The sequence below is a fragment of the Leptosomus discolor genome, chromosome 26 (genome assembly GCF_034619465.1).
Source record: "Leptosomus discolor isolate bLepDis1 chromosome 26, bLepDis1.hap2, whole genome shotgun sequence".
In the NCBI taxonomy this organism is placed as follows: Eukaryota; Metazoa; Chordata; class Aves; order Leptosomiformes; family Leptosomidae; genus Leptosomus; species Leptosomus discolor.
The window spans coordinates 1,913,858-1,982,777 of NC_141416.1; the positions used below are offsets into that span (position 1 = coordinate 1,913,858).

The following is a 68,920-nucleotide window of genomic DNA, read 5'->3' on the forward strand; positions in this document are numbered from 1 at the left end:
CTCGCAGCACTGCGGGCGCACCGCCTTCCACCTTCCTCGGCACAACTCATCCATGAGGCTGAGGAAGGGCCCACGTGCCCTGAAACACGGAGATCAGGAGCCAGAGACCTGGGAACGGGCCTTGGAGGGGACAGAAGAGTTTGCTGGTCCCAGCAGAAATGCATCTCCATCGATCTGGCTGGGGCAGAGCACGGCCCGATGGGGGAAGGAGGAGCTGGGGCACCTCTGCAGTGTTGCCCGTCGGTCTTCGTGGCTCAAAGCCCGTCTGATCCTCACCTCGCTGTCACCACCTGCAAGGCAGAGAGGGTGCTCAGTGGGTGGCACGAGGGAGAGCAGGCTCCGATCGAGCTCACAAACATGGCCCTTCGGCAGGGACCTCTTCCTCACGATAAGGCAATGGCGCCTGGCCCCGTCCCAGGGAGGAGTTTCCAGGGGGGTTCAGCATAGCCGCCTCCGGCTGTCCAGCTGTCACTTCGGCATCGGGATGTCTGTTGGCCAGGCTCCCTCCAGCCAGCGGGGAGGAGGAGGAGGAGGCGCCTGCCGTGCTTTGCGGGGTCTGAAGGTAGGTGGGACCAGGCTCATTCCTCAACAGCAGGGACGTTCCCCTAGGAGGCCCTCTGAGGAGGCAGCTCTGGAGGATCAGGATGGGGTGTCACACTCCAGCGATCATGACGCACCCCAGGGTGCTGTAGCAATGTTTGCCCATGAAAAGCGTGAAGGAAGTGAAGCAAGTCGTACTCCTCCGTGGTAAATACACAGAAGGCTAAAATTTAGAAGGATCCTCTTTATATACTAATTTTTGCAGCCTCCAAACTAATTACGGTTTTGGCTGCGTGTTGCACCCTACTGAAGATGCTCAAGGCAAATGGGACCAAGGGGAAGATGTGGGGGTGCAGCAAACAGGCTTACACTGTGTGACGGGGTTTGGACATCCTACACAGCACAGGATCGGCAGGAGGACAATATACAGCACCAACAACATCTTGCTTTTGTGAAAGGCTCAGGGAGGACAGTCTATTGAGCGTTGTAAGGGACTAAGGTCATTTAGCCAACATCATACAAAATGGACGAAGAGCAGTTGGGGTGAAACCCCTGACTGTGCTCTGCCTCAGCTCTGTTTAGACTACGCTGTCCGTGTGAGCTGATCAAGCTGAAACCAACGTTCTCACCAGCAGCAAGCCAGCACTTCCACACCAGGGATTTCACTGGAGTGCCTAATGCACAGGTTCTTTCAGTCCTTCACAAATCTTAAAGTAATAAAACCAAATGGTTGGTTTGGGTGATGACAAGACTTTGACAAGGTACGTTTGTTTGGGGCAGAAAAAGAACAAGTGGTTGTGAGGTTTCCCTAAAAAACACATGCCTGCAAGAACGCATATGAAAAAAGAACAAGAAAAGCCAATTTCTACCACAAACTCCCAGGAAGACTAACAAGCTGTCTTGCACAATCAGTGTCCTGCCTTAGGGATTTTCAAAACCCCGATCTTATCGTTAACCCCTGCTGGCATTTTTTTTCCTCTGAAAACAATCTGGAAGGCTCCAATGAAATAAGACACGTGAAGATGCAGCTGATGTGAGGACAAGTTTTATTCATGTTTCAAGCAGAACAGCAGAGCCAACCAGCATCAGGGAACGGGCACCTCTTCTCAAACTAAGGCACTTCACACCCCTCCGGCGATAACGCACACCAGCCCGAGCACGCGAGAAGGGACTCAAGAGGCTCTCAGGCCAGGGAAGACAATCCAGGACGGAGCTGGCTGAAGAACAGCAACTCCGGTGAATGGGGCACTTCACTTTCTGCTGATAGGCGCTGTGCGGGCTGCACATCCCTGCCCCTGAGCAATTGCCCTGGGCTCCGTTCTGTAACTCATGCCCGGTGGTTGCTTTGCACTGGGAAGAGCACTGGACAAGTGCCACTGCCCACTGGTCTGCCTGAACCCAACCCTCACAGCAAGGCAGAGCGTCGAAGCTCACGGTAGCAAAAATTCCAACTCCACTGATGAACAGGGACCCCCAAATCCAACCACCCTGCGCTTTTGTAACAGCTGTGCTACAGAAGAGAGAAGAAGGGGGTGTTCAGGTGGCGCCTAGGCCCAGGACACAGTGGTGGAATCCCCGCAAGGGAAGTGGATGTCATGGGCCAGGCAAGGCCCATTGGGTTCCTTTCCAAAATCCACCAGGAAGCTCTTGTTCACAGACAGGCCTCCCTTCTCCGTGTTCACATCAATCTGCAGCATGACAGAGCCTTCCCTGCGAGGGGACAAGAGTGTGGCCGTTACAGACAAGCAAACCCTGGTCCTGTTCAACAGGTGCTGCCCTTCGCCCTCCTGCTCCATGGCCGGGAAGAGCCTTTCTCCTCAGCACCGGATCTCCTCGGGCGAGAAGGCAGCAGACGCTCACTTCCTGCTTTTGTCCCGACTCCTCAATGGATGCGAGTAAACGGCTCCACACGATGACACGGGCTGGAGCTCACCTTCATGTTGGAAACTGTCGTCTGCTTTGCTAAATCGAAACCCCTCTGGTGGGTACATGGGGAGATACTGACACAGAGACGTGGCCTGGCTCGGGGAGACCCCTGGGGGGATTCGCTCCAACTTTCAGGCTGAAACACTTGTGCTCCCCCAGGCAAATCCCTTGGAGCCCTCCAGATGAGTCACCTTTCCCGTTTCTAACGCAGACGCCCTCCAGAGGCCCCCTGCCTCCCCAACGTGGCTTACCTGACCATGTTCGGGTAGAACTGCTTGTCCCAGGTGCTGTAGAAGGAGTTGGTGACGTACAGCCTCTTGCCATCCAGGCTGAGCTGCATCTTAGCGGGGCCGCCGTACACTCTGGTGCACTGAAGGCACAACAGACAGCAGTGGCTTTACCGGCTGCTTCCTTTGCGCAGTCGAGCACAAGCAGGAGCAGGGGAGCAGGGCAGCACGGAGCAGGGCGGCTGCCTCCCCTCCCAACACAGGCAACAGGGGAGACCCACCCCAGGAACCCCAGACAGAGAGTTCTCAGGGCAGAGCCAAAGCCAAAGAGCACCGGGGGGCAAAGAGGCCGCGGAAGTCACCTTGATCACCAGGGGATCCGGCTGGCACTTCAGCTCTTCGTCTCTACACACGGTCACGGGGCCGCCTCTGAGGATGCTGCCTCCCACAAACACCTGTAAGCCAGGCAGTGGCAGACATGTTGCCTCTCCATCCAGCCACCCCCAGACCCCGTGAAGGAACCCAGCAGGGCACCTTCTGCGCCGGCCTTACCTGTCCCACCAGCCTGGGCTTGCAGGTTTTGGAGAGCTCGTACTGGCGGATGTCCCCGTGCAGCCAGTTGCAGACGTACAGGTACTTGTCGTCCATGGAGATGACGAGGTCGGTTATGAAGGCTGGGGACAGAGACAAGGTGCTCCAGAGGGGCAGCACCAGCAGAAACGGGCCCGCATCGAGCCCCAGCTCCCACCTTCCCCTGCCATTCTGCGTGCCATGCCTCTAGCACAGCGGGGCTGCCCAAGCGCGCAGGCTCCAGCTGGGCCACCAGCGTCTCCTTGGGGGTGGGCACAGCCCCTCGGCCCCTCTGACAAGCCCTTCGTCATGTTACACAGTGAGGCTTTGGGGTCAGGAACTCGGCTTTCCCCACAACCCAAGGCCCCGCAAGGAAAAAGCCAACACCACCTCAGGCACACGAACCTGGCATCTGGGGCATAATCCATCCTGTCACCTCCTTGGCTGGTATCTGAAACGCCTCCTCCACCATCCAGTTGTCTCGCTGCACAAGAAACAGAGGTGCTGCATCGTGAGGCATCCTGTCTGCTCCGGCAAGAGCCTCCCTGCACTCACATGCCCGCACGGCTCGGCAAAGCTGCTGGAGGAAGGCTGCCCCTGCACTCAGCTACCCCCAACCGACACCAGGGGACAGCAGCATCTGATGCCACCAGCAACACTGGACCTCGTCCCTCAAATTCATCCCCTAGATGTTCCCCCAAGATGGTCACGATGGGCTCCCTGTAGGCTCAGGGGAAGAACAGACTCCCCTCATTCCAGCGTGCACATCCAAAGCAGGGACTGCAGGCTGCCCTCTCCGCTCTCCTCCTCCCTGCTACCCCAAAACACTTCTGCGTGTTTCTCCATCGCCCCACAGCTCACCACGGCCAGGTCTCCCTGGCTGCCAACAGAATACTCACCTCACACTTGTAGAAGTGGAAGACGACACCACTCAGGGCACAGGCGACGTATCCCTCGGCAGCGTTGGGGTTGTGGAGGAATTTAACGCTCTGAGGCAGAGAGTCCTCCCCCAGGTCAAAGCACTGGGTGAGCGTGTGGCAGGACAAGTTCCAGAAGTTCAGGCGGCGCCCAAAGATCCCTGTGGAAAAGGAAAACCAAGTCAGAAGGGGGGCGAACACCCATGGATACTAATCCCTCCCCAGAATGCTTGTGGGCAGGGACAGCCACGGCAGCAACACCCAGAACCTGCAGAGAAACTGCAGCGACTCTGGGAGCAGCAGGAGGAGACAGGGACCAGCCTGTCCTCAGGACAGAGGCTGCACCTCCTCAAGCCGTGCCCGTAACATGGGCTGTTTGGGGAGAAATCTGCCTGGCCTCGCTCCCTGACTGCAGCGACACCCTCCTGCCACCTCAGTGACTTCGGGCTCCTCTTGCATCCCTCTTCCCTCACCTTTCTTAAAGTATTCGGGACTTATTCCACGTCCTGCAATTCTTGGGATCCCACTGCCAGCGCTGACCAGAACATTGTGGCGTGGCTGGTACCAGAAGTCGTATCCAGTCGGAGGGGCCTCATACTCATTTTCCCAGTTCCCCTTCAGCTCAAAGGTCTCTCCGTCCAGCACAATAAATCCTCCTGTGACACAAACAGGGACGCATGACCAACTGCCCACTCCGCTTCCAAAGCTGTCAGTTTGTCCATGGAGCCACTAGAGGGCAAATACCTTTTCCATTGCCCGCTGCGTCTCCCATGTTGGCGATCAGGATATCACCGTTAGGCAGGGTGTGAGGTACATTGAGGTGCCCCTTGTTGCACTTCCAGAAGACATCCACAGGCTCGATCGTCTGGAAGAAGTTCACACACACTTCAGCCTCCCACGGCTCAGCACATTTCACACTCCCTGACAGAGCCTCTGACCACCAGAGACTTCTGGAAATCTCTGAGGCTCGCAGGAGCTTTCCTTCCAAGAACTCCCACGGGCTGGAGCCTGCTCCTCCTTGCCGAGGAGCACAGAACCCTCTGAGCTGCCCCTTGTACGGACAACCAGAATGCAGCAACACCCAACTCCCAACAGCTGGTCTGGCTCTGGCATCGCCTCTAGCTACGAGACCCTCTTGGAAGGCAGAGGGCACACAGAAAGGACCACAGCGATGATCGGAGCTGCCCGTGCTCTGAGAGGGAAATGTGAGCCAGCTCTCTCAAATCAGGGTGGAAGAGAAGACGAAGAGAGAACCCTTCTTCCCTCTATATTATTCCAGAAGTACCAGTTCCCAACTCCTTCCCAGAAACCTGCCCTTGAATCACCTCAGTCATACCTTACACAGCCTGGGAGCCCGGCACTGGGAGCCCACATCCACCACGTAAATGCGGGAAGAAATCAAACAGGGCAGGATCAGCTTGGTCCTTCTTGCTGTGGTTTTGGAAGAGCAGAGGCAGCCAGCGCTCCACCCCGAGGAATGCAGCTCGTCTTTGAGGTTGGGCATGGGCAGGCGGTGGATCACCTAGGCAGTCAAGGCGGAGTTAGGGTTCGCGCAGGAAGGCGGGGAGAAGTGGGGACCCTAATGCTGGCAGATACTTCTGTCTTGGTAGCCCCCATTTGTCTGCAACTGGGACTACCTCTGGAGACTGAGGGTGGAGAGCTCTCCTCCCGTCACTGGCCACTGCCCTTGTTAGGGTACTGTGTGCAGCTGAGACGGGGAGATTCTTTCAAGAATTCCTCACCCGATGCCATGAAAATTCAGAAAATCAGGTATATGAAGAAATTATGATCATCACCTTGTCCAAATTGGTACAGGCTCCACCTAAGAATGGTTTTCAAATTGTAACTTTCCGATGCCTATATTTGCTTTAAAGTGCATTTTCTTCTAAGCTCCTATTGTGATGGATTCATCAGGTCATATTTACACCCTGGATGTAGATAATCTGTTTCTTCAGCCCTCTGAGACAGGGCACCGCCGATGCCCCATGTAGGATGGCAGCAGACAGGTCAGCCCAGCGCATTACAGCACATCTCTGACAGTGCAGCACACAGAGACAGGCTGAACTCTGCAGCCGCCCTGGGCACCCTCAGGCACCTGGGTCACCCCAGGCCATTTCCACGCTGAGCAGCTGTGAGAGGGTGATTCAGGGCATGTGCTCAAAAGCTCCCCAGCAGCACCAAGGTACTCTGGAAGTGAGCTGGGAAGTGAGTCACCTTGTCCCTGGGACCCAGAGACCGAGATGATTCAACTATTGCCAGGCACTCAGGGGACAGTGGAAAGAGGGCAGGAGGGTGAGATCCCCAGCACACGACAGCCCTGTCTCATGCATAACACCAGTGGAGAAGCAAGAAGACCTGTCATGACAAAACTCACAGGGGGTTTTCCAGACGGGTCTTGGCAGGACACGACCAGGCCACAGGGGACAAGAGTCAAGCCGGGGTGGATGAGACAGAAAGAGGCAGGAGGACAAGAAGGTGCAAGGCATAAACAGACAGCTGGGGTGACAGAGTGGCTATCAGGCACTGCTGATTTTCCCCTGCAAAAAAGAGTAAATGTCCTGAATCCAGAGGCACAGTGAAGCAAAGAGCCAGCAGCTGGTCACCAGCCCAATAAAAAAACAGAGTCAAGACACAGGTACCTGGCCATAATACGCAGATCTGGGGTTGAGGTCGACGATCGCCAGGAAGTCAGGCTGGTTGATGCACGTTTCCCTGTAGGTACAGGTCACGTAGGCAACCTCCTCTCTAGGAGCTGGGTATGCAGAAAGCTTGTGTCAGAACAGGCTGTGCAGCGGCCAGAAAGGAAAAGCAAAGCTTCGACAGGCTCTCAGATAGGACTGAACTTAGTTTTTGGAAGCTGCAACCTTCCTCCGTGCTCGCTGACAACTGTCCAGCCTGGTGCCATCACCAACCCAGAGGGGAGAGAACCACAAAGGGGGTCTCCAGACCATTGCAGCTGTCTCCCTTTGGGGGCAGGGGCTCAGCAGCGCACACGGTTAATTCACGGTGGTCCCCACCGACACAGGGCTCTCTCCCAAGCACCACCCTTTCCAAAACACGCTCAAGAGCACTTGCCTTTCAGCACATCCTGGCAGGTGGGGTACTCGTAGCACTGAACTCTGCATCTGTCTGGTTGCAGGAGAAGAGAAGAACAGCATGAGAAATGTCCACATCCCTAAAAGGTGCCTGTTCAGCAGCCTCAGTCCCACCCGAAGGACCTTCTCCCACCCCAGCTGCCAACGGGGACCTCTGCAACCACCATCTGCTCCTCTTATATCAGCGACAAATCTCAGACCCAGGAGAGGAATCCTCCCCGAAGTGCCACTGGGGCCATCATGCACCAAACCTCTTCCCGGCTCCCTTTGGCATCCTCTGAGCCCCTCACTGATCCCCTCCCCGCCAGCAGCGAAGGAGTGAGATCCAGGAGGGAGCTACAAGGCTGGGAGCTGCTGGGGCTGCCGGGCAGCTGCAGAGTCTCTCTTACCCATGCTGAAGGCTGCCTGGTTCACTCTCCTGGAGCGCAGAGGTGCTGGAACTGGAGGTGCCGCTTGCTGTCTGCCTTGCTGGAGGGGGCTGTGATGTGCCAAGGCTGCTCCGAGGGGGCCTTATATACAAGGCAAAGGGGTGGGGGAAGAAAAGAAGCTTCCAAGGGAGGAGCCATCGCTCCCAAGCATTTGAGGTGCCAGACCAGCACTGCGGCTTGTTTCTGCCTTGCTAACCACCAATCTAGAGCTCAGGCTGAAAGAGTCGGGCTTGTTCAGCCTGGAAAAGAGGAGGTCTCTGGTAAGATCTTATAGTGCACTTCCAGTCCCTGAAGGGGCCTACAAGAAGGCTGGGAGGGACTTTTGTCAAGGGCCTGCAGTGACAGGACGGGGGGTAATGGTTGGAAGCTGGGAGAGGGCAGGTTTAGACTAGATACCAGGAAGAAGTTCTTCACTCGGAGGGTGGTGAGACACTGGAACAGGTTCCCTGAGGAAGCTGTGGATGCTCCATCCCTGGCAGTGTTGAAGACCAGGTTGGATGGAGCCTTGAGCAACCTTGTCTAGTGGGAGGTGTCCCTGCCATGGCAGGGGGTTGGAACCAGATGATCCTTGAGTTCCCTTCCAACCCAAACCATTCTGTGAATCTATGAAAAATCTGCTGGTCCATGCAGGTCTTTTCCTTCAACACAACCTCCTATATCTGATCCTGGGGCTCTGGCGATTTCCAGTGGACATCTTCAAGCTCTGGAGGCCTCCACGTCCCAGCCAGGAAACCACCTATTTAAAGCCATCCTCCATGCCCACGTTCCTGCCATACCAATGTGCAGTGGCTGCAAATTTCACCTGAGGGATGAGAAGCCCAGCGAGATAAAGGGCCCCACCAGCAGCTTCCTGGAAATTACAAGGTTTGGACATACGGAGGCCACCAAAGGCACCGGTGTGGTTGCCATTGGACTAAACAGCCACAAACACCCATGGGAACAGCAGAGGCCTCCATTAAACGGGTCGTGGTGTTGCAGAGAAGTGTTTTGGAAGAAAGGTCCCCTCCTGAGATCAGCACGAGCCTGGCTGCCACCAGCTGCCAAACTAACGCAGGATGAAAACACCAAGTGCTGTGGAAGGTGAATGAGTATCCCCTCTTGTGGAAGAGCTCCTCAATCAGCGGGCGAATGACACAGGGTAAGTAATTGCTCCACGCAGGAACCCAGGCACATCTGGCAGCGCCATTAAAGAAGCCCTCGGGAGATCCCCATCGGAAGAGAGCCTGTCTCACCAGGGCTGTAATTAAATGGCTCTCTGGTTCCGGAACAGCACTTTAAACACACCACAGGTGGACACGGGAGCAGCCTGGCACCCAGCACCAGGGCCCAGATTTAAGCATTTCCTCAAATAATGGTTAGAGGAGAACACCACCAGCGCGGTTTGCTCTTGGCCCAAGAAAAGCTCCCTGTGGCCGACAGAGATGGGAGCCGTGACACAGAAAAGCAATCAGGAGCTTCACAGGACGGCCCACACTGGGGTGGCAACTCCCACCTCCTCCCGGCCACCTCTTCCAATCCTGATCGGGAAGGACACGCAGTAATTTTCATCCCAGGCGAGACTGGATGATGCAACCCGGCGCAGATGGTGCAGCACACAAACGCACTGGGAGAAGACCCTGCTGACCCAGAACACCAAGTCTGCTCTGAACGCCCAAGCAAGAACTCCCCTGGCTACGGGAGCAGTCTCCAGCCTTTCCCCAAGCTCCCCAGGGGGACATTCGCTCCCCACCTCACCCTGCCATAAAACCCTGGAGCACCCCTGGGGCATCTCAGTGCTGCTTGTCAGCGCACATTCTTAAATCCCCCTTCCCTACACTTTTGTCCCGGCCTCCCCACTCTCTTTCCAGCCCTCTGCCACATTCAAACAGGTCAGCAGGGCACTAAGCACCACCAGCGTTTGGACAGACTGTAGTCAGCGCCGGGTCCCAGCAAAAAATGCCAGTGGAGGTACGTTGTCCCAGACTTCCACAGGCTCCACATCTCCCAAGGGCTGCAGTCTGTTCCAGTCCATTCCCCACTAAGGGAGCAGAAGGAAAACCACACCATCCAGCCCCTATGTCAGGACAGGCACAATTTATCACCTCCAACAGCAGGGCCAGGCTTTGGAAGTTGATTTACAAGCTTCTGATGTGGTACAGGAAGCTTAACAAAGTTTACTCTTAACCTCTTCATGATGTGGCTTAGAGAGTGCTGGCTTGGATCCCCCACAGCTCTGCACATCAGTGTTTACTGCCTGACGATCCCAACTGATTACAAGCAGCTGCCCGTCGGGTTTGATGACGTTCTGAAGCAGAGCTTTGCTGACAAATGTAAAGCCACGGACTGAGCCCCAATTCCTACTTGTCGTTCCTCCCTGAACTGCTGCAGGGCCCGGCTTTTCATCAACAGGCACCAGGGAATCACGGCCAACGTGCGTATGAAGGGGTCCCACCTCTCCCCTCAGCGGTGAACGTGAAAGAGAGGACGAAGGGGATGATTTTTTGAAGGCAGGCTGTGAAAAGCTGAGATCCACCACCCCGGATCTCTTGATCACCTCAGAGAGCAGAGACAGCCCGATCATCCCAGGGCCACGGGATGCACACCCGGTACATGCGGTGCCCTCCAGCACGTCACTTCAAAGACCATTTGCACGTGCACGCTACAAGGTTTCCTGGGGGGAACGTCAGTGCGGCACAGTGACGCTGCTTCTCCCTCGAGGCCTTTTCCACCACAGCGATTTCAGGCACCCGCTGTTGGAGCAGGAGTCCCAGGGCAGGGGGCAGGATGGTCTGGCCAGGAGCACGGTGGCAGCACTGGGGTCACCCCTCCCCACTACAGCCCACAGCTACTGCTGGACCGAGCAATCTGAAAGCCACATCCTTAGGTCATGATTTCAGACACCGTGCCACGAGGAGTGACTTCAGGCTGCCCCCGAAGGGCCCCGCCGCGCGCAGCACAGGGCGAGGGACGGTGAGTCATGTCTCGGCAGCGCAGTTTTCTGCCAGATCAGCTCCTTCCGCTGGCTCCTCCTGCAGCCGCACCATCGCTCCATCTGACACCAGAGGAGTGGCAGCACCACGCGGCTGGGGAGGGCAGACAAGCAGGACCTGCTTTTGCTTCCCTTCCATGCCTCTGCCTGAAGACAGGCATTAGCAGCTCTCCTCAAAAGCCCCCATGAGCCCGGCAAGGCAGGCTCCAGCCTCGTAACAGGACAGAACCAGAAGGGCTGACCTTCCTCCACTGGAGAAGAAGGGACGGCAAACCAGGAGGACCTGCGCTGGGCAGTTCACCTCTGCAATTTCGCTTCCACTTCCGCTTGGGTCATTCACACATCTCTGCATGAGTTCCTGGTCAGTCTCTACTCATCCTAGTAGGAACGTGAAGGCAGAATATGCATCAGTGATTTGTTCACGTATTACAGATGAGACTAGTTTTTCTATGCTATAACAACCTCATCAATACCCTTATCCACTCTCTGCGATACCCAGGATTCCTCTGCAAAACACTTTAAGAAACAGCCAGCAAGTTACATCCGCATCCTCATCTCCCTGGCAACTCCCCTTAAAGAAAACAAAGGTCACATTCACACTCGGTGCAATTTCCACATATTCAGCCCAGCTTCCAGACCCTGAAATGAGCCAATGCTACAAAAGCCCAGCAAAAAGCGTTCAGGAGGGTTAGGGGATGTCAATGTTCATCTGCTGCAGCCTGCAGACCAGAGGGGAGGAGACCAAACGTGTGGGTCTTCTGTTGCTAAGTGTGTTCCTGTGTGACCTGCTGTGGGTGGTCCTGCTCCGGCAGGGGGGTTGGACTAGATGATCTTTCGAGTTCCCTTCCAACTGCTAACATTCTGTGACTCTGTGATTTCTTGCCTCTGCTGCTCTCTGGAAGGGAGGCAAAACTGGGAAGGTTTGTCTGAAAAGAAGATCCAGGGCAGGATGGAGCACTCACAAGGGCTGTGCATGTCAGCACAGCTTTTCAGGACATCAGTTTCCAGTCCTGTGGCTACAAGGCTCATCTTAACTCTGTGTGTTAGCGAGCCGTGCACTGTAAGGACACCCTCGGCCACTCGTGAGACACCATCCGCCCTCTGAGCTTGTGCCCCAGAACAAAGGACTTTCGGGGAGCTGCTGGAAGCTGCGAAGGACTTGAACCAGGGAGAAGCACAGCTTCCACATAACCACTAGAGGGAACAGACGAAGGACCCGATGCCAGCTGCCCTGACCACCGCTCTCCAGGTAAGGCACACTCGAAGCACTGCGGGTGCACTGCCTTCCACCTTCATCGGCACAACTCAACCACGAGGCTGAGGAAGGGCCCACGTACCCTGAAACACGGAGATCAGGAGCCAGAGACCTGGGAACGGGCCTTGGAGGGGACAGAAGAGTTTGCTGGTCCCAGCAGAAATGCATCTCCATCGATCTGGCTGGGGCAGAGCACGGCCCGATGGGGGAAGGAGGAGCTGGGGCACCTCTGCAGTGTTGCCCGTCGGTCTTCGTGGCTCAAAGCCCGTCTGATCCTCACCTCGCTGTCATAACCTGCAAGGCAGAGAGGGTGGTCAGTGGGTGGCACGAGGGAGAGCAGGCTCCGATCGAGCTCACAAACATGGCCCTTCGGCAGGGAGCTCTTCCTCACGATAAGGCAATGGCGCCTGGCCCCGTCCCAGGGAGGAGTTTCCAGGGGGGTTCAGCACAGCCGCCTCCGGCTGTCCAGCTGTCACTTCGGCATCGGGATGTCTGTTGGCCAGGCTCCCTCCAGCCAGCGGGGAGGAGGAGGAGGAGGCGCCTGCCGTGCTTTGCGGGGTATGAAGGTAGGTGGGACCAGGCTCATTCCTCAACAGCAGGGACGTCCCCCAAGAAGGCCCTTTGAGGAGGCAGCTCTGGAGGATCAGGATGGGGTGTCACACTCCAGCGATCATGACGCACCCCAGGGTGCTGTAGCAATGTTTGCCCATGAAAAGCGTGAAGGAAGTGAAGCAAGTCGTACTCCTCCGTGGTAAATACACAGAAGGCTAAAATTTAGAAGGATCCTCTTTATACACTAATTTTTGCAACCTCCAAACTAATTACGGTTTTGGCTGCGTGTTGCACTCTGCTGAAGATGCTCAAGGCAAATGGGACCAAGGGGAAGATGTGGGGGTGCAGCAAACAGGCTTACAATGTGAGACGGGGATTGGACATCCTACACAGCACAGGATCGGCAGGAGGACAATATACAGCACCAACAACATCTTGCTTTTGTGAAAGGCTCAGGGAGGACAGTCTATTGAGCGTTGTAAGGGACTAAGGTCATTTAGCCAACATCATACGAAATGAACGCAGAGCACTTGGGGTGAAACCCCTGACTGTGCTCTGCCTCAGCTCTGTTTAGACTACGCTGTCCGTGTGAGCTGATCAAGCTGAAACCAATGTTCTCACCAGCAGCAAGCCAGCACTTCCACACCAGGGATTTCACTGGAGTGCCTAATGCACAGGTTCTTTCAGTCCTTCACAAATCTTAAAGTAATAAAACCAAATGGTTGGTTTGGGTGATGACAAGACTTTGACAAGGTACGTTTGTTTGGGGCAGAAAAAGAACAAATGGTTGTGAGGTTTCCCTAAAAAACACATGCCTGCAAGAACGCATATGAAAAAAGAACAAGAAAAGCCAATTTCTACCACAAACTCCCAGGAAGACTAACAAGCTGTCTTGCACAATCAGTGTCCTGCCTTAGGGATTTTCAAAACCCCGATCTTATCGTTAACCCCTGCTGGCATTTTTTTTTCCTCTGAAAACAATCTGGAAGGCTCCAGTGAAATAAGACACGTGAAGATGCAGCTGATGTGAGGACAAGTTTTATTCATGTTTCAAGCAGAACAGCAGAGCCAACCAGCGTCAGGGAACGGGCACCTCTTCTCAAACTAAGGCACTTCACACCCCTCCGGCGATAACGCACACCGGCCCAAGCACGCGAGAAGGGACCCAAGAGGCTCTCGGGCCGGGGAAGCCAATCCAGGACGGAGCTGGCTGAAGAACAGCAACTCCGGTGAATGGGGCACTTTGCTTTCTGCCAACGGGCACTGTGCTGGCTGCACGTCCCTGCCCCTGAGCAATTGCCCTGGGCTTCGCTCTGTGACTCGTGCCCGGCGGTTGCTTTGCACTGGGAAGAGCACTGGACGCGTGCCGCGTGCCGCTGCCTACTGGTCTGCTCAAACCCAACCCTTACAGCAAGGCAGAGTCTCCAAAGCTCACGGTAGCAGAAATTCCAACTCCACTGATGAACGGGGACCCCCAAATCCAACCACCCTGCGCTTTTGTAACAGCTGTGCTACAGAAGAGAGAAGAAGGGGGTGTTCAGGTGGCGCCTAGGCCCAGGACTCAGTGGTGGAATCCCCACAAGGGAAGTGGATGTCATGGGCCAGGCAAGGCCCATTGGGTTCCTTTCCAAAATCCACCAGGAAGCTCTTGTTCACAGACAGGCCTCCCTTCTCCGTGTTCACATCAATCTGCAGCATGACAGAGCCTTCCCTGCGAGGGGACAAGAGTGTGGCCGTTACAGACAAGCAAACCCTGGTCCTGTTCAACAGGTGCTGCCCTTCGCCCTCCTGCTCCATGGCCAGGAAGAGCCCTTCTCCTCAGCACCGGGTCTCCTCGGGCGAGAAGGCAGCGGACGCTCACTTCCTGCTTTTGTCCCGACTCCTCAATGGATGCGAGTAAACGGCTCCACACGATGACACGGGCTGGAGCTCGCTTCGTGTTGGAGAACGTTGTCAGCTTTGCTAAATCGAAACCCCTCTGGTGGGTACACAGGGAAATGCTGCCGCAGAGACGTGGCCTGGCTCGGGGAGACCCCCGAGGGGATTCGCTCCAACTTTCAGGCTGAAACATTTGTGCTCCCCCAGGCAAATCCCTTGGAGCCCTCCAGATGAGTCACCTTTCCCGTTTCTAACGCAGACGCCCTCCAGAGGCCCCCTGCCTCCCCAACGTGGCTTACCTGACCATGTTCGGGTAGAACTGCTTGTCCCAGGTGCTGTAGAAGGAGTTGGTGACGTACAGCCTCTTGCCATCCAGGCTGAGCTGCATCTTAGCGGGGCCGCCGTACACTCTGGTGCACTGAAGGCACAACAGACAGCAGTGGCTTTACCGGCTGCTTCCTTTGCGCAGTTGAGCACAAGCAGGAGCAGGGGAGCAGGGCAGCACGGAGCAGGGTGACTACCTCCCCTCCCAACACAGGCAACAGGGGAGACCCACCCCAGGAACCCCAGGCAGAGAGTTCTCAGGGCAGAGCCAAAGCCAAAGGGCACTGGGGGGGCAAAGAGGCCGCGGAACTCACCTTGATCACCAGGGGATCCGGCTGGCACTTCAGCTCTTCGTCTCTACACACGGTCACGGGGCCGCCTCTGAGGATGCTGCCTCCCACAAACACCTGTAAGCCAGGCAGTGGCAGACACGTTGCCTCTCCATCCAGCCACCCCCAGACCCCGTGAAGGAACCCAGCAGGGCACCTTCTGCGCCGGCCTTACCTGTCCCACCAGCCTGGGCTTGCAGGTTTTGGAGAGCTCGTACTGGCGGATGTCCCCGTGCAGCCAGTTGCAGACGTACAGGTACTTGTCGTCCATGGAGATGACGAGGTCGGTTATGAAGGCTGGGGACAGAGACAAGGCGCTCCAGAGGGGCAGCACCAGCAGAAACGGGCCCGCATCGAGCCCCAGCTCCCACCTCCCCCTGCCGTTCTGCGTGCCGTGCCTCTAGCACAGTGGGGCTGCCCAAGCGTGCAGGCTCCAGCTGGGCCACCAGCATCTCCTCGGGGGTGGGCACAGCCCCTCAGCCCCTCTGACAGCCCTTCGTTGTGTTACACAGCAAGGCTTTGGGGTCAGAAACTTGGCTTTGCCCCACATCCCAACCCCCCACGGGGAAAAAGCAAACACCACCTCAGGGCACACAAACCTGGCATCTTGGGCATAATCCATCCTGACACCTCCTTGGCTGGTATCCGAAATGCTTCCTCCACCACCCAGTTGTCTCTCTGCACAAGAAACAGAGGTGCTACATCGTGAGCCATCCTGTCTGCTCCGGCAAGAGCCTCCCTGCACTCACACGCTCGCACGGCTCGGCAAAGCTGCCGGAGGAAGGCTTCCCCTGCACCCAGCTACCCCAGGCGAAACCACAGGGGCAGCGGCGTCTGATGCCACCAGCAAGGCTGGGCCTTGTCCCTCAAATTCATCCCCTAGATGTTCCCCCGCGATGGTCACAATGGGCTCCCCGGAGGCTCAGGGGAAGAACAGACTCCCCTCATTCCAGCGTGCACATCCAAAGCAGGGACTGCAGGCTGCCCTCCCGGCTCTCCTCCTCCCTGCTACCCCAAAACTCTTCTGCATGTTTCTTCATTGCCCAGCAGCTCACCACGGCCAGGTCTCCCCGGCTGCCGGCAGAATACTCGCCTCGCATTTGTAGAAGTGGAAGACGACACCACTCAGGGCACAGCCGACGTATCCCTCGGCAGCGTTGGGGTTGTGGAGGAATTTAACGCTATGAGGCAGAGAGTCCTCCCCCAGGTCAAAGCACTGGGTGAGCGTGTGGCAGGACAAGTTCCAGAAGTTCAGGCGGCGCCCAAAGATCCCTGAGGAAAAGGAAAACCAAGTCAGAAGGGGGGCGAACACCCATGGATACTAATCCCTCCCCAGAATGCTTGTGGGCAGGGACAGCCACGGCAGCAACACCCAGAACCTGCAGAGAAACTGCAGTGACTCTGGGAGCAGCAGGAGGAGACAGGGACCAGCCTGTCCACAGGACAGAGGCTGCACCTCCTCAAGCTGTGCCCGTAACATGTGCTGTTTGGGGAGAAATCTGCCTGGCCTCGCTCCCTGACTGCAGCGACACCCTCCTGCCACCTCAGTGACTTCGGGCTCCTCTTGCATCCCTCTTCCCTCACCTTTCTTAAAGTATGAGGGACTTATTCCACGTCCCGCAATTCTTGGGATCACACTGCCAGCGCTGACCAGAACATTGTGGCGTGGCTGGTACCAGAAGTCGTATCCAGTCGGAGGGGCCTCACACTCGTTTTCCCAGTTCCCCTTCAGCTCAAAGGTCTCTCCGTCCAGCACAATAAATCCTCCTGTGACACAAACAGGGATGCATGAGCAACCGCCCACTCCGCTTCCAAAGCTGTCAGTTTGTCCATGGAGCCACTAGAGGGCAAATACCTTTTCCATTGCCCGCTGCGTCTCCCATGTTGGCGATCAGGATATCACCGTTAGTCAGGGTGTGAGGTACATTGAGGTGCCCCTTGTTGCACTTCCAGAAGACATCCACAGGCTCGATCGTCTGGAAGAAGTTCACACACACTTCAGCCTCCCACGGCTCAGCACATTTCACACTCCCTGACAGAGCCTCTGACCACCAGAGACTTCTGGAAATCTCTGAGGCTCGCAGGAGCTTTCCTTCCAAGAACTCCCACGGGCTGGAGCCTGCTCCTCCTTGCCGAGGAGCGCAGAACCCTCTGAGCTGCCCCTTGTACGGACAACCAGAATGCAGCAACACCCAACTCCCAACAGCTGGTCTGGCTCTGGCATCGCCTCTAGCTACGAGACCCTCTTGGAAGGCAGAGGGCACACAGAAAGGACCACAGCGATGATCGGAGCTGCCCGTGCTCTGAGAGGGAAATGTGAGCCAGCTCTCTCAAATCAGGGTGGAAGAGAAGACGAAGAGAGAACCCTTCTTCCCTCTATATTATTCGAGAAGTACCAGTTCCCAACTCCTTCCCAGAAACCTGCCCTTGAATCACCTCAGTCATACCTTACACAGCCTGGGAGCCCGGCACTGGGAGCCCACATCCACCACGTAAATGCGGGAAGAAATCAAACAGGGCAGGATCAGCTTGGTCCTTCTTGCTGTGGTTTTGGAAGAGTAGGGGTAGCCAGCGCTCCACCCCGAGGAATGCAGCTCGTCTTTGAGGTTGGGCATGGGCAGGCGGTGGATCACCTAGGCAGTCAAGGCAGAGTTAGGGTTCGCGCAGAAAGGCGGGGAGAAGCGGGGACCCTAATGCTGGCCGATACTTCCGTCTTGGTAGCCCCCATTTGCCTGCAACTGGGACTGCCTCTGGAGACTGAGGGTGGAGAGCTCTCCTCCCGTCACTGGCCACTGCCCTTGTTAGGGTACTGTGTGCAGCTGAGACGGGGAGATTCTTTCAAGAATTCCTCACCCGATGCCGTGAAAATTCAGAAAATCAGGTATATGAAGAAATTATGATCATCACCTTGTCCAAATTGGTACAGGCTCCACCTAAGAATGGTTTTCAAATTGTAACTTTCCGATGCCTATATTGGCTTTAAAGTGCATTTTCTTCTAAGCTCCTATTGTGATGGATTCATCAGGTCATATTTACACCCTGGATGTAGATAATCTGTCTCTTCAGCCCTCTGAGACAGGGCACCGCCGATGCCCCATGTAGGATGGCAGCAGACAGGTCAGCCCAGCGCATCACAGCACATCTCTGACAGCGCAGCACACAGAGACAGGCTGAACTCTGCAGCCGCCCTGGGCACCCTCAGGCACCTGGGTCACCCCAGGCCATTTCCATGCTGAGCAGCAGGTCACCAGCCCAATAAAAAACCAGTCAAGACACAGGTACCTGGCCATAATACGCAGATCTGGGGTTGAGGTCAACAGTGGCCAGGAAGTCAGGCTCGTCGAAGCACGTTTCCCTGTAGGTACAGGTCACGTAGGCAACCTCCTCTCTAGGAGCTGGGTATGCAGAAAGCTTGTGTCAGAACAGGCTGTGCAGCGGCCAGAAAGGAAAAGCAAAGCTTCGACAGGCTCTCAGATAGGACTGAACTTAGTTTTTGGAAGCTGCAACCTTCCTCCGTGCTCGCTGACAACTGTCCAGCCTGGTGCCATCACCGACCCGGAGGGGAGAGAACCACAAAGGGGGTCTCCAGACCATTGCAGCTGTCTCCCTTTGGGGGCAGGGGCTCAGCAGCGCACACGGTTAATTCACGGTGGTCCCCACCAACACGGGGCTCTCTCCCAAGCACCACCCTTTCCAAAACACGCTCAAGAGCACTTGCCTTTCAGCACATCCTGGCAGATGGGGTACTCGTAGCACTGAACTCTGCATCTGTCTGATTGCAGGAGAAGAGAAGAACAGCATGAGAAATGTCCACATCCCTAAAAGGTGCCTGTTCAGAAGCCTCGGTCCCACCCGAGGGACCTTCTCCCACCCCAGCTGCCAACGGGGACCTCTGCGACCAGCATCTGCTCCTCTTACGGCAGCGACAAATCCCAGACCCAGGAGAGGAATCCTCCCCGAAGTGCCACTGGGGCCATCATGCACCAAACCTCTTCTCGGCTCCCTTTGGCATCCTCTGAGCCCCTCACTGATCCCCTCCCCACCAGCAGCAAAGGAGTGAGATCCAGGAGGGAGCTACGAGGCTGGGAGCTGCTGGGGCTGCCGGGCAGCTGCAGAGTCTCTCTTACCCATGCTGAAGGCTGCCTGGTTCACTCTCCTGGAGCGCAGAGGTGCTGGAACTGGAGGTGCAGCTTGCTGTCTGCCTCGCTGGAGGGGGCTGTGATGTGCCAAGGCTGCTCCGAGGGGGCCTTATATACAGGGGAAAAGGGGTGGGGGGAGAAAGGAAGCTGCCAAGGGAGGAGCCATCGCTCCCAAGTGTTTGGGAGGTGCTGGACCAGCGCCGCGGCTTGTTTCCACCTTGCTAACCACCAATCTAGAGCTCAGGCTGAAAGAGTCGGGCTTGTTCAGCCTGGAAAAGAGGAGGTCTCTGGTAAGATCTTATAGTGCACTTCCAGTCCCTAAAGGGGCCTACAAGAAGGCTGGGAGGGACTTTTGTCAAGGGCCTGCAGTGACAGGACGGGGGGTAATGGTTGGAAGCTGGGAGAGGGCAGGTTTAGACTAGATACCAGGAAGAAGTTCTTCACTCGGAGGGTGGTGAGACACTGGAACAGGTTCCCTGAGGAAGCTGTGGATGCTCCATCCCTGGCAGTGTTGAAGACCAGGTTGGATGGAGCCTTGAGCAACCTTGTCTAGTGGGAGGTGTCCCTGCCATGGCAGGGGGTTGGAACCAGATGATCCTTGAGTTCCCTTCCAACCCAAACCATTCTGTGAATCTATGAAAAATCTGCTGGTCCATGCAGGTCTTTTCCTTCAACACAACCTCCTATATCTGATCCTGGGGCTCTGGCGATTTCCAGTGGACATCTTCAAGCTCTGGAGGCCTCCACGTCCCAGCCAGGAAACCACCTATTTAAAGCCATCCTCCATGCCCACGTTCCTGCCATACCAATGTGCAGTGGCTGCAAATTTCACCTGAGGGATGAGAAGCCCAGCGAGATAAAGGGCCCCACCAGCAGCTTCCTGGAAATTACAAGGTTTGGACATACGGAGGCCACCAAAGGCACCGGTGTGGTTGCCATTGGACTAAACAGCCACAAACACCCATGGGAACAGCAGAGGCCTCCATTAAACGGGTCGTGGTGTTGCAGAGAAGTGTTTTGGAAGAAAGGTCCCCTCCTGAGATCAGCACGAGCCTGGCTGCCACCAGCTGCCAAACTAACGCAGGATGAAAACACCAAGTGCTGTGGAAGGTGAATGAGTATCCCCTCTTGTGGAAGAGCTCCTCAATCAGCGGGCGAATGACACAGGGTAAGTAATTGCTCCACGCAGGAACCCAGGCACATCTGGCAGCGCCATTAAAGAAGCCCTCGGGAGATCCCCATCGGAAGAGAGCCTGTCTCACCAGGGCTGTAATTAAATGGCTCTCTGGTTCCGGAACAGCACTTTAAACACACCACAGGTGGACACGGGAGCAGCCTGGCACCCAGCACCAGGGCCCAGATTTAAGCATTTCCTCAAATAATCAGTGCGCTACCCAGAGGCAGGTGGGCCCAGCATGCCAGGCATTAGAAAAGGAAAAATAAGAGGGTTTTATGCAGGCTCGTTCTCCCTCCTTCCACAAAGAGTAGAAGTTTCCAGGCTGGGAGGATGGACGGCCTGAACACACACTCCAGACAATGTGGACGAGAGGATGCTGCCCACCGAAGGACACTCAGGCCTGATGGGAGGATCCGCTGCAGCTCTAGTCCAGCACTGAGAATGGCAAAGTCCAGCAGCGGAGACAGCAAAAGGCAGAGCAGGACGCAGCACCCATGAGCATGAGCTGAGTTGGAAGCTGCAAGGCCAGCAGGGACCTTGGGGAAATGAGGGGCTGGCTCGCGTTTCCCTAACGTGACAGAAGGGAGCCCTGGGCCCAGGAGCAGCTCCAAACCAGAGCTAGCTGTCCTTCAGAGCCACTCAAAACGGCCTTGCCCTCTCCGCTCGCCTGCACGGAGCTCACCGTGGCTCCCCCACACTGCTCCAAGCTGGGCAGAACTGCCCGTCTTCCTCCCATCAAACCCCAACGAGAGGTTTTGGCGCCGTACCCGGCTCGCCGCTCTCCTCATGTGCCGGGCTGGCAGGAGGCACGACCGGCCCAGGGGTGCGTGGAGAAGCTCTTGCTTCATTGGAGGCAATCTCAGCTGGTGCCTCTCTGCATCGCCTGCTGTCGCGACGCGCATGTCTCGCTGCAGCTGCTTCTTGCACCTGCACACCTGCTAATTAAAAAGTTCATTACTCTGCCACTCATTGGCAAAGTTGGCTGGTCATCCTCTTTGGCTCTCCTCGGTGACGTCTTTGGCATCCCTCACAAAACTGCTGTGGGGTGTCGAGTTTGCTAATTGCAGCTGATAGCAGGGGGGATAAGAGCAGGCTCAGCAACACCAACAAGCCAGCAAGCGATGGTTAGCGAGGAGCACCACCAGTGCGGTCTGCTCTCGGACCAAGAAAAGCTCCCTGTGGCCGACAGAGATGGGACCCGTGACACGGAAAAGCAATCAGGGGCTTCACGTGATGGGCCGCGCTGGGGTGCCAACTCCCACCTCCTCCCGGCCACCTCTTCCAACCCTGATAGGGAAGGACACGCTGAAATTTTGATCCCGGGCGAGACCAGGTGATGCAACCCAGCGCAGATGGCACAGCACATGAAACGCACTGGGAGAAGACCCTGCTGCCCCCGGAACACCAAGTCTGCTCTGAATGCCGGAGCAAGAACTCCCCTGGCTACGGGAGCGGTCTCCAGCCTTTCCCCAGCTCTCCAGGGGGACATTCGCTTCCCACCTCACCCTGCCATGAACCCCTGGAATGCCCCCGGGGTGTCTCAGTGCTGCTTGTCAGCGCGCACTTTTAAATGTCCCAGCAGAAAATGCCAGCGGAGGTACATTGTCCCAGCCCAGCCCAAGCTCCACATCCCCCAAGGGCTGCACTCTGTTCCAGTCCATTCACCCCTTCAGGAGCGGAAGGAAAACCACACCATCCAGCCCCTGCAGATGCTGTGCAACAGAGCTTTGGTGGCAAACAACTAAAATCGTGGCACGGGCACACACAGAGGAAAACCAGCTGTGCTGACCTCCTGCCAGGGCAGAGGGGAGAGCAGCAGGGGAGCCGGACGGTGGGACTCCTGGCAGACAACGGCCCAGCCAGCTGTAGATCCCTGGTGGAGCAGCAAGAAGTCGATGGCAGGTGGCACAGCCCGTGGCACATTGGTGGTGGCAAGAGACAAATTGCTCTGGGGGCAGCAGAGTCCACAGGTGAGACAGAAAGACGGAGGGCTCAAAGCTGTGGGCCAAGTGGTAATGCAAAGAGCCTGACGGGCAGAGGCACGTTTACGACCGAAGGCAGAGGCTGTTGAAAGCAGGGAGACTGCGCAAAGCTGAGATCCACCACCCCGGATCTCTCGAACACCTCAGAGAGCAGAGACAGCCCGACCATCCCAGGGCCACGGGACGCACACCCGGTACACGCGGTGCCCTCCAGCACGTCGCTTCAAAGACCATTTCCACGTGCAGGCTACAAGGTTTCCTGGGGGAACATCAGCGCGGCACAGCACCGCTGCTTCTCCCTCGAGGCCTTTTCCACCACCGTGATTCCAGCCACCCCGTCTCCTCCAACGGGGCACCCGCTGTTGGAGCAGGAGTCCCAGGGCAGGGGGCAGGACGGTCTGGCCAGAAGCACGGTGGCAGCGCTGGGGTCACCCCTCCCCACTACAGCCCACAGCTACTGCCAGACCAAGCCGTCCGAAAGCCACATCCTTAGGTCATGATTTCAGACACCGCGCCACGAGGAGTGACTTCAGGCTGCCCCCGAAGGGCCCCGCCGCGCGCAGCACAGGGCGAGGGACGGTGAGTCACGTCTCGGCAGCGCAGTTTTCTGCCGGATCAGCTCCTTCCGCTGGCTCCTCCCGCAGCCGCACCATTGCTCCATCTGACACCAGAGGAGTGGCAGCACCACGCGGCTGGGGAGGGCAGACAAGCAGGACCTGCTTTTGCTTCCCTTCCATGCCTCTGCCTGAAGACAGGCATTAGCAGCTCTCCTCAAAAGCCCCCATGAGCCCGGCAAGGCAGGCTCCAGCCTCGTAACAGGACAGAACCAGAAGGGCTGACCTTCCTCCACTGGAGAAGAAGGGACGGCAAACCAGGAGGACCTGCGCTGGGCAGTTCACCTCAGGGTTCCCCCTTCCACTCCAAGGGTCATTCACACGTCTCTGTATAGAACAAAGCACTTCCCTACACCCTGAGATTCCAGAGTAGCAGCTCGGTCTTCCCCAGAGAAGTAGAGCTCAAGGCAGCAGGCTGAAACCCAGAGTTTTTTAATGGTGACTTTCATCACAACTGCTCTGACTTCATTTAAGCAGAAACTGTTCTCCATTCTGTACCTCTCCCAGTTACTAACTGGGATGTAACGTATCGTGCTGTCCTCTCCCACCTGTAGTTGAAAATACTACAAACAGACCCTCTTTTTTTGTATAAACACACCTACTCATCCTGGATACGACCTTGGCGGTAGAAATAGGAATGAATCTCCACCTCAAAGTACCAGCCAGGGAGCGCAGCCCAGGAATCAGCACTCGGGAAGGGGCCGGGGAGCTGCGCTGTGCCCCCCTGCGGCCGTCTGAAGAGCACCCGCTGTGACGCCAAAACCCGAAGTCAGGCTGATGCACCCAGAGGCAGCCTGGCAGTACCGCAGCCTGCAGAAGGCCAGGTCATGTTCACGGGTTTCTTCACGTTCCTGCCCACCTCCCGACTGATTGTGGGTTCAACAAGCAGCGTGAAACCGTGTGTGCAGACCCAGTTTTGGGTGCCTGTGAGCAGGGGTGGGTCTTGGCCAGGGGGTGGAAGCTCTACAATACTACTGAACGAACACATGAGTGTCTTTTTTTGACCCACCAGATGTCTGGGCCTCCTCTGCATTTGCCAACTTACTTTGTTCCACTGTGTGTGTTTCCTCCACTTTGACAAGCATGAGAGAGGTGATGGCCAGTCACTAGGGTGAGGTTTTCCACCACCTTTGGAGGTTCCCCCAGCAGCGGGCAATTGGCTAATGTCTGAAATTCTGGGGTCCATCTCCGATGGCCTCTGACTGGGGGTACTTACCACGCCAGTGTCCCCTCAGAAACGTCCTCAGAGCCAGTGAAGGTGGTCAGTCACCATGGCCAGGTGAGTGCCTGGTGAAACTCACCTTGCAGGCACACAGACCAAAAGCAGAATCCGTAACGTGGATCCCCGAGCATGACGAGACCCACTGGTTCCTTCCCAGAGCCACAAGAAACTCTACTCACAGCCTACCTTTTCCAGCACCCAGATTAGCAGCCATTAGGAAAAACAAAGTATTTTCATTCAAGTGAGTCCCACACTTTCTCTAAGCACCTTCTGGCATTTAACATTTGCCTTCTACAAGGCACAGAAGCCCTTGCACTTCAGCAGCTGTGCACACTTCCATTCAGGGGCATTTCCAAGTGGGATTTCAGGACAGGATCCAGACCGGAGTGCTCGCTGCAGCTGGAATGAGAGACCTCAGTTCACCCTGCAGTATGCTGATGGACCCAGAAGAGGCCTGAGGGCCACCCCCACTAGCAAGTTTGTGACCTGTGGAAAATCACGACCTAAAACTGCTTGTAGAGCGAGAGAAACTCGCGGACGTACTTACAGGCTGCAGTCTGCCCTCACGTGGCCATGTGGAAAAGCATGCACCTTCTTCGATTTAAAACGCTCAGTCTTACACAAAATAGGTGCAAAAAAAATACGGGCTCCAGCAGTATGGGGTGGTAGCAAACGATTTCCTAACAAATCAGTGCCTTTCCTGGGCACCATGAGGTTGTTCAGACACTGAGCACTCCCTGTACCCACTCCGCAGCATTCACACAGGTTAGTAGCGCACGCTCCATCCCGAAAAACAGTCCCTTCGCAAGGAAAACAATGAGTCCTTGCAGCAACATCACCCATTTCTAACGAGAAGCTGCTGAAAATAGGCTTTTCCATCAGCCACAGGTGGCTACAAGGCCCGATCATTTAGAAAGCTTTCTGGCTTCACAAGGTCCTAACAGAGTGGGGCTTGTCGCAGGTTTCGAAGAGACCGAGTGGCAGCAGTGCAGCTGCCCTACGTTAAAAACACAGACCTGACCCCTCAAAGCCTGGTTCCAAATATGTTAGGCAAGACAGTGAGCAGCTACATACAGAACAAAGCCTTGGTTATAAAGCCAGATCTGTCAGCGAGATGAGGATTTTGCCGAGGAAGCACAGTAAAAGTCAGACAAACCCCAGCCAGAAGGCTCCAGTGGGAAGTCCCGTTATGACGCTGCTCCTCCGAGACTGCCGACGTGATCCCGGCGTTACGACCGGCGATGCCAAAGCTCAGCAGCAAGCGGCAGAGGCTGGCAATGGACCCAGAGGGGAAAGCAACCGATCTAGGGAGGCAGAAAAGAGAATCCAACCCAAGAAACAGCTTAGGGAGGATGCGCTAGGACCTGGCAAGAGAAGAAAGGGTGGACTCATGAGGGCTTGTCTGTTCAAGAAGTTGCAAGACACCTGACAGACACTTGCTGCTGGCATCATCAGAGAAGTTTTCTGCAGTCTTCTCCAGTCGTAGAAGAGAAGCTTCGCATGCAATAACGGGAACAAAGGTGGCTTCAGCGAAAGTAAACTCCTCACCAAAGAATTTTTAGACAAATGACATTGCTGACTTTCTGAAAGGACCTTACATTTTATGTTCTTTGAAACAGAAAATGCTGAAATGCTAAAAAGAAAAAAAAAAAAAAGCGCAGCTCCACCTGACCTGAAGAACAATTTTATTGTTGATTTTTTACAACATCAGTGCACAAATGTTACAATATAACCCAGCTCTGGAAACAAGTGGCTTCAGATTAGGTACGCGTGATTTCTAGGCTGTGTCTGCTGTAAAGCACCCATTACTTTATGAGGAAATTAAGCTTTGCAGGGACAGGACTCTCTTGCTCTGGGGCAAGCCCATAGAACATATCCTTCCTATGGAGCAATTTAGGGACAGATTCTCCACCAACAAACAGTGGTGAAGCAAAGTGGCACCAAACAAGGCAAACAGTCCTTAAAAGACTGGTGACCTTGGCCTTGAAACCATCAGCAGCGATTACACAGGACCTCAGGAATGGGGAAGGAGTAGAGAAAACAAGACGGATATCGTGTTTCAGGGAGATGCACTTGGCTGCCTCAGAATGAGAAGAAAGTGGAGCTTCTGTGGCTTACCCGAAGGGAAGCCTAAATTTAGGTAGCGGTCAAAGTTCCAGCTGACCCAGTTCACCTATGCAAGAGGGAAGCAGAGGGCAGAGAGGAGAGAGAGGGAGAAAGAGAAAAAAAGACAGAACGAAAACCCCAGGAAACAGCTCCATGCAACCATTACATCCAGATATCAGAGGTACAGTCTCCACCAGGGTAACGAATCTCATGAGCTAGGACAGGCCCATCAGGTTCCTTCCCAAAATCCACTAGGAAGTTTTTATTCACTTTCAATCCACCTCTTTCAGTATCCACATCAATCTGCAGCATAACAGAGCCTTGCCTGAAAAAGAGACAAGAAAACAGATATTGGGAAAAGGATTCATAGTTGTTGCTCTTCTCTTCCATATTTGGGCAGGATTTGTCTTCATTAAATATAAAATGGGAGTATCCCGGATTCAAAATGGGCCTTAGCAGGTCTCAAAAGTGAGTTACATTGCCTCAGTGAAAAACCTGCAACCTCACATTAGCAATGAATGAGTGAAAATTAATGGCTGCTGTCAGTTATGAAAGAACAGGCAGGCCGCACTGTGCCTTCCCGCGGACATCTGGAAGATCATCCCCTCCTTTCTTTAACGCCAAAGCAACAGAAAGTCATGCCGAGACACACAAAGGCTGTTTGGAAGCACTACGGGCTCCAGGGGGCCAGGTCACGTTCCCCGGTTTCTTCCCATTCTCATCTACTTCCAACCAGATGATGATTGCCACAAGCGGTGTGTGCAGCCCCGCTTTGGTGTGCCCGTTGAGCCGGGAGGGTTCTGGCTGGCGGGGCGAGCACCGAGTGGGTAAGCTGTGTATAAAAAGCTACCGGATTTGGTCTCCCGGCATGGGAACCTTGCTCTGCACACCCGCTGCTATACACATACCGCTATCTAAGAAAGAAATCTTGAACATGGGTTTGCACAATCACATTTTTCTTACTTGAGAAGGTCTGGGTAGAACTGCTTGTCCCATCCACTGTAGAGAGAGCTGGTGACATACAATCTCTTCCCATCCAAGCTAAGCTGAATCATCTGAGGTCCTCCTGGCACCTTCCTCCCCTAAAATGACAATAGAGAACAAGGTGCTCAAGACAAGCTGCCTTGGAGGCTGAACAAAAGGAATGCAACAGCAAGGAGAATCAAAGCAGCACGGCAGTTCTGCTGCTCGCAGACCATCCAGCCCTCTGACATCCTTCACACAGGAGCACCAAATCCCCTGTTTTGGAGAGAGAAGAGTTTTTATTGGGAGTCTTATTCCTTATTGACAGGGAGCCTCAGAGCCAACCCAGGTGAGTTCCAGAACTAGTCATGTACGAAAGTAAGGGCTGAAGGGTGCAGATTGCTGTACTTGCGTGGAAGCGCCAAAAATCAAGAGAGGGGTGGCACAGCGCGGTTGCAAATAAGCACATGCCTATGCAGCTGCTCGGCCACAGTCCGCACTACGAAGAAGAGGAGCGTGGGAACTTCCTGAAACTGCCCTCGGTGACCAACAGACCTCAGCTGTGACCACACTGTTCTTGCACATCCTGTGAGACTTTCCACAGGTAGCTGCCTTGACAGTGACAATATTAATGCACCTTGATAATCATCAGAGACAATTAATTCTCTATCATTTTTCTGCCGTGATGTCAGGTGAAATCTTCACACGCACACAAACACACACAAGGAACCTGCAGAATGGGCTGGTTTAGTGCTTCAACCGTCAGTTGTTGGGAGATGGTCAGAAGCAGCGGTGGCAGTGTGACGAATGCACCCTGCGTTGGCTTTCCATTAGCTCGGAACAACAGCAGGGAAGATGGAACTACCCAGGCCTTGGGGCAGCTGAACAGCTGGTCCAGTTCCACCAGCAACCCAGAGCACTGGCCAGGATGTCGTAGCTCTGGTCTGTGCTGAAGTGTGAAACCTGCCCAGGCTGTAAGCCAAGAACAAACCAGCCCAGACACGGCTTTGTGGGTCGTGCCTTTGACGGGGGCGCAGGGAAGTTTTAGAAGGGCTCACAAGTAGCAGAACAGCGACAACACGCGCGTTAGGAGAACAACTCACCTTGATCACAAATGGCTCGGGCTGACACTGCAACTCCTGGTCTGCCACTACGGTTACAGGCCCTCCCTTGGTGATGCTGCCTCCCAGAAACACCTGTAACCAAGGGAATCCCTGAGGACAGGCGCTGGGCAGCAAAGAACGTGGTAGCAATGCAGTGACAATTCCCGAGCAAAGTGAATTGTCGTGTTCTCCTTTGAAAGAAGAACGCAGTAAGCGGACTGTACCGCCCTGCACGTGACAGCGTTCCTGCTGCCGCCTCACCTGCCCCACCAGCTTGGGCTTGCGGGTGTCGGAGATGTCGTATTGGCGGATGTCTCCGTGCAGCCAGTTGCTGAAGTACAGGAACCTGTCGTCCAGTGAGATGAGGATGTCGGTGATAAGACCTTCATGAAAATATTTAGTAGCCAAGTCAGGAAATGGACAGGGTCAGCAAGATCTTGTTAAGATGAAGGTTGAACAAACACCATCATCCTTGGAAAGCCAGTGCCTACTCAAAGGAGGTTCAGGCTCTACCAGCATTCCCAGGACCATTCCTGGATACTGTGAGCTCATGGCTGAAAGACCCAAACTCCAAGTGTTTTTCTAGGGAAATGGACTCAAGCACTGAGCGGGGTGGGAGCAGAGGTCTGACAATCTCCTGCTCGGTGGCTCCGAAGCAAGGCTGATTTGGTTCCACCAGAAGGGTTACACACAAGAAGAACCCAAACAGAAACTTAGTACTTTGCACGAGAAGCGTTTGCCACTCAAGGGTGAGATTTCGCCACAAGCTGTACAGGGACTGGAGAGGAAACACCCCATTTCTTTCCCAAACACGCTCACACTAACCAGGCATGTCGGGGAGAAGCCATCCTTGCACCTTCTTGCTGGGCACTTCAATCACCTTCTCCGCTGCCCAGTCTCCTTTCTGCAGAAGGCACAGGAGAGAACACGGCATGGTTATCGCCTTGGTGTCCGCCCAGAGGGCTCAGCTATGTGTGGCAGAGGGAGGGGGAGCAAACAGCGCTATTGATTTAGCAGGTCCTGTACAGAGGTGATACGTACACCGCAAATACGTGTTACCAAGGGGTGAGGATGGTAACTACGCTGCCAGCAAGAACGTTAATGATTATACTGTGCAACGACATCTCAGCCTGCTGTAACAGCAGCAGAACTAAAGACTGTTGATCTACCTGTCTGCTGCTCGCCCGCGAAAACAGCAATAGCTCTATCCCCTGGCCGTGACCCCACCACCTTCCCTCCCTCCTCTACCTTCAAGTCTTCCCTATGATTCCAACTACTGGCTGAGCAGCAGGCAGCATGCGCTGGCACTGGTGACAAGTTTCCCATGTTCTGGTTGCCTGTCCAGCTGACACGTGTCTGTTGACCAGCTTGCAGGCCAGAAAGCAAGCGCAGCCCCTCCTCGGTGCAAGTGTTCATGAGATGGTCTCACGTTCAAGCGATCGCTAACGACCCTGTCATTGGCAGGACCTTCCCCTCTTTGAGATTTTCACAATTCATTAACTGTGATTAAATTGATCCACAAGCTACCGTGGAGGGCAGGAGCGCTGGAAGGGCGGCTGACAGACCAGCACCATGAGCACTTGAGCTCTGCTTCCTTTCAGGACTAGGCTGCTGAAGACCTGCAGGCTGGAGGTCAGCAACATGGCTGCAGAGACACTCAAAATGCCTGCCAACTGCAGTTGCTCAAAGCTGAGGGACTACACGGTAGGTTCAGAAAGCCACGGCACTGTCTTGGGCGCACGCTGTCATGGGAGGGTTTGCTCTCTGACACAGTGTTACAGCTCAGCTAGAATTAGGAGCCACATTTTTTTTAATTCGCATGCTACTATTTCCTGCATGATTGGTGGATTCCTGAAACAACGAGGTTTGAGCTTCTGTGTTCGCCACGGCTTTCGCTACTGACCTCCGTCTTGTAGAACCGATGCACTGCCCCGCTCAGAGCACACCCAACAAACCCTTCCGCAGCGTCCGGATTGTGGAGAAACCGGATTTCCAGAGGAATGGAGCCCTTCCCCAAGTCAATGGCCTGAACGTAGGTGTGAGTGCTCCAGTCCCACACGTTGATGCGGCTGCCATAATGCCCTAGTGGATCGGGTCGCACAGAAAGAAGCACAGAAGGTACTACTTTAACAAAGAATCACTTCTACTTTTGAGAGTTTGAACAAATGCTCCCTCACCTCTCTCCACATCAGCTGGGTTAAACCCATCTGCCAAGACTTTCGGGGTTCCCCATTCAGTGCTCATCAGGACATTGTGCCGTGGCTGATACCAGAAGTCATAGGACAGGGGGGGTACCTTTTCCTTCTCCCAGTTTCCTTTCACTTCAAAGGTCTCTCCATCCAGCAAAACAAAGCTACCTGATATAAAAGACCAAAGAAATCTGTTTGAAGACTTTCACACAGATTCACAGCTTTAAATAAGATAATTAATATTTTAATATTTAAATGTCTATTTTCTAAACACACTGTAAAATGCAACCCCATGCTTAAGGAAGATTTTCTGACTGTTGGTTTTGATTTGTGAATTAAAGCAAACGGAAGCTGGATTTTTAAAGAACTTTATCACATTGTAATGAATTTTTTAAGCTTCAGTTTGCTCTGTTTCTACTCAAGTCACTCCAATAAATCCGTTAGCCCTCCTAGAGTACATTTTGATTAAGGGATATCTCAAAGATTCTGGAGGAGTCACCTCTGTTTTCCTTCACATGCCAGCAGTATCCTTGAATTATGCACACAATGTGCAGCTGCTCAAGGACATGTTTGCCCATGAGCCAGAAGAGAAAAGCCCTGTGAAAAGGAGCAGGGTTCACCACCCGCCATCTGAAGGTATTTCCTCTAATAGCTAGTACTTCCCTTTGGACACCAGCTGCTTTATGTCTGAACAGGTAACAAAATTTATATGCAAGAATCCATCAAAGGTTTTCAATAGGAAATGCAATCTGGAACAGCTTGAAAGGCCTAATTTTGATCAGCCAACGAGACAAAGAGGATTTCGGTTGGCAACAGAATCTTTCGTGCCCAGGTCACAACTACTGAGCTGAAGCAGATTCTGTTCAAAAGCAATTCGTCCTTGCTCTGTGCTGAAGGGACCCCAGTGAAACGGCAATGGGCCCCTCACCCATGTTATAAACACCAGAGTTAGTAACACGCGTGAACGACTGCGACGTGGCAGCTGAACTCATCGACAGGCCCACAGCGGCTCCTCCCCACCAGGGCTGAACCGCTGGGGCAGAGCGATGCCCACACAGCTCGCCTGGTAACGAGTCGTTACTCTACACTTACACAAACCACCGCTGGAACGGTTATGTGCACAAAAGAACTGTAAGCTCTTAAAAATCCTTCTAGCTTTGCAGCCTGCACTTCGGGAGCACGATACTTCTACACCATGAGCACTTTTCAAGAGTAATGGAGGGGATTAGTACCTTTTCCATTGCCAGAAGGGTCTCCCAAACAGCTGATCAAGATGTCACCACTGCCCAGACAGTGAGAGGTGTGAGGATTAGCCACGTTACCCTTCCAGAATAATTCCACCGGCTCGACAATCTAAAAGGGGAGCACACACAGCCACAGTCACCTTCACAGCAATCGCGACAGAACAGCAGCTCCACCCCCAAGAGTCCAAGTTTCAGAGCGAGGAAGGAGTGGGAACAGCACATGTGAGGGGGGGTGTTTCTCTTGGCATTTCGTTTTTTGAGTACCTGCCTCCTCTTGCCTTCTACTCTGCCCAGTAATAGAGCACCATCCACGGCATTTGTTTGTTCTTCTCAAAAATATAAACAGCGAGAGCTTAGTGGTTAGGACCAACCTAATTCGTCCATCGGTGAGACACTGACATCTGCGTTTGTTTTAATTCGCGGCAGCGGCAGCAGCACCACTCGTGCAATATCCACCCAGCAGCTCTCACTGGAGTACGAGCAGTTCAGAGCGGGGAAAAAAGTCTTTGAGGCTTGAGAGCCACTCTAGTTTGAAACAACCTTCGCTGTACGAGAAGAGACCTTTGGGGCTCTTATTCCACTGCCCTCACAGGTAAAGGCTGGCGAGGTTCCACGGAACCCAAAACTGGAAGCCCATGAACAACAGTATTTGCAGGCAGGTGGGGTGGGACAAAAGACCACTCCCAAGTGTCGTTACATTCCAATTATGACCTGTCCTCAATGGCTGTTTTTGATAAACTGCCAAAGCTGGAACTTTGTGCTGAAGTTTCACACGTTGCTGCAGGATGCACCTGACCGAGCACAAAGGCTGCAGTGTGTGTATTTACATCTCAGCTGAGGCTCTGTGCTTACTTTACACGCAGTGAAAAGAAACAAACACTCCTAAGACACAATTCTTTTACCCCAAAACAGTTTTCTCAACTAGGTTAGACAATCCTGACTCCAGCAATGCCTATTTTTTTTTCCCCTGACTGTAAAGAGAATCTAAACAGACATGGAAAAGTGTAGGTCTATATCCGAACGTGCGCCTATGCCAATAGCTGTGTCTCTGCCAAATGAATTCTACCACAGTGGAAGTTTTATTTTGAGAAAATTTCAATTGTTTTCATGAACAAGAGACTTTAAAAAACGTTCATTTCCCCATATTAAAACTTTTTCTTAACTTTTTCTTTTAAAAAAATCTGCGTATCAAATGTTTAGGAACAAAGGATTACAAATCAAGGAGGGGGTGTCCCTTACGGAGGAGATCTGGTTTTGCCCGGTGAAAATCCAATCAAATTTGAACTCCTCTCTGAAAAACACACAATCTACAGCTGAATGTGTCATGTAGGAGTTTGCCTCATGATCTTGTTGTCAAAAACAATACCACAGTGTGCAACTATTTCGACTGAAACTCACATTGCAGAGGCAGGCTGAATTGTGGAACTTCCTAATTTTTCAGTGGCTGACACCACATTTACTCGTATTTCTTTAGCAAGATTTTTGTATGTAGTTTATCAATAAATCGTAGGAGTTTCAAAACTCCCACAAGTTCCTGCTGTTTGACAAAAGTTTCCATAACTGCTCTGGCTCTCCTACTCTGATTTGAAGTTGGAATCCATAAAATCACCATCTCTTGGTCAAAATATAAGAAATAACACTTGATCTTAAAGTCATTAAACTACCTTATGGATTCTAGGCGCTCGCAAGTCTGTTCCTACATCCACCACATAAATTCGAGAAGAGATCAGACTTGGTAGAATCAGCCGATTTCTTCTCTTTGTGGCATCCCCAAAGCAGCTGCTACAGGCATTCCACCCTGAATGATGGAGCTCGTCCTTCAGATTCGGCATGGGCAGGCGATGGATCACCTACAGAGTCAGAGACAGCCTTAAGATTCAGTCTCAGATAGTTTTTCCCCCAGGCAAAGAAATGGATCTTTATGTCAAAGCATAAATTAATAAAGAGCAGAAGGAAACTGCTATTTGTTATTCAGGAAGCAGATTCAGCCTGCGATATGCAGAGCTGGAGCTGGAAAGTGGGAGAAGAAAGCTGGACCCCATGATTGCAGGGCATTTGGTGAACGCTGTACACTATTAAATGAACCCAACTCTTTCAAAGACTCTAATTAAGGAGACATGCAGTAATGACCTGGAAAAAAACAACAGAAAAAAACATCACTTGTCCATGCGCTGCAAGTCTCTCTCTGGACAAGATTTACCCAATTACAACTGGGGCTGACTGGAGCAAACTGACTCGTTAATTTGCACTCTTGCTCCCAGCTTTTACTTTTCCACTGTACAGCTAAGAAAAGTTGAAAGATCACAGCTAAGTTTTGTCAAGGTTTTAGGAGATTCGTTTCCTCCACTCCTCCCCAACGAAACCCTAAGCAGTAGTTATAAAAAAAAAAAAAAAGAACAAATTATGAAAGTCTTTGTTGTCCAACCACATTCGCTGCTCCTTAAACACAGAGCCCAGAGTCCAAAGTATATTCAGTCAGTTCAGCCACACGAGCACTGTGTGCTTCAATGCCGTTTAGGGCACGCTATCTGCAGTAACAAACTGAGCAGCTTCAGGACAGTCCTACCCGTATTTAGGATGTGGGATGTTGGCAGCTACCTCCCCACAGCTTCCCATTTCTCCAGTAAATGGATGGGGTTTATACTGCCCAACGTGTAGAACTTCCCAGGGTACCAGACAACCTACATTATACACTCTGCCTATCCTACTGGCACACCCCAAGGAAAGATCACCCTCTAGAGCTTAATACTCTTGCTCAGTATAAATCAGTAAGAGCGTCACAAAAAGAACTACTCAAATACTAAGCACAAAAATGCTCTGGAAATGTCTTGAGACTAACAGCATAAATGCCAGCTTTGAGTAACCTCCTAAGGAAAACAGCAGAGGATTTGATTGGTTCCCAACACAAATACCTGCTTGAAAATGATTTTGCGAACCCAGATATTCACCACCCAGGAAATGGAGCACTGGAGCCATCCTACACGCCGGTACCTGACAATAGTGCGGAGATTTGGGGTCGACATCCACAGTGGCCAGGTAGTCAGGCTTCTCTATCCCAGTGTTCCTGTAGATACAAGGCACATACACAATCTCCTCCCGGGGACCTGTCAAGGCAGAAGTCTTGTTTAATGCATCCAAAGAAACCATTTTTACAAAAAGCTGCCGTTAACTTTAAAAGAACCTTCTCTGGATTTAATCTCTGTCTGTAAATCGCGATTCTTCCCAGGAAGCTGAGCCTCACTGTCTCTGTTTTATGGAGACGCACCAGTAGCACATAGCGAGGCCTTTCCGCTCCCCTGCCCTCTTAACGTAAGAGGCTCTGGGAATGCAATTATGCTCCTGAAAAAGGACAGGGCTGGAGACCATCTTCCCACCCGCATGGCCACAGCGAGCCTCTCCTTCCCCCAGGTACACAGATGATGACTCCCTGCTGCCAGGGCCCAGATTTCAGTGTACCTATGCTATGAGCCTGCTGACTACAGTCTATAAATCTATAAAATATACCAAAGGCCTCAAGGTGAAGTTCTGACACTGTTGAAAGCTACAGCAAAATGCCTCGAGGGCTTTAGTGAGGTTCAGGATTTCACCAGACTGCTGGGAAGAACAGAACATGACTTTGTCTCAGCTATGGCGGGTGAGGAGCTTGCCATCCAACTGTCCCACAGAGTCCCCCACAGTCCTTTCTCCCCTCTTCCCCTTCTGTCCCGGACAGTCACTTGTTTTTGTGAGGGTCTGAGGGCAGTCCACCAAGGTCTCCATCCAGAACCACCAATGAAACCTTTTCTTTTCTGTTTTTTTAGGCTAAACCCTTGCTCTCAAGACTCTTAAAGCAAAGCTCTGTCTTGCAGCACAGAAAACCAGACGAGTCTGTGAGTGTGAGCACCCTACGGCCACGCGTGCGTCAAAACCCAGACCCGCTTTAGTGCTATGACTGACCGAACTCATGGTAACAGGGCTTGCATGCTTTGCCCAGAGCTGGGAGCAAAATGAAACAAAATCTCTTCTGATACTCAAAGTCTCCTTGGCCTTGCTAATTAATGAGCCCCTCTGGAAGGCATCTGCCCCGTCTGCACCTGCTTTAAAACCCTCCCTCTACTGACAGACTGAATTTGGAAAAGATGGTACAGTACTTGCCTTTCATGGCATCCAGAGGAGTGGCATATCCTGGACCGCAGGCTCCGCATTTGGCTGATTGGAGGAAAAAAAAGAAGGTCTTTTAATCTCCAAATTATTTCAAAGCATAGCTCTAAGAGGACAATGGCTTTGCCTTCAGAGATTGACAAATCTTAGGTCCAGTTTCTGCATTGCCCAACACCTGTAAGTCTCGCTGACTCCAGTCAGTGCTGAGGTTACTGGAGTTTCTGAAGATATACACGATATGACACCCCATGCTCAGAAATAATGGGAAATTTCGGCCTTCATTTCAAGTTCAGCCTGACAATTTTAAAGCACATTCATATATGACAAGGGTTTGCGATGTAAGAAAATTGTGTTAAATGTTTTACAGAGAGCTGCTGAATCACTGCCAGATGAGTAAGCAGACAGATCGCCCCATTTGAACAACCCGTTTTATTATCACTGGAAAGCCTCCAGTCTTCCTCTGCATATAAATGCTGAAGACGTGGTTATTTTTGAGAATTTACAGCCTGGGTAAGAGGTGATGCTGCAGGTGACCAGAAGAAGAAGAGGCAGGGGAATTATGGACCGCTCCACGTTCTCTCTATTACACACTCAGCTCCCCGCCTCTGCTCTCACGCCACTGTTAGAGCTGCCAGAAACCTCCTTGGACCGGCCTTGCTCATTCACCACTCCTGGCCCAGCAACTGCATCACGAATCAGTAGTTTTAGGAATCTCAGTGTCCTCTGGGGAGAGAAGCCACCAAGCAGAAGGGCCGTGTGTGGTTGAAGGCTGGGCTCTGCCTCAGGTGGAAAAGGTTGTTTCACAGTGGCTGAAGACAGAGAAGCAACGCTCTTCAGCACCGAGAGGCATAACGCGCCGGCGCGTCTGGGTGTCTCTGAAACCCTCAACGTCTCGATGGGGATGGCAACCACAGCAGTCATCACCTACAGCCTCTCCCTCTGGAAACCGATGTGTGCACTTCCAAAAAGACAGCACTCCTACAGTAGGATCTCCCAGAATTAAGAACTTCATCCCCAGCGAGCAGAAAGCACTGCTCACTGCTAACCTGTAATACTCTCGACCGTTTCAGCTTACTTCTAGAAAGCGCCTTAGCTCCTTCGCACCAGTCTGGAGCCTAACCAACACCCAGGTAAAAATTATATTAAATTATATTAAAACACAGCAATTCCTACTCTAACATAGTCAACAGAACATAATGCTCAGGGTTGCCTCAATAAGTTGTTGGCTAGAACTAAGAAAATACTGCCCTGAGATACTGCTTCAAGGAGCAGTGACAACACGTTGCGATTCACAGGCTGAACCGACGCACAGAAATCGGCTTTTCCGCAGCCACGGAGCTGCACGCCGGCTGAACGCCACGCAGGAAGCTTCTGCTCGGTTCCTAAACGGAACTGGTGGATGATCAGCTGCTTAAAACACAAAAATACACCGGTGCTGTGCAGCGGAATGCCAGCGTATTTTTTTTCAACACGCCGTGATGTGAAATACACGTTGACAGAAGCCACTCAGTACAGTGGCCTCCCTCCCTGCCTCAAGTGTCTGTAATAAAACCAAGCAAACCAGCTAATTATTTGCCATTCTTTGATACTTAAAAAGATAAATTTGTAGCAACGGTTTATTTCAGAGTGCCCCAGATCTAAGAATTCAAATCCAGAGGCAGGAACAGCTCCAGTGGCCGTTTAATGAGAGAGACTTTCTCTGAAGGCAAAACGCTCCAGCAATCCACTCACTGCGGGCGCAGGCTCCAAACTTCATAAACGGGATCTTCTCACAGAGAGTAATTTAGTGCTTTGGGTTTAATTTCACATTCTTTGTGAAATATTTTTATCTGGCAAGAGAAAATATAAAGTTTGCTTTGTTCCATTTATGTCTAAGCCATAATTTAAACCTTATCCCAATTTTCTCAATCACCTAAATTAGCAGGAACTCAGTATGCGTTAGACCACAGCTCAATTAGCATTGCAAATGCAGTTTTCTGCGGATTACTTGGAGAAAAAGATTATTTGTGCCAAATTGTTTTCCAGAGAAAACACACAGCAAGATGATGAACGTTTTCTCTTCCTCCTTCTCATACACATTTTTTCCTCCTTTCCCTCTGATCTCGTTCAAACACTCTTATTCTGAACCATTGTCTCTCACCGCCTGCAGATATCTGCGGATGATGCAAGCCCTTCCGTCTTACACGATGCCAAGCTCATTTGTGAGCACAAAATAAGGTTTTTGTCATGAAACTGTGATTTGCACCATCTCACAGCAACATGTTAACAATAATATTTACACTGCTATGCTAATAATCCCTGGCTAAACATGTTAACATTACTCGTCACACTCCAGATCCCTGTTAGTCTGGCAGCTGACCGAGCGTTCCGAACACCAAGGAGAGGGAGCGGGACGTTGTGTCACATACGTGGGGTTTGCAAACCCCAGCAAGGACAAAAGCATTGAGATTTTTTTGCAGTGTATCTTACACCTTTACAGGCAAATCCTCCTCCAGGCAGCTTCCCACCCACAAAGTCCTCCTCCCTTGTCTTGCTAAATCAAAGAATGTTTTCTGCCACCAATGCCTCACGTGTGAATTCAACGGGTAGAACGCAACTTGTCTTGAGCTGAAGAGCTCTGCTGCCCTAAAACAGGGCAAACAAAAAGACAAAGCCTTTCCTGCTCCTTTCCTTTACCTCACGCTGTTAAACCCAGACTAAGAGCACCTCTCTGTGTCAATAGTTACTGAATTTACTACAAAACTGCACTTTTTCAGGCAGGGTATTTTTTCACAGTGCTGTTGCTTAACAGTCTTCACTCTAGAGAAGGAGGTTAGGAGAAATGTGGCAAAAAATTAGCCGCCTCTGTTGAGAACTTACGAGTTAGGTGGAATAATCTGGGCCAAACTGGGCTTTTTGCAGATCCTGAGCAAACAGAAAGTCCTCCAAGTTAAGGGGTACGCAGGGGTTAAGCACCGACACTGAAAAATGAAGGCACCCAAATCTGATTTATGGTACGATGGTGCTAAACTGCCGAAATACACACACAAGTGGGAAGAAAAGAAATTAGTGTATCAGCTATGTGACACACACGAGACACGGGCCTGGCAGAACAGAGACAAACGAGGCACATCCCTTCTGGAGCCCAAGTCTCATTCCAAGTAACCAATTTCGCAAGCGGACTTTAATGATCTGTTACATTTTTGAAGAGCGGTCCATGACTTCATCTCCTGCAGTCCCCCGAACCTACTTCGCCAGACCTCATGACCGGTCAGTCACCATCGTGCTGCTTTCGGCCTCAAGGTGAAGCATTTGACTGACTCTTCACACACGGCCTGGCCGCTCCTCACCGCTGCCCAGCTGTTCAGACAAACCTGCCGGCAGGACAAACCGACCAGCTGCTAGGCAGCAGAGCAAACCCAAGAGCGTTTACTTTGCACTAGTAGTACTTACAAAAGCACAGAGATAAACATTCACCCTAGCCAGCTAAACCAGGCTGGACACTTCTGCTGAGCCATAATCTGGGTAATAAGGGCTTTTTTTCCTACGGCCTGCAATCTTCCCCTTCTGTGAGATCACGCTGTAACTGTGTCCCCCTTGCAAACTACCCAGTCGTGCATCCACGTGCAAAAAAGCTGCCGTCTGCTTTAGTCCCTCCCTCGGCTTCCTGGCCATTTATCCAAAAATGAAAGTCCACACACTTAGAAGCAAAATGTTAAATTCTGGCCCTCAGTTTCCTGGCAATCCCGGCAGCCACGTCCGCAGGCACCCAGAGCAGCGAGCCCAAGCGCTGACTTCGGTCGCTGAATGCCGGAGGGACCGATGAGCCGTTCGATGACAGCGCACCAGGCGTTTACTGGCAGCGTTAAAGCTGCTGATTGAAGAACACAGAGGTTTCAGCAGCTGAAGGAAGCAAAGCCCTGCAGCCAGCAGCAACGCTGAACTTCAGCCCCGCGGCTCTCCTCGCCAGTCTGCCACCTCACCAGCCCCCTGGCCCCTGCTTACGAGTTTCACAGCCAAAAGCAGCAGATCCCGGCCGGATCCACGGGCTGGATCTCTTACCCATGTCGGATCGGACGCTCAGCACTGCTGGGTGTGCGCAGGAGGAAGTTCAGCTGCTTGGGGTGGACTTTTGTGGAGCAAAAGCTGCCTGGAGGGTCATATATACGCAGGAGTGAAGGGGCGGGCAGGACTCGGGGAGACACTGCCAAGGGGGAGGATCTAGCGCGGGGGCAAGGGGACAGAAATTCAGCTTCCACCTCCGGGGAAGGAGCGGGGGAAGCTCTCAGAGCCCTGCTTGAGCCCCGTCCTCTGCTGCGCCTGGCTCTGACGCTGCTGACCTGCTCCCGTTCATGGTCCTGATAAGTTTATCTGGGCATTTTGCACCCAAGAAACCGCCCTGACGCAGAGCCTGCGTGTTCCTAACGGCAAAGGGCGAAACAGCTGGGATATGAACTCCTCAGTTTGGGCAGCGTTTCAAGATCCCCAGGAGTCTGGGCACGCCAGACCGGATCGTGGCTCTCAGTTACGTCCGCTTCGGCAGGCAGCAATGTTTTTAACACTTCATGGCCCTTCAATCCCTAAACCGAGCTACAAAAAGACAACTTGCCTGCTGAAAGCGTGACAGAATTACTTCCTAAAGATTCTTTCAAGATTGACAGCTGCCCCGCAGCACTGGAAAAGCTGGATTTCACTCTTCTTCCCATCTGGGATTCTGCTAAACTGTCCCTAGGAGGAATCAGTCTGTTATTTCCCATCGATGTTTTAACGGGCAGTACTTCTTTCCCATGTCATTCCCAAAGCTGCTCAAGAAAGGACACTGTGTTTTCCAGCCCTGTCCCACCCCTTCTCTGCCTTTTACACAAGGCACCAGTTACAGCAGAAAAACTGAGCGGTGCTGCAGCGCTAGAGCTATTCAAGCTATTCCCTCCATCAAGCCAAGAGAGTGTCAGGGAGAGCTGACAAATGACCTACAACTAACCATTTATTTACATCTATTTAATGAACTGAGCCTTTTTTTCCTGATCACGAATTAGGCAAGCGCAGTCTGTTAACTTGTTTACTGCTTCAGACTGCGAGCTAAATATTCTGTGCAAACAAATTACTGCTCAAAAAGGCTTTTCTCGAAATTTTGTTTTCAGCGCTCCACAGCTGGAGTGAGGTATTTGACCTGGCTGACAGGCCATCCAAGTCTGTGTCCCTCATCTCATTTGATGGGCTAACTGCTTCAAAACAAAGATAATTTTTTTTTTTAACAAAAGGTATTTTTATTATTTTTGTCCACAAATCCTTAGTGTCCGTTTGGCTGTTTGATTTTGTTAAGAGTCCCATGCATATCTATCACTCTTTCTGGTCTTTGCCTCCTCAGATACAGCCTTGTCTGTCTGACAGTTCCCTCCCTTCTTAACTTCTCATTTTAAAATGCTACTTTACTACATATGAGCTTGATTCAGTGCTTTTTAAGCCTCTATTAAAAAATATGAGTAAATTATTTCAGAAACTCAAGAGACTTCTCAGGAGACACCGTGAAACACTACCTGAAGATCCACCTCAGGAATCAGACCCATCTTTCCAGAGCAGCTCCTGAAGAACCCCACCGATGCCAAAGGGACTCCAAGGACGAGCAGGAGTTCACAAACATTGCTTCAATGACAAGATCTATGACCTGAATTTTAGACAGGGTGGGTGGTACTTCATTCTCAGCAATGCCCTACTTCTGCTTCCATCAAAATCACCAGCTCCAGCTCTCCAGGTCAGCAGCAGGCCAGTCGGGCCAGTCCACACACCCGCTGAAGTCCCGTGCAAGGAGCAACGCTGCCGGCGCGCCGGGGAAGCCCAGAACACAGACACCACCAACCCGTGCACACTGCTCAGGCAACAGTTTATTTCTGCATAAGTTATCTGACCCAGCAGGGAACGTGTTACTGCTCAGGGTGAAACCCACATTACCCTAAATCATTAGTGCTCTTGGCTCACACCTCACACCACCGTGGAGGTGGTGGGATCCACCGCACGCCTCGGGAGGTGTCTATCACAAACCCAAGCCAGCAAAAGGGCAAGATGGGTTCGTACACACCCGGAGGCTTTGGAACAGCCTGGGAGGCGGCCTGAAGCTGGGAAGTTGCAGCAGAGATGCTAGAGATTAAAAGCAGCACGTGCCAAAGGGGGCAGGCAGGAACAGCGTGGTGAAAGCGTTACAAACGGCTCCCGAGATAAAGCCAGTTGAGCGAACAAGGGCCGTGGCAAGAACAAACCCCCACTAGCAGCCACAAACCCTCTCATCGGGTCCTTCACAGCCCAACCTGCACCACGACACCCTTCCCCAGTCCTGGACCGCTCCTCCTCCTGCAACACCCCGTGCTGCAGCTCAGAGTCCTGCGACACCCCGTGCTGCAGCTCAGACTCCTGCAATGCTTTCAGCAAGTTTGTGTATCCTGCATCTAGCAATTAATCTCACTGAAGTGTCATCACTGAGATTTGCAAACATACTTGGATAAAGTAGAATACTTCTACCAACTCATCAGCACACCTCGTCCTGAGAGATGGTTACGACACGTCCTTATACCTACAGCAGCACAAACCGAAGGTGTAGGTGGGGCCAAGCACTCTTGTTTCTGGCCCGCACCTCTCCGTGGCACCTGAACTCCAAGTTACGCTGGAGGTAAATTCTGATTCGGTTCACAACAACCTGACCAGACGGTTTAGCTAGTCCGCAGTTCACATACCAAAGATTCCCAAACGCGTCACGCCCCTATTCTGCTGCATGGGACAGAGAAGTCAGTTTTCTTCCCAAAGCAAGCCTGGAAATCCGGGATGACACCGTACCCGTCCCATCCCGGCTTTTCATTGCATTTTCATTACACTTCATGGGCAATACGGAATGAGAGCAGGTCTTAAGCCCAGGATTTCAAGTGCTCTTACTTTTATCCTTCATTGAGAAATTTCTAATAGCCGGTGCTCAGCTGACACTGCACGCCGCACGTCCTCCTGTGTCGCTGTACTGGCTTTCAGGTGCTGCATTCGGACCCTTCCAAGGTGGATAACACATGACAATTCTTTATTTTCAATCTTTAGATTCTACACTGGATCTACCAACAATTCTTTCAACCGCAAGCAGAATGGAAAAGCAAACTGCTCGCTCTCTAGTTTACCTAACGTCCCACCACTGCACTTTCTGTGGGATGCTGGGTCCCTCATCTTTTACTGAGAGGTCTTGTATAAAACCACTATAAAAAGAATGAATTACAATTATTAACCAGCATAAACTGGATCGGGCACATACATCAGAACGTTCATATAAAATGACACAAAATACCAATAATCAAGACACAGGCGCGCACCCACCACCGGAGAAGCAAAGATCAGACTGGACCTGCAAGACATCGCTGGACCCCAGGAGCGGTGATATTTCTTTCTCTCTCTCTTTTTTTCTTTCTCCCTTTCTTTATCTCTTTCACTCTCTTTTTCCTCTCTCCATATTATTAGATAAAATTAGGGAAAGCCACACCTTTATCCGATCAGTGAAACATTACTAATGAAGTGCGTTATTGCTGCCCATCTACTGACCAGGAGGGTTATGAACTCGCTCCCTTTGCCGAGCAAAGGGTCTCTGTTGGGCAGAGAAAAACCCCCTTTCAAAGGGAGGATACGAAAGATTCACCTACCCCAAAACTCGCCGAGAGGGGCGGGACAGTCCTGCAGTCACACAAAATGCAAAACCTCGTCACGACTGGGCTCGGGACCTCCACGTTGCGCTCACATTTTCACTCCAGTCACAGAACTAATACAAACGACATCTCTCCTCCCTCTCCAAACGACATCTCAACCCTCTCTCCAAAACAAGACCACCAGAACACAAATCTCAACGCCCTTGTCAAAGAGCACAGCAACTAAGAACTCCTTGTTGTGCGTCCGGCTTGGCAGGCAGCTTAACACCAGGGTTTATCCTTTTAATGTTCATGAAAACGTTGTGTCAATTTAAATGCATCTTTACAAAACAGGCAAAATCTTGCAAACCTCAGGCAAAAACGTCACAGAGAATGTTGCTCGAGTAAAGACTATTGCAGTTGGATGAGTAATGCTATTTCTTTATTCTCTTGACTGTGCAGTGTTAAAGCAAAGGAAAAAAAGAAAAGAAGCCCAAACAAGCACAACACAAAAATAAAACCCCAAACCAAAGAGCCCAGCAAAACAGAGCTACCCCCTGCATTCACCTCTAAAGAGGATGGGAAAGAAAAACCCCACGCGTGACCAGAGTCAGGTCATCCCATGGGCAGCTGGGAAACCCTCCAGCACCACGGAGATGAAGGCAGAACAAGGACTGGGAGAGAACTATGGCCAGGAAACCATCTTGAGAGGCCCTTGTGTTTGCAAAGTCAAGCCTTTGTTACTAGAAGCTACAGTTTAGGGTGCCAATATAAATGAAATTCAGTCCCCTTTTATGCTGATACAAAATAAACTCCGTTGCCTTTGAAATGAGCGTTGTGAATCCCGCCTTGTGAGCTCACTCACCGCTCTTTCTCACAAGCTACACGCCTAACTCCATTCCCTGAGCAGCCGCACTACTACGCAGCGCGTAACCCCCGGCTCATCAAACCCCCAGCGCCCTCCAGCCAAGCACAAAACGCCACGTTTCTACCTGCCGTAGACGAACCCGGCCGCACGTGCGTTCCACAAACGCCATCGCGTCAGGCTGCGCGTCCCCGCGGCGCGAGGCGATGCCGTTCAGCTTGTGGACAACTGCTGGCTTGAGCAAGGAGGACCAGAACCGCGCGGGCCAGCACCGCAGCGCCGATGTCGGCGCCCGCTTCAGAGTGGCAGGAGCATCGCCTCCTTTGGACCAACGGCTCCGGTCACCTCGCTGCCGCGTCACCGTGAAATGGGGACCGGGCACGTCCAGCCTCAACCAGCAGCGGAGCAGGAGTGCCAGATATTGCAGATTCTGGGCTTAGGAAAGCAAAGGGATTAGGAACCAGTGGAGAAATTGGGAAGTGGGGGTGTTCTCCTGAAGTAATGCCACTGTTACAGAACTAGCCTGGGAGCCAGAAATGCCTAATGCCTTTTAAACAAAGTTTTGAGAATTCCCTTCTCGGTTTATTTGTCCGGGTATTTGTTCCCAGCCTCGTGGGGATTCAGAGGCAGGCTAAAGAGCCCTGGTGTGAATTTATCATCAACCAGCACGGCAGCAGGTCTCAATACTTTAATTGATGTCAAGTTGGCAAAGTGATCATCTGCGACACAAATGCCGACAGCCTTCCTCGAACCTCATCGACATTTGCAAACCACATTATTGTTCTTTAACTGTTATATAAAACACTACATCTACACGGCAACTCCATCGGCAGCCAGCGGTAACTATCTACGCATGTGATCATAAATGATGCTTTTGACAGCTTTCAAATTTTATCACAAATCTTGCAATGGAGATTTCTGTTAAAATCCCCCGGGCACGCTATCTGAAGGAATCAGAGTTTTTCTGGTGAAGAGGCAATATGCTGAGCCTCATGTTTATGGAGAGCTCACAGCTTGAAGCTGAAACAAGTACAAAATCCCACACATTTATTATTTTCAGTAATTTCATAATGTTTAAAGAAATTGTGTAATCTTGGAGAGCCCAGTCTTTTACTTCAAGGTTGATAATAACGAGATGACAACAACCAGATGTTTAGAGGAACTGCAAAGGGAAATCTCAGCTGGGACTTGACAAGACAAACAAACCCCATGATTAAAAAGACAGACATTTTTATAGCCACAACAGCTTCCTGCAGCGAAATATCTTGATCCTGGGCCAAGTCCTGGAGTCCTGCAGCCTAGGGGCCTCTGACTCTCTTTATTGAGACCTCCCTCGAGCAGGTTTCTTCTGCAGCGGTGGGTTATTTGCCTCAGCAATTAGCCCACACTTTGCAGGTAAGATTGTCACTCCTTCAGGACCAGTATGATCAGCTGCCCATAAGGAACCACCGTGTCTCAGCAGCTTTGTGAGGCGAGGGACCCCACTCCCCACGCGCAGCACCTCTGCGGCTCAGTGAAGCTCTCTGCAGAATACAGGAGCGACTGGAGGAGCTGGCGAGTGGCCCGTGATGCGCTTTAGTCTCCCTTCAGGTGTTTGCTGCCCTTCAACAAGATGTTTAGGCTCCATCTACCTCAGTGTTCACCCTCGTTACGCAAACCCGCGTTCCAAGAGCTTGGACCGAGGGTATCCGCTCTTGGCCAAACTTCGGCATGAACTCTAAGGACCCCCTCTGTTCACAGGGAGTTTCTCTTCAGAGGGAGTATCTTTGTAACTCCAAGAGCAAACCTCCAAGGGTTAATCACGTCCTCTAGGACCTCCTATTGGAACAGCTCCTTGAAGTAACACAGTTTAAAAAACCTGAAACAAAACAGGAAAAACAAGAAACTTAAGAGACTCCTCAGTGACCAAACAAGAAGGAAACGGCCTCCTTACCTCTCCGCAGCGTGTTGAAACAGCTCAGCAGATTTTTACCCTAAAAATAGAAATATCAGAGTTATTACTGATTTTTAGCAACCTTTTCAAAGACACAAGCGGTGACTGAGGCCTACGCACTTGGCAGCTATGTGGTTTGAAACAGCTTCAGTAGCCCCTGGTCGCCCATTCCTGTCCTCCTCCGGCCACTCGGCTGTACAGGAACCGCAGGGACATGGGAAGAAATTGGCTACACCCCGAGTTATCACAGAGAAACTTTGGAGAGAAGGGAGAAATTTGCAGCTATAAACTAATGAAAATTCATGCTCTATGTTACACCTTGTAAATGTAAATGAGTTACAACATATTTGAGAATTAAATTGAGCATGGAACCAATTAATAAGCATCCTCAGGCATTGCAGTGACCCATTTGTGCAAAATATTACGGGAAAAAATCCAGTCTTTTGAGGTAAAACAACACATCTGGTTTCTGCTTCGTGAGGAGGTTGGGAAAAGCATTTTGGGAAACGCTAGAGACATTTACTTCAATGTTTGTTTGAAAAAACAAAGTTCAAAACTTTCTACGCAAGTTGAAGTACAGAACACGTGGATGTTTCCAACGTTCTGATCGAAGGAAGACCAGTTAAGCGCACCTTTATCACAAACAACATCAACTGAGCCTAAGCATTAATTCAGGGGGATAAACGAACGGGAGGGACAGTTCTGCCATCGAAAGGTGTTGTGTTAAAGGGCAAAGGAATCTGTTTAAAGCAACAAACTGATGTATCAAAGAAACCGAAAAAAAATCAGGGAAACCGCCACTTAACTGCAGCAATCCTGGGGTGCGGGGCGGCCGGCACGCCTCCCTGGGCGAGTGCCCATCCACCTCGACGCGCCTGACTCGGCCAATTGCCACAGGGACGAGAGAAGTGACGTCTGTGATTTTGTTTTCAGAGTGTCGGCGGCGCTCAAAGCTTGTTTCATCCAAACATCTTCTAGGGGAAATTTCTGCTCCCTCAAAATCCACATCGTTTCACAGGCCAGCCCCAGGCTATTTCTTGAACCTACCCGAGAACTGAAGAAGTCTGCTCCCCCTCGTTCCGCCATCCGAGCTGTGGCGCCTCGGTTATTCCAAAACCGCGCGTTGAAACTTTGTCACTTTTTGCCGCAGGTGGGTCCAATCTTAGACCCCCGGCAAAACCCACCGCGTGGTGCGTCCAGCACACCGGCTGCCTGCGGCGGAGAAACCCAACGTTCCCACCTACTCTCCTGGAAGATGTAACTTATCAGTTGAGTTCTCCTACATCCACCTTGTTACTAAAACCCACATTGCGTCAGGAAAATGCTCAAGGGCTCACTCGGCTGAGGCACGGCCGGACCTGCCGACCGCCACGCTCGGACCAGCTCGCGCTGACCTCAACGGGGCTTGGTTTGTCGGGTGAAGGAGCCCTGAGGAAAGGCGTCTTCGCAGGTATTTGCCTCCTTTCTGCTTCAAGACTCGTTAGTTTGCTGCTGCTTCCGGCCGTGGGTCACCGCCGCGGACACCCGCAGCTCCGCAGGTCCCGTCGCTTGCCCCAGGGCACGTGGGGTCGGTATCCGCAGGGGGAAACACCAAAGCGTGGGCTGCGCTTTACAGCACGCGTGGATCACGATTGGTTTTATTCCTAAAGAAACAGGAATTCTTGGAGCAAGAGTATCAAGCTCCTGCCTCGCTGCCCTCATGAACTGATGCATTTCAACAGCAACCACAAGCTTCTGCTTCCACCGCGCTCCCCCGACAGAGGGCTTTCCTTCTGCCCAGCTGGGCACAGCCACAAGGAAAAATGACCTGCCCACGGTGATGCAATTTAAACAGCTGCATCCTCCCTGTCACTGATTTCTCTGGAATTTGGTAGCTGTAGAACATACACTGGGTAAGGACAAAACCGCCCTGGTGAACTTCTATGGCTTCTGGTTTTTTCAACTTTGCTTTTTATCTCAGGTCTATGGAATATTGTGTTTACAAGGAAGGAAGGAATCACGTTTGGGATGAGCAGGTGAGAACTGTTTCAGCAGCAAACACAACCCTTAGCCATCGGTCAGGAACACAAAACTCCGCTGGCAAACCCTCGCTGCTGTCGACATCTGAGTTCCATTTACAAACGTAATTTTTCCCATCGCGGCTGGCTGCTCCCCCTTCATTATGGAAAACCCCACTTTATTCAAAGCTTCTGCTTCCAGATTCTCTTTTTTTGAAAGAGCGAGTGAAAATTGCCATTATTGTATTAAATAATTAACTAATTTTTCATCTACGGCTGCGGCGCGCCATCAGGAATACAAGCGCGTAGCTCGCGATGACGATGTTTGCGAGCGCTGCCAGGGCGCCCCCGGAGAGGAGCACGCGGCCCCGCGCACTGCCTCGGCGCCGGATTTACAGGTGACAGACCAGCAGTTGAATGGAATAAATAAAATAACATTTCAAAGCATGCTGGAGATACAGATGTTAAGAGAGTTATAAAATGCGTATTTTTGTTAACTGCATTAACTACTAATAAACCCCATGTGTTATCTGCTGTAACCACACTACCTCCAGGATCCAGCCTGCACGGTTAAAAGCTGCATGTTCCATCATTCCTAAATTATTCACAATAATAAGTTCATCATTAAAGATCTAATCACAATGATAAGTTCATTATTAAAGACATAAACCATGTGAATTTATGCCAGGGAGCAATGTAGCCACTGATGACACGTTGGCTTGACAGCGCAGGAAACTTCGATGGCACCGATCCAGCAAGGTACTTAAGCAAATGGACAACTTTAAGCATTTATATCGTCGCATTGATCGTATCTGGATCGTTTAAGCACGTGAAGTTAGAGACAGGCTTAACTACCCTGGGCAGATCCAGGCGGACAGCGCCCGACGTTGGTCCGTGCTGCCACGTCCACCCGCCCCCACCCCAACCTCTAGGAAAACCTCCACAGCAGCGGTGGGAGTTCAAGGCAGTTCATCACCCTTGACGCCAGCCCCCAGGGACGAAACCTGCGCCAGCCTTCGACACGAGTCCCATAGGAGGGACACACACCATAGAGATAAGGAAGGGTTTCATCGAAAAGGCCTCGCTAATGAGTTTTGGACCTTGGAAGCTTCTTTTTTCACTAAACACATCTTCTGATTGTCTGGAGACACAGCCACCAGAGCGTGTTGAGTCTCACTGGCTACCCAACGTGTTGCTGTCCATGGATGACGGGTTTCACTCCCGTAACCACATCACCAGTTCTCCTCACCGTCTCCTGGAAAATGGAAGGCTACTTGGCAATGGTGGCGGGCTCGACTCTTTGACAACACGGCTAGCCACCAACGTAACCTTGCAGCTGAGACACCAAGACCTAGTTACACCACCAACAACGCAATTATCCCTACACGGCAGCATTGAGTCCTCACCCCACTGCCCACCTACAGCGCCCGGCGAGGCCAGGACACGACAAACTCCACCAAAGGTGCCAAATCCCAAACGCACAGGTGGAACCACAGCCAACGCCAGCTACGGGTGGGCGATCTTGGACGGCGCCCACCTACGCTAAGGCCAACCACCCTCTAACTCGGTGGGGGCGAGGAAGGCTGGACTCCTCTCCTACAGCCCCCCAGCCCCCGGGGGCCCGGCAGGCGGGTCGAGCCCGGCTGTGACAGCCCTGACGCCCAGGGAGATGGCGGCCGGGCCTTGAGGCAGCGCTAGGCCTCGGGCGGGGCCTGGCCCAGCCCGGCCGCGGGCCGCCCCCCGCTCCGCCGAGGGCCCCGCACCCCCTCCCGGGGCGGCCGCGGCTGAGGGGGGCAGGCGGGGAAGGGGGGGGGGGGGGAGGGGGGGGAGGGGCGGGGGTCGCCCACCCGCCCCGCATCGCTCGTGCTTCGGCCAAACTCCGTCAGGGCCAAGGCAGAGGCGGCGGCGGCCTCCCGGTGACGTCACCGCGCCGCGCGCCTATCCCCGCGCCGTCCTGCGGCCCAGGCGGAAATGACGTCACCGTATCCCTCCGCCGGCCAGGTTCCCCCCCCCCCCCCCCTTTTTTTTGTGTGTGCGTGTGTGTGTGTGTGTGTGTGTGTGTGTGTGTCTGTGTGTGTGTGTGTGTGTGTCTGCAGGAGCTTCGCGCGTGTATCAGCCCGCCGGGCGCGCTTTTTTTCCCCCCCCCCTCTCTCTTCTGAGGGGGGAGGGGAGGGGAGGCGGAGGGGAGGGGGAGACACACGCAAAGCACGGAGCCGCCCCCCGCGAGAACGTACAGAGGGAGAGCAGAAACAGAGATAATTCCTCCTCCTCCTCCTCTTCTTCCTCCTCCTCCTCCTCCTCCGCCTCCTCGGCATCCCGCTCGGGGCTCCCGGGGGCTCATGCCACCTGCCCTCCCCTGCCGCTCGCCTCGCCCGGAGAGCGGCGGAGCGCGGGGGGGGCGCGGGGCCCTTTAAGAGCGATCGGCCGCGGCTGAGGCGGGAGAGCGCGGCGGCGCCGGCGAGGAAGGTGAGGCAGCGCGAGCCCGTTATGTGGGGGGGCGGCGGGGGTAGGGGTGGGGGGAGCGCGGGCGGCGGTTGGTGACCGTTGGAACCGGTTCGAACCGCCCGGCTCGGGGGGAGACGGAGGGAATGGCGGGCGGGCGGGCGGCGGGGGGGGGGCGGCCGGGCCAGAGCGCGCCGTACACAAAGCGACGGCGGCGGCGGCGGCGGGAGGAGGGAGGGAGGGCTCGGGGCTGCCGAGGCGGGGGACGGGGAGGAGCCGCCGCGGCGGGTCCCGCTGGGCGGCCGAATGCCGCTGGGCCGCCGCTCGCCGGGGCTCTGAGGGGAGGCGGAGGGATCCGCGCACACACACCCCCCCCCCCCCCCGCCGCCGCCGGCGCCTGGGGGGGGGCGGGTGGTGAAGCGGCACCGGCAGCTCCCTCCGCCCCCCCTCCCGCCGCCGCCGCGCTCCCGCACGAAACGCCCCGGCGCCGAGCGGGGCCGCCATCCCCCGGGGAAGGGGGCGGCCGCATCCTCCCCGTCTTACCTCCCCCTCCTCTTTTCCCATGGCTGGGGCTGGGTGGGCGGCCATGTTGGGCACGGGGATTATTTTTCTCTCTCTTTCTTAGCCGCCACAATACACCGAGGGGGGATTTTGCGTTACTTCTCCGGAGAAATGTCCTTTTCGCCCCTTTTTAAGGGAAGTTAACGGCGGGGGGGGGGGGGGGGGGGGGAGGTGTGTCTCTGCCTACCTCTCCGGAGGGTGCGAGCCCCCCCTTGGCCTGCGCGTTCTCCACCTTGGCAGAGCGGTTCCCCTCTCTGCCACCCTCCTGTCCGAGCCGAGGGGAGCGGGCCTTGCCCCCCCCCCGGCCCAGCCTTCCCCGTGGGCGGTGGGCTCTGCCTGCCCAGCCACTCGCTTCTCCCTGCGGTGTCATCCACCGGTGACAAGAGGGGTCTCGCTACCCCAGCGCCGGGCTCCCTGCCCGCCACCCCGCTCGAAGGGGCTCTTCCCGAGGAGCTGCAGAGGGGAACCCGCTCTTTTTTGTTTCCCCGAGCCTGCAGGCCCTCTCTCCCTGCGCTCCCTCGCTCGCCCTGTCCCCTTGCACTGACAAGAAATCGTGGATCGCTCGCTGTCCTCGGCCGGCGCTCTCTCCCTGGGGTAAGCAGCGTGTCCCGACGTACCCACTCGCCTGCCCCGTTGCTGGGTCAGGGGTTCGGTGTAGCGGGCTCCTGTGGACGAGGACTGGGTTCGCTGGAGGACTTTATGCAGAACGCCCCAAGGCTGAGTCTTCTGGCTACAGACGTTAAAAATGTTTGGTATCATGGAGGCGTTTGCCCGGCCCTTACCGTGGCCCTGCCCTTCTGAGTGTGGGGAACCCTGGCTGCTGCGTTGGGGCATCCTCGCGCTCTGCTTCTTCCCCTTGGCTGGGATGCGACATGGAGCGTGTGTGGAGATGCAGGAGAGGCACGAATGCTGCTGCCCAACACCCTTGCAGAAAACACGCAACACATGACAACACGCACAGCTTTATTTTTATTAACTTGGCAGCAGTTGCAGCTGTCACCGAGACATACCAAATGGGGCGGGAGTGAGCGATCGGAAGTGGGGGTAGAGGACAGGGGGGGGGATCTGTTGCTTCTTTTGGGAAATACTGCGCGGGGCTATACGTACCGTGCGTGTTCCCTGCTCTGGTTCTCTGTGTGTGCTGTCTCACAGCTTCACGTTGCTGCAGTTGTTAATTTTTCTCCTAGAACGTGAGGCCGGGCTTACTGCGCGCACACGGTTTGGGGTTGGTTTTTTTTTTCAACTGTGTGACTATTAGCGTGTGTAAGGCTGTCCTGAAGGGCTGCCCGCCCGGAGAGCTGCCTCTCCGTTGCCCCTTTAAGCTCCACCTGGGTGCAGGGTTCTGCAAACGTTACTTACCGTTGGTCTTGTGTCTGGATGTGTACGGTTACGTCGTTGGGTGCCCGTCCCCGCAGCTCCTTGGACGCTGTCGGAGAACCTCCAGCTGTCCTCGTGCGAGCAGGCCCCCAGCCACGGAGACGAGAGCGGAGAGCTCCGTGCTGGCTGCTCACAAAAGAGCCCCTTGCAGAAACGTGGCTGCAGATGCGCTCTCGGCCTCTGGAAGCTTCAAGGTAGTCCCACGCTCGCAAAAAGATGCCAGGAATCAGAAAGCGGTTTGTTTTCATCGCTCTGCAGTTCAAACTTTCAGGCAGATAACAATCGTTATAATTGAGCGTGTAATAATACATTTTAATTAGCAGGCATCGCGCACTTCAAAGCCTTTAATAAAACGTACGGGACTTTACATTTCCCGCGCATGCTATCGTTTAATAGGCCTTTTGAAATCGTTTCAGTACCCGGCGAAGTCAAGTCAACCACATCAGTCAACAAAGAGTAGATTTACCTTGGCCCGAAGGATGTAACTGCTGAACTCTGGCTTGCACGGTGCCTTGTGCCGCCCCTCTTCTTTCGGAGGTGTTGCTCGTGATGAATAGCCATGCAGACAGTAATGAAACCATCATCCAACGTGTATTTTCATCGCCTAGATTGTATCGGGTTTGGGCTGTGCCAATTAAGTCATTGAAAGCCTCTGAAGAGCATTATCTTCTTCTCAGGGCAGGGGCTGCAGCATGTCCTCACAGCAGAAACCTTTATTCATTTGTGGTTAATGGAACCTTGCCGGGTTTCTAGGTTCTTAAAAAGTTAAGATACGTTCCTTGCCGTTAAGTACACGTTATCGAGAGTGAGTGAGAAAATAAGTAACAAGACGGCAATTCTGTCGAGGCTGCACGTTCACCGGGGAGGACCTAATGGAGAGAAGAAGTGGCCGTTCAGAAGGAGAACTTGGGCAGGAGGAGTTGATTTATGCATTCACTGGACCATCTCCTCAAGCTGATTTGTAGGTCTCTTTAAGGTGGACCCTCGCTTGTGTGCGTTGGATTTTCTTTTCTGGCCTCTCAGGAGGGGAGGAGGTTGTTTTATGAGGATGTAAGGGTCAGTTAATTCTCAATACGTACTTTTGGAAAGGGTTGGGGTATCGGTGGCATTCCAGCCCTACCGCTGTTAAATCTGCAGTGGCAAATCCAGACTGGCCTGACCAACCCTTGGCAAGAAGGATGAAAGTTAACGTACTTGGTGCTAAAAGCGTGATCTGGGGTGTCGTTTGCGCCCAACCTCCCCCTGCCTTTTGTCGCAGGGCAGAGCAGCCGCCTTCCCTCCTGTCTGCAGTCGCTAGGCTGCAGTTTGCCCTGCCTGTATTTCTTCCTTTTCCCCCGCCCTGCCCCAAGCCTGATCGCCAGCCCACGGCGCCTCCGCTCCGGGAGCTGTTGCGGTGGTTCCCTGTGCAGATGCGTGGCAGGGACCGACTCTTTGTTCTGGGGCCTCTTTGTGCCACCGCTGTCCCGGACGGTTGTGCTGCCAGGTGTGGCGGCGGGGAGTGCGGCGGGAGCTCTGCAGGAGGCCCCTTCGTGCTAAAATTGGTTAGTCGTAGGCTCTTGGAAGGTGCAAGGCCCACCTTTAATGTTCAGAAACCATTTCCTCATCGATTCCACAGCTTTCGCTCAGTCTTTCGTCACTAAAATTCGGCTGTGACTGTGGGCTCCCCATGGGAGTCAGTTGGGACTTTTTTCTTTAAAAAAGAAAGAAAAAGATCCTGGGGTGTTGGTGCCACGTGCTAATCCTTGGGCTGGCTCTCACGGCGTGGTCACTTGGTATTTTACATGGAAAGCTCACGTGGAGAGGCATGTTCTCTTCTGAAAATGTGAATACAGCTTGGAATTAGGACTCGTGAAAGCTCGGTGTTCTCTGCTAGGGGTAGGATAGCTGGTCTTTGGGATGACCGGACTTGCCGCCCGCTCTCTGAACCATCCCACGTTTGACCCGAGCGAGGCTGATGAATTCCTCCTCCTGCTTCTCCGTCAGTAAAGTCAGTGGCTGAGTTCGTGCCTCTGGAGGGACACGTTGGAGGGAGCACCTTGTGAAATTCTGGGTGATGGTCTCTGTCCCTCCTCTTTGTTCCGTCTCCAGACAAAACTCACCTTTCTGCTTTGCCAAGTCACCTGTATCATGGAGTACGGTTTTATTTCTGACCCGCTAGTATGCCCTGGGGGCTGACTGTGTTGCAGATGATTTCACCCAGTAGGCAGAAATTGGGCCACCAGCGGTGCCCTGACAAGTACCGATTTATTTATACTTTTTTTTTAATTAAAAGCCTTGGAAAGTGAGGCTTGTGTAGCAAGAGTAGCACATCCCATCATGTGAATTTTGAAGAACACTCTGAACAAGTCACTAATTTGAAGTCCTCTCTAAAAAGAAGCGTGTGTGCGTGTGCAGGCGCAGCCTGTGTGTGTCAGAACTTGGTTTGCTTTGTGTCAGATAATACCAAGCTGTGACTGAAACTGTAAATACGTAACCACAGCCTTTTGGAGGTCCCTTCAGCGAGACACAGCTGCCTTGTTGTGCAGCTGTCGTGTAAAACCTGCCATCCACAGGTGCTCAGGGTGACAGAAAACCCTTGGGACCCCGTTCTCTCCGCTTGCATCACTACGCCAGTGAAATTACTGAGTTAGAACTCGCGTGGTGGTAGCCCAGCCCTTTGTTTGCCACCTCGTTTTGGGGGAGGAACGGGGCTGAGTGTTTGGTTTGTTCGTTGAAGATGGAAAGTGCCGGCGATTTTTTTTTTTTTTTTTTTAAGCCAGAGTGCAGCATTTTGTCCTTTCTACCTGTTCAGTCATTTTGAGAAAATAATGACGGTCTGTCAGGCTTGGATCCGGTGTCTTTCTCTGTGACAGTGGTTCATTGATAAATAAGTGCAATTGGATCTTGGAGTCCGAATTTGCCTCGAGATTACAAGGGGAATTTTTATATTGGCTTTGCAGTGAGGCACGGGAGGAAAGAAAGGGATTTCTCCCTTTCTCACGACAGGGTAATCTGTCTGGTTGTATGCAAAGAAAACATCTTTATCGTTGGATTTCCCCTGGTAATGGTGATCCCATTGATCCGAGGCTGTAGTCAGGTGGCCGGGTTTTGATACAAGAGTTTAATGGCTGTTGGCTTTTTCCCCTCGATGGCGACAATGAGCACGAACCACATCAGCTGACAAAAAAAGAAAGGGTCTGTGTCTTGCAGTCGTGCCAGCTATTTGTGTGAGGCGAATGTGTGTTGGCTCTACCCCTGCAGGTCTTCTCCCACTTTCCACCTAAAGGGCAGAGAACACCCCCTTTCGGGCTGGAAGGCTTCGTTTCTTGCGCTCTGTCTAGAACACTGTGTAATTTTTGTGTGTGTGTGTGTGTGCAATTTTTTGGCATCCGTATTTTCAACCAAGCATCTGCCAACTCTGTGCTGAAAAGCTAAATGTAGAGTATTTATCATTGGGATTAATCATTTTATTGAGCAAAGGCTTCTTACATACAAAAATATTCAAGATCAAAGCTTTGAAAAACAAAGCTGTTACATTATAGAAGAGAGGAGACATTTTCTTAGTTCAGTTGATACGAACAGATGAAATACTATGCGCATAATGTAAGTTAGTGTCAAAAGAAGCTTGTAAGTACAGTCTCTTTAGCATTTTGTCTTTGCATCTCCTGAATAATTATGAGGTGTTGAATAATATATTTTTTTACAATGTGTGCAAAGACTTCCTCTGCAGCTCCAACCTTCCCGGGCAGACATATGTGCGTGCGCTAATTAATGGAGCAGGTTATTTATCCTGACTATTTATAGACGCCCCTCGCTAGCGTGGAGGCACCGTCGCTGCTCTGGCTGGAGTAACGCGATTCCAGACCGACAGTTCCTGCCCCCGGGAGCAGCTTTGTCCTGGAGCCTTCACGGGTTGGTTTTTTTTCTAGATGTTTCTGTGAAAGGTGAATATCGAGAGTCGTAAACGTGTAGTTACTGACCAGCTATGGTGGCTGTCTGCTCCAGGTCCTGGTGGAGGTCTTGGATGAGATTTTGCTTGGTTTTGCTGAGATCTTGTCATTATAAAAAAGTTTACGTTAACGGGCAGAGAAAACAATGCTTAAGGCTCTGGGATTCTTGCTTTCCCCTGCTAAGCACAAACCTGTACTTCAGAGCTTCGTTGCTTGGAATCTGTTTTCTTACCATTTGTCGCTCAGAAATGATTGTTGTCTCTTTTTTTTGTGTTTTGTTTTCTTTTAACCAGAACAGGAGGAAGTTTGAGTTTGTGTGCAGCGCTGTGAGCCCGGGCTGGGCACCTTGAGTTTTATTTCTGACTAAGCCACTCGCTGCTAGCAGAATCCTTGGCAAGTCACTTAATTTCACTGAACTCTGTTTCCCACCTTTGAGATAAGGTTAATAAAATTTTTTACACACTGCAGGTTTTATGTAAATGAAGGCGCTGGTAATGGCTTTGAAGCACGCAGGTAATGGGTGCTATGGAGAATGGGAGCTTTTTCATGCTTAATGTAATACACTTGGCTAATTGTATATTAGGATTATTTCAATACTCTTTGATTTCTTTTTTTTTTTAAACATACTAATGTAATTTTATTCGACGAGAGACTTGATTTCTTTTTTTTTTTTAATCAGTTGGCTGTTTTTTCTCATTGATCACAAGAAATTCTACTGAGACTTGTAATTAGGTGTATGTGCCAGTGGAAAGTTCAATGGACACATTTAAACCACGACTGTGTGCGGTATTGGTGAGCAGCAGTTTGGATGTGTTGATCTGGGCAAGTTTGGTTGATGTGCTGGAGTTACCAGTAACCTTTTGTGTGTTCGGGAAGATGAAGAGTTAACTGTGCTGGGAGTATTGGATTGCTTCCTATAGCAAAAGCCTCCGGTATCCTTGCTGTTGTGCAGTAGTGCAGAAATACCTGGTAATTCACGTTTAATCCGTGACTTGCACCATACTGCAGAAAAATGGAGCCTCAGGTGTCCCCAGCAAGACATTTACGCTCCCCTGCCTCCCCCGTAGCGTGTGTACCTTCTCTTACAGGTGCGTCTGTTCCCAGGGCACCCTGAACTGGAAATGTCGGGAATTCCTGGGCAGCCTGTTCTCAACCTTTATTCCTAGAAGGCTTTTTGGTGCCTAAGTTGGAACCTTCTGTTCTTCAGGTTGAGGCCTTCGTTCCCCTGCCCGCTTCCCGCCGCTTCGCAGTAGCCTTATGCCCATCTGGAGATCGTTGTGCTGCAGTAAGCTCCTCCGTAGGTTGGGCAACTCCAGGTCGTGCCAGCTTTTCTCAAAAATGATGTTTTCTACCTCTCTCCTGGGCTCTCTAGTTGGTTTAAGCCTTATCTCGGAGTTACGCCCCAGGCAGCGTTACAGCGCGCAGCCTCCTCGTTTTGCATGAGGAACCGTTAAATCCCCGGGGGTTTTGGGTTGGTTTTCTTTTTTTTTTTCTTTTTTTTTTGGTGCTTGCTGATAACTTGCCACTGGGTCCAGTGGCCGACTTGGCCAGCCTGAGCCCATCCCTGGGCTTTTCTCCTCCCGGAACGCGTGCCAGGCAGGTGTGAGGAGAGAACGGCTACGGGGACGTGCTGGCACCTCTGGCCAGAACAGCGCGTGGGAGGCAGCTGGAGGAACAAGGTCATTCAAAGTTCCTGAGAGCGCTTTTTAGGCCAAAGCGAAATCATACAGGAACGTTGTCGTTGACCCTATTGTAGGCACACGGAAGGGTGGCATGGGGAGAGCTGCGTTAAGTACGCGTTTCGCATCGGCAGGGTGCGTGAACCGGCAGTTTTGGTAAAAGCGCGGCTGCTCTGGGTCCTGGCAGAAGCGGTGGCAGGACTCGTCGTTCAGAGCCGTGTGCGGGGGCGAGCTGAATGGCTTTTTTATCGGTAGGAACGGTGGGGAAGTGGGGAGCAAAAGCTCAGCTACTGAACGTGAGTGGGGCGATGGGCATTCTCTAAATATCGTTCTTTATGTTGCTCTTACAATGAGTATTGTGGTGCTTCAAAAGCGTAATTGGGAAGTGAGAATTATAGTGTTGGTATAACCAAGCATAAACCTAAAATGAGCATTTCGTAGTAAAACACCCTCGTGCAACGGCAGCATCGGTGCGTGAGCTCTGCAAATCCTTTTTAGACAAATACAACACAGAAAAACGAGGGTCTGAGAGGCTGTCTTTGTGTCGGGGGGGAAAACCACGGGGTGTGGTGTTTCAAAAAAAGCGCTGGCAATTTGGGTTTGGCAAACATTAAGAGTTTTTAGGATGTTTTTATTTTGGAGGCTCACCTGGTTCCTTCAGAGCAGCATCTGTCAAATTTTATTCTGGCTTCGTGTTGCGCTGCGGGGAATCCCTGAGGATCGTGGGGTTGTGTTTTGCAGCTACTGTGGCACCACCACGAACGAAAGTTAAGGACGGCTTTTGCACAAGGTGGTTGCACCCTTGGTCTCAGCAGCCGCCCCGTCAAGCCTGGCTGTGGACTGACTCGCCAGCTGAAGCTCGCAGCAGGCTCAGCGTTGGTTTGACCGGAGCTGGGGCTGTGTTAGGATAAGAAGGTAGATGTAGCTTAACGATATGAGACTTATAATCTAATTGCTCTGCAGTTACTTAATCCAGCTTGTATTTTAAAGCTTCATCTCTTCTAGTTTTTCAACAGGGAGCTCGTAAGCGTTACTCCGCGTTTCGGCCTTCTGGTCAGGGCTGTTCTCTGGGGCTGTTGGGAATGCAGACTGCCTGCGCAGGAGTTGGATTATTTCCTTGCTTGTCTCCTGTTATAAGCTGTTTATTTCGGCCAGTTTGTCTCGGAACGTTTCTCATCAGATTTTTTATGGCTGTCAAATGGTAGTAGAGATGACGAAAGGCAACCGTGACAGTCTCTTTTCCCACCGAAACGTCATCGAGAAGAGCAAAATCCCTTCTGGATGTCTCGATTCCCATTCACTTCTAGTACAGAACTGCCGCCAGCCTTTCCAGTGGCTGATGGTAGAGGGAAAGAATCGATTCTTTTTTACTATAACCCAGGTGGGAAACGAGGAAATTCAGGTTTTGTGCTGTCTTATTTGCTATAGTAATCCTGATTTCCTCTAAAATGTGGTTGAGCTTCTAGAACGAGTCCTTTTGGTTAAAGGCTCCTGAACGTATTGTTGAGGAGAATTAAAATTTTGCATAAGCATCGTTTATAAGTGAAGTTTAGAGACAGGCGGATCCTGAAAGAGCGCAGAACTGGGTGTGGGAGAAAGCTCCCTTCAGCTGCTGGGCTTAATGGCTGAGAAGTTGTCGACGTGTGGTTGGAAACGTCCGTCTGTCGATTAGATCTCAGGAACAGCAGTGAAAATCAGCTTTTTGGACACCTTTGGTGGTAACTCTACCACCTTCTGAGATGTCCTCTAGGACACTTGAGACTGTTGCTCATTTTGAAGCATCTTGAGTTTAATTCTGGCTTGATGGTCTGAATGTTTAATTGAACTCTTAACTTTAAACACGTACAGATTTATGCGTCGTTGAGGTCTAGATTAGAGTCCCAGGAGAAAATACTTGACTTTCACTGTAGGCAGATCCATAAAAACTTGTGTTCTGTGTGCAGTGGTGCTCAGAAAAGCAAACAAAGTGGGAAGGTATGTAAATAGTGGAGCAGAAAGTAACGCTGCGAGTTATAACGTTCGAGCGCCGTTATATTAGCAGCGATACACCCCCTGCTTGTGTAATTCCCTTTGTTTCTGCTTCCCTGTCTCACAAGGACGTAGCCAAAATAGAAGTTTTAGAGATAAGTGGCAGGAAGGAGAGAGACTTATTCATGAGGAGAGACGAAGCCGGCTGGGATTGTCTGCTGTGTCTTTTCTCCCAGTAAACGCCGTGACGGTTATAGCCGGTAACGAGTGGTGCGGAAAAGGTAAATTGGGCACTTCGCTGCGGAGGCGAAGAGAACGTTCGTTTGAGTTGGAAGACAATAACTGTGCAGAAGATCCCCCTGCTCTTTTCCAACTAGTTCATCCCTGTCTGTCGTGCTCCCTGCTCCGAGGAGGGTCGGCAGGAGCCGGGGCCGTGGGAGCGCGCAGGGGCCTGGCTGCAGGCGGGTTTGGTCGGAGGGGTCGGCTGAGGTTACCCGAGGGCTGCTCGCACGTTTGGGCACGCGCCTTTTGCTCGTTTCGGCTTGGATATTCAATCTCTGTCGTGTGCTGGCAGTAATCCTAGAGTATTCAAAACCACCAACAGAACAAAACCCACGATTCTTCCTTCTTTCAGTCACGGTTCTTTGTTATTGGAAGGTACTGAGTTTTGGGGTGGTGGGTGACTCCTGATTTCGAAGCCGTTAGGGTGGCTTTCTTACACAGGAGAGGCAAATTTTGAGGCAAAACCAGGGGTTTTCAGCAGCAGCAGATTTATCTGCAAAGGAAACACAGCCTGTTCGAGTAGGATGTGGAGTCAGCTCTATAACCGGAGAAATAAGGAAGAACCTGAAAATATGCAACACTCGTTTTTTTTTTTTTTCTTTGGAATACTGGGAAATAAAAACATTGTTCGTATTTCTGGCATCAGGATTTTTCTTAGAACGAATGACTTTGGCTGCCTGACAAAACACAGGTTTCCCATAAAGGTTTCTCTTCTTTTTCCCTCTGCAGGATGGCGGACACAGACCTTTTTATGGAATGTGAGGAGGAGGAGCTGGAGCCGTGGCAGAAAATCAGTGATGTGATCGAAGATTCTGTTGTTGAGGATTATAATTCAGTTGATAAAACTGCAACGGGTAACTAACTGTTTTAGTCTAGAATTATTCCCGTTACCGGTGTTCAGATTGCAAGGGAAATGGCAGCGGTTGGTCACCTCCTACCCCGCGAGTGCTCTTGTTCGATAGCCAAAACCCCGTGAATGCGCACCGTAACGCATTTCAGTTTCCCTAGTTGTGAGCAGAGCTCTTGGGTGCTGGGTGGCGCTGACGTGGTGGCGCGGCACGAGGCCGGGTGTCCTCCGGTAAGTAGTGCAGGGCGCAGGAAACAGCTTTTTCTCCTCTGTGCCAGAGCAGTAAGATTTCTGCAGGGGTTGGAGAGGGTGCCCCGTTGGGCACTTGAGAAGGAAGCTTTGGCTAAGTTGTTTGCGTTCTACAGCCAAAGCGGTGGTTTCCTACGAGGAGAGAAATGATCATTTACATAAAGATGATGCTTTTTCTCTTAGGAAGTGCTTTGGTTGTGGCAGCGCTCAGGGGTGACTGACTTGTGACCCTTCTAGCGGTGCTCAGACGGGTGAGGAAGTCGGGCGGATTGTGTTTCCTGTGACTTAACCTGCGTAGTCGAACTAGTGAGATTAAAACTGGTTAATTATTCCTTACTGAACCCACGGTTCGATGTAATCGGTTTCAGTCGTGGTGGATGGTTTTTGGGTTTGGTTTGGGGCGATTTCTGCCTGTTTTCTGCAAATGGAAGGATGCGCAACTCTGATGTTCAGGGTTTGCGTTTAGCGTGGAGGTCGGGGCCGTGGTTACCTGCTCGTGGTCTCAAGAGCAGACATGTTAAACGGGAGTGTAGGCCAGTTCCAAGGTGAACGATTCTGGGGGTTTTTTGCTATTAAAGGGTTGTTGTGCTTCGTGTCAGAGATAGCTTCAGCAATCTCTCTGCGTAACTTGAGTGAAATACAGAGTGGGTTTAGGGTTCTTTGGGATTGAGGAGCTGTAAAAAAATAGATTTGTCAAACTCATCTAAAAGTCGTTGCATCGTCTTTAGTAAAATTTGATCAGATGCATAAGCAATAAGGAAGGTTCTGTATGTTATCTGAAACTGATATCTTTGTTGGGAGTGTCTTAGAAGTATCTTGAACTCCAAATGTATTAAATACCTCTACCTAATACGCTTGTGATGAATATTTCATAGCTTTACTAATAAAAGTAATTTGAGACAGATGTTCTAAATCAATTACAAGAAATTAATAAAGGCTTGGTGATATCACTGTGCTATAATTAGATTAACGGTAAAAAAGAGGAGCGCGGCTACTAAAGAAATAATCTGCTAATAACAATATATTTATCAGTAAAGTGCTTGTACACTCTTCTGACAACTTCACGTGTGCCCCCGTAGCATCTGCTGTCCGCGTGATTCCCAGATCCCATTAAAACTGGTGGATTTGTACAGGAATCTGATTCGGAGAGCTCTTAAATTCGAAAGGATAGTGCGAAATCACCACTGTCTGAGAAACTTTCTTCTTTGTTCCTTTATTTATCGCTTGTTTGGTTGTCTCAAAAGCGAGAGCCCTGCAAAGTAACCCAGAGCTCCCGCATACCGCTTGCACGTGTCACGGAGAAGCTTGGAAAAGAAACCAAATCACGATGGGTTTGTGTTCCTGTCTCGGTGCCTTGCTGCCTGCTCTGATGGTGCCCGGCGTTCCCTCTGGCCGCGAGAGCCCTCTGGGAGGATTCCTGCGCGCTGCTGCCAGCTGGGAACGCCTTTCTGGTGCGGGTGGTGCGGGTCGGAGGTGCGCGGGGCGGCTCTCCTGGTGGCTTCGTTCCTTCGGAGCAGCCTTTCCCTGAAAAGCCGGCGTTGTGTTTCCAGACATTCATCACCCCGGTCTGTCCTAGAGGAATGAAATCGCCGCCGCGGCTACCCGCGATCATCTTCTGCGCGCCTTAATTCTGCTGGCAAGCGGAATGAGTGGCGGCTGCTGGGGAGCTGACGCCTTCAGACCTCACTCCGTAGGTGACAAACTGGAGCCAGGCAGGGGTGTTACTCGGCGTGACTCCCGTCTATCGCTTTCCACCGTCCTTTTCCTTCCGCGTGGCTCTTGCAGCGTGTCACCGATGGTCCGTGGCCGCTGCGGAAGCGACTCGAGCGGCGAGTGCGGTTGGGGCTGCCCTGCTGGACGCGCCGCCGGCGCCTCGCCCCGCTGCAGGAGCTGCTCGTCCCGCGATTTGGGATCTCTTTCCGCCCCGCAGCGCCAGGCTGCGTGTTCAGGAGCGTTTGTAGAATTTCTGAAGATGCGTTTGATCAGAGAACTGCTCTTTGGCTGCTGAAAAAAAATCCGAAAATCTCAGAGGTGGGTTGGTCGGCTTTGGAAGAGAAGAGGGAGGGGAATGACCCTCACACCGCGAGACGCGGTTACTTTCCAAACCGGCAGAATTTATGACTCGGCGGCTTGGTCAGCTCTGTTAGCGTTGTCGAAACGAGGCGTTGGACCTCAAAATATTCAACGTGGCAGTTGGGCTGTTCGTTTCAGGGTGAGCTTGATGATGTGCGTTGTGTCCTTCCGATCTGCTGGGATGGAAATAAACTCTGTACGGCTGTGAGGAGCGTGCTGTTGGTGGCGCCGTGTGTCCCTGCTCGCCGTCACGTGGCCTGTCTCCTTCGTTGGGTGGTTGACACTTCAGCGCTTGGGGGTGGGTGCTGTTAGGTGAAAAAATACAGAAACAGGCTTGGTTTTGCACAGCTCTGGAGCACTCCAGTTTCCGTGGTGGAGCAAACTCTCCTCTTGGTTGCGTCGATGCAGCAGGGGGTGGCTTGGCCCGGTGACCCCAGGACCAGCGCAAACCGAGATCCTTCAGCCCGCAGCGTGGCCCGCTCTTCCCCAGCGCTGCATTCGCCGAGTCCCCCAGCTCGTGTGACACCACTTTGACTTGCAGGGGAATCCTTCTTGGCTCGACGCCAGCGAGGATTTTGAGTGGCAAAGTGCCACCGGGACATCTGTCACCTCGTCGGTCCCTGCAGTCGCTGCTGGCCCAGTAACTGAGGGTCACATCCCAGTTTAAGTTGTGACTATGTGGAACGCTCGCGAAATGAGCCGTGTCTGGAGTCATCCCAGCTTTCAGCAATCTGTTTTTTACGCTCATGGCTGTCGTCTTGCATTTTGTTTTACATTAATTAAACAGACTTACAAGCTAGGGCTGAAAAAGACCCATTAAAGCTCTCCAGTCTCCCAGTGTAAGGTTTTGTTGGGTTTTGTTTTGGTTTTTTCCCCCTCTAGGATGTAATTCACGAGCGAGCCTGCAGACTGAAAATTTATCCTTTTCTTCAATAACCGCAGCATCCGTGGTGGCACATACCCGACTTTCAGGGCCGTACGTTAAGAAACACAGGCTTGAACTTCTTGTGAGGTGGGTTGTGCTCCGTGCATTGATGTGCACAAACCACCAGCTCCCTGAATGAACAGAGCAGAAGCGCGTACTGGGCTGGATAGAAAAGACCCCGTGTCCAAAACCACCAGGAAACAGGATTTCCACCTAAAGACAGGAACACCTTTTGGCTTATCTTTTCCCATCTTTCAGCTGGATCCAGTTTTTTCTCCATCCTCTGCCTCACTTGGAGGTGATCTTTGCCGATCAATGCTCTTCCCCCTGCCACGCTCTGGAAGTGGGAACTGGTGTCTCTTTTCCAGCAGCCCCCCGCAGTCTAAGGCGCTTGAAAAAAATGAGGCGAGATGCAGCGTGGGCCGGATCCGACCCTGCTGGTGTAGCCTTCCCTTACCTTCGTCTCTGCCTAGTGTCATCTTCCTGAACGCGTTTGGATCGTGCACCCTGGGGAGCGCCAGCCAGGCAGCGTCCAGGCCGTCGGCGTAAAGCGTCTCCTGGCCGCGGGTCAGAACGTTTTGGCGTGCGGCGGGTCTGGGCCTGGATTGACGCGGTTCTGTAGGAAGCGCTCGCTGTTGGGGCGCAGCGAGCCTTTCCTCCAACTTCAGCGGCTGCAGTAGCGTTGGACCTGAAAGAACCCGGATGTCCCGTCAGTCTCGAGTCATATTGTGCCGCGAGTCTACGGCGGGATGATTCCTGGGAGGCTCCAGCAGCGGTCGTGGGTGTTGGCCCTCAGACCTTCCCGAGGTGATGTGCACCTCGGGACAGACCCTCACGGCAGAGGCGTGGCTGGCTGTATCCGTAAGCAGCAAGCCCGTAGTAGACGTGTGCAGTGAAAATCCATCAGGGAAATCCCTCTGGGCACGGTGGTGGTAACAGCAGTGTTGGAGCCCCCTGGCAGGTCCGTCAGCACCGTGGTAAGGAACAAAGCTGCTGCCGCTCAGCGTGAAGTGCAAGTTGTCCAACAAGCGAGTAGGAAATAAAATCCACTGGCGTAAAACCCCGGGAAGACGTTCCGCGCGGAGTGGTTTCGCTTCCAGGTGAAGCTGGCGAGGAGCACCCGGCCGGACAGTGGGTCTCGGCTGGCGTGGGGGGTCTCGGCTGACGTGGGGGGTCTCGCTGAGCTGCGGTAACCTGGTGGTTTGCCCTTGTGTGAACGTGCTCTGATGCCGGAGGACTTGGGTGACGTGTTCCACGTCTTGTGCGATACTGAAGCCGTTGAGTTCAGCGGATAAAACTTCTCTCTCTTCCTCATCTTGACTTTTTTTCCCCAAGCAGGATGTTTCACTTTTGAATCAAGAGAATAAGCACTTTAAACCATTGTAAGACACTCTTGTGACGCAGGCTGCACATCACGACTCCGGTGTGATCCAGGTGTTTTCAATCCCTTTTTTTTATTTTTTCCTTCTTTTCTTGAACTCGAAGTTTGTCTGCCACGTCCTCAGGTTCAGTCCCGTAGTCCTCTTCCTATCCGAGGATGCTGAAGGCAACTTGAGGTTACTTCAGAATTCTTGTGGCTTCCTGGTCCTGGTTAGTTGAAGCCCTCGGCAGACTCCGTGATGGTCTGTGATTGTTGATGCTGTTCCGAAACGTGCAGTGTTGCTCTGCTGGCGCACACCCTGTGCTGGGGGTTGTAGTAGTGCAGCGTAAGTTTTCCCAGTATCTGCCAGCAGGTGAATTTTTACTTAATAGTTAACGAGACTAGAAAAAAAGTCTTTTCTTTAGCTGCTGTGGCTGTGTTCAAAGGGCACGTAGGGGCCGGAATAGTCAGTCTCTGAGGTTGCTCAAGGCTAAGGGATTTGAACACCTAGTTCCTGGGTAGCTTGGAAAATCCTAAGCTAAGTATGAATGTTAAAACAATACGTAGAAGGGTTGGATATTTTCACAAGTTTGCTTTCAAAGCATGCTCTGGAAAACTCATTCAAGTTCTGAAGGCTGAAGTTGCCGACTGAGCGCACGAGGGAAGCAGCAGCCTTTTTACCTGACCAGTGTGACTTTTGCTGTGTCTCTGTTTCCCTTCCAGCTGGCAATCCTCTCGTCCAGCAAAGCGGGCAGCCGCTCATCCTTGCCCAGAACCCGGCCTCAGGTCTGGGCACGATGGTCACTCAGCCGGTATTACGACCTGTCCAGATCATGCAGAATGCCAATCACGTCACGAATTCTCCGGTGGCCAGCCAGCCCATCTTCATAACAACCCAGGTGAGCGCCCTTCCAGCCGGGATGGCTGGGGCAGAAGATCTGGTGCACTCACCCGTGGAAGACTGTTCCCTGTTTCAGTTTTCCTTGTGCCCTTTGCCTTTTCAGTCCGTTACACTGGAGCTGAAATCTGTTGGGGTTTGGGGTTTGAGCTTATGTAGATTTAGAAATAGCTTTGTTTGGAAATAGCTTGTGTTCCAAGTCATTTTGCAGTTGAAACGCACTTGAGAAAATTGGCCGCATTCCACAGCCCAGCAGGTCCCGCGGAGCCACCGCAGGTCTGGTGGGACTTCACGCTGGCTCACTTGTAGCCTTACCAGCAGGGTCCAACTCTCTGCTGTACGTGGGTCTGTCCCCTCTGCGTGACTTTGACTTTGCTGAATACTTAATTACTTTGCATGTTTCCCAGGAAAATAAAACAGGTAATTTAATTGCTTTTAAATGCCCACCGTCTGCTTTGAGCATTGGCCAAGACCTGGGAGACGATTTCTGTAGGTGCTCAGGGAGGAGGAAGGGATTGAGAGTCAGAATGTCCTGGAATTTAAGGAAGGTGGCCCTGCTGTTGGGTAGGTGCTGGCGGAGGACAGCGTGGCCTCGCAGTTCAGTTGATCTCTAGATGATAGTGCCGTGGGGTTGGGGTTTTTTATTTGTTTATTTGATTTTTAGGGTAGAAAGCTCATACTGAAAGTGCTTCAAATACACTCAGTATGGTAATGGCACTGTTTGACTGCAGGGATTTCCCGTGAGGAATGTGCGGCCTGTACAAAACACGATGAACCAAGTTGGAATTGTTCTGAATGTACAGCAAGGTCAAACAGTTAGACCCATCACCCTCGTCCCAGGTAAGGACTGAAACAAGCCAAAGCCACTGTCATGTTTCTTTTTAGAGTACCAAGGGTTAAAAAAAAAAAAAAAAAACAAAATTACACTTGAAATCTGTGTTTCACCTGCATGTCTAGTAGCTCTGAAGAGGGGGGATTTCGGTTCTGTAGTAACGAGAGGTTTGTCCCCATTTGTGGCTGTAACTCCGCTGGTGGTTTGGCAGCGGAGAGTAGGCGCTTTGGTCGCAGTAACAAGCCACTGTGCAGAGTAGGAGACTTCCAGCTGGAAGCTGCCGTAGAGCTCTGTGTAATCTAGCCTCTGCAAAAAGCTCCCCCAGGTAACTTAATTCCAACGTCCCAGCCCGTGACCGCCCCTCTTCCTGCCTTTCAAAATCCCCCTGTGCCCGTGCTAGTGCTGGGAAACTGCCTGGCGCCCAAGCCTCCCCCTGAGGATGGTTTTTCTAAGGCTAATTTCTGCTGCTCAAGCCTGTCCTGCACCATCACGAAGACTTAAGAGCTCGTGTGTCACCAGACACCTGCCTTACGCCAAAGCGACCGTGCTAGCCGTGAGTCACCCTCCGCTCTCCCCAGAACGCATCTCCAAAGCCTCATATCGCAAACTGGTTTGTAACCGTGGGGTCACCCTTGTCCTGCCCTAAGAAGCCTTCCCTGAGTTTCCATTTGGCCTAGCGAGTAGGAGTGTGAGCCCCATGAGAGCCAGCGGGATTTATGCTCGTAAGCTGTTTGGGCCTTTTGGGAAATTCCACCTGAAACAAGCTGTAAATACAGTCCTCGCTCTGTCTGCATCCGTGTTGAGTTTTAGGCTGCTTGGGAAGTGGAGTTAAGGTGCTGAACTCTTCAACCTTCCGCTGAAACTGCTGGGAATTGAGGGAGCTCAGCAGCGTCGGAAAATAGGTCGCGCGCGGTGACTACTGTGCGAGGAGCGGAGTTCGATTCCTTGACCTACCTTGTTCACTTGGTGGTTTGTTTTTTTTTTTGAAGCCCCAGGTACCCAGTTTGTTAAACCGGCGGTTGGCGTTCCTCAGGTGTTCTCTCAAATGGCCCAGGTGAGACCAGGTACAACCATGCCGGTCCGACCCACCACCAACACTTTCACTACGGTCATTCCGGCCACGCTTACCATCAGGAGCACTGTACCACAGTCCCAGGCACAACCGCAAAGTAAGTCCACTCCCAGCACCT

At 52.4% G+C, this 68,920-nt stretch overlaps 4 protein-coding genes across 4 annotated transcripts in view; 1 reads left to right on the forward strand and 3 right to left on the reverse strand.

Moving 5' to 3' along the window:
• Positions 1–2,087: 2,087 nt before the first annotated feature.
• On the reverse strand, positions 2,088–6,924 carry LOC147413606 (methanethiol oxidase-like). Its single transcript, XM_086478242.1, has 10 exons — positions 6,820–6,924; positions 5,517–5,702; positions 4,925–5,045; positions 4,654–4,836; positions 4,163–4,341; positions 3,669–3,747; positions 3,246–3,367; positions 3,056–3,148; positions 2,718–2,836; positions 2,088–2,250 (listed from the first exon to the last, which is right to left on the reverse strand). The coding sequence occupies exons 2-10, from the start codon at positions 5,682–5,684 to the stop codon at positions 2,088–2,090; spliced, it is 1,227 nt and encodes a 408-aa protein (XP_086334368.1). The 5' UTR covers positions 5,685–5,702; positions 6,820–6,924.
• A 7,102-nt stretch (positions 6,925–14,026) lies between these two features.
• On the reverse strand, positions 14,027–21,227 carry LOC147413607 (methanethiol oxidase-like). Its single transcript, XM_086478243.1, has 12 exons — positions 21,093–21,227; positions 18,565–18,616; positions 18,292–18,404; positions 17,457–17,642; positions 16,865–16,985; positions 16,594–16,776; positions 16,099–16,281; positions 15,609–15,683; positions 15,185–15,306; positions 14,995–15,087; positions 14,656–14,774; positions 14,027–14,189 (listed from the first exon to the last, which is right to left on the reverse strand). Exons 1-12 carry the CDS (start codon positions 21,225–21,227, stop codon positions 14,027–14,029), a joined length of 1,545 nt encoding a protein of 514 aa, XP_086334369.1.
• A 4,584-nt stretch (positions 21,228–25,811) lies between these two features.
• On the reverse strand, positions 25,812–40,168 carry LOC104340624 (methanethiol oxidase). The gene is made up of 12 exons (XM_009951327.2): positions 39,930–40,168; positions 35,883–35,936; positions 34,740–34,852; positions 33,413–33,598; positions 31,737–31,857; positions 30,493–30,672; positions 30,219–30,397; positions 29,141–29,219; positions 28,577–28,698; positions 28,316–28,408; positions 27,213–27,331; positions 25,812–26,574 (listed from the first exon to the last, which is right to left on the reverse strand). The coding sequence occupies exons 1-12, from the start codon at positions 39,931–39,933 to the stop codon at positions 26,412–26,414; spliced, it is 1,413 nt and encodes a 470-aa protein (XP_009949629.2). The 5' UTR covers positions 39,934–40,168; the 3' UTR covers positions 25,812–26,411.
• A 10,592-nt stretch (positions 40,169–50,760) lies between these two features.
• POGZ (pogo transposable element derived with ZNF domain) overlaps positions 50,761–68,920 on the forward strand; it is a 29,956-nt gene continuing 11,796 nt past the window's right edge. Inside the window, exons 1-5 of the mRNA XM_086478261.1 lie at positions 50,761–50,774; positions 61,276–61,400; positions 66,724–66,899; positions 67,630–67,738; positions 68,720–68,899. Coding sequence (XP_086334387.1) covers positions 61,277–61,400; positions 66,724–66,899; positions 67,630–67,738; positions 68,720–68,899 — 589 coding nt within the window. The 5' untranslated portion in view covers positions 50,761–50,774; position 61,276. The remainder of the gene's footprint in view (positions 50,775–61,275; positions 61,401–66,723; positions 66,900–67,629; positions 67,739–68,719; positions 68,900–68,920) is intronic.

What these genes read in the sequence shown, in the direction of transcription:
- LOC147413606 (XM_086478242.1), bottom strand. Translation starts at nt 5,684, where the DNA reads ATGCCCAACCTCAAAGACGAGCTGCATTCCTCGGGGTGGAGCGCTGGC. An exon ending in TCCACTTCTACAAGTGTGAG is followed by an intron (nt 3,748 to 4,162) that starts GTGAGTATTCTG and finishes TTTCTTGTGCAG; the next exon opens with CGAGACAACTGGATGGTGGA. An exon ending in CGGATCCCCTGGTGATCAAG is followed by an intron (nt 2,837 to 3,055) that starts GTGACTTCCGCG and finishes TTGTGCCTTCAG; the next exon opens with TGCACCAGAGTGTACGGCGG.
- LOC147413607 (XM_086478243.1), bottom strand. Translation starts at nt 21,227, where the DNA reads ATGCGCGTCGCGACAGCAGGCGATGCAGAGAGGCACCAGCTGAGATTG. An exon ending in GGGCTCCCAGGCTGTGTAAG is followed by an intron (nt 16,986 to 17,456) that starts GTATGACTGAGG and finishes AACTTCTTCCAG; the next exon opens with ACGATCGAGCCTGTGGATGT. An exon ending in GATTATGCCCAAGATGCCAG is followed by an intron (nt 15,307 to 15,608) that starts GTTTGTGTGCCC and finishes CTCTGTCCCCAG; the next exon opens with CCTTCATAACCGACCTCGTC.
- LOC104340624 (XM_009951327.2), bottom strand. An exon ending in CCCTTCTGGCAATGGAAAAG is followed by an intron (nt 30,673 to 31,736) that starts GTACTAATCCCC and finishes CTTTTATATCAG; the next exon opens with GTAGCTTTGTTTTGCTGGAT. An exon ending in CCGAGCCATTTGTGATCAAG is followed by an intron (nt 27,332 to 28,315) that starts GTGAGTTGTTCT and finishes TTGTCATTTTAG; the next exon opens with GGGAGGAAGGTGCCAGGAGG.